The 63,011-nt window shown below is 41.0% G+C and overlaps 5 protein-coding genes across 5 annotated transcripts in view; 3 read left to right on the top strand and 2 right to left on the bottom strand.

The window, feature by feature from the left end:
- Positions 1-1,732, top strand: part of LOC124292202 — a 9,987-nt gene extending 8,255 nt beyond the window's left edge. The window contains exon 2 of the mRNA XM_046729254.1: positions 1,023-1,732. Coding sequence (XP_046585210.1) covers positions 1,023-1,732 — 710 coding nt within the window. The remainder of the gene's footprint in view (positions 1-1,022) is intronic.
- Positions 1,733-6,749: 5,017 nt separating this feature from the next.
- Positions 6,750-11,681, top strand: LOC124292256. The gene is made up of 2 exons (XM_046729321.1): positions 6,750-7,480; positions 11,251-11,681. The coding sequence occupies exons 1-2, from the start codon at positions 6,949-6,951 to the stop codon at positions 11,532-11,534; spliced, it is 816 nt and encodes a 271-aa protein (XP_046585277.1). The 5' UTR covers positions 6,750-6,948; the 3' UTR covers positions 11,535-11,681.
- A 27,646-nt stretch (positions 11,682-39,327) lies between these two features.
- Positions 39,328-40,436, bottom strand: LOC124292200 (b(0,+)-type amino acid transporter 1-like). Its single transcript, XM_046729253.1, has 3 exons — positions 40,305-40,436; positions 39,785-39,953; positions 39,328-39,392 (listed from the first exon to the last, which is right to left on the bottom strand). Exons 1-3 carry the CDS (start codon positions 40,434-40,436, stop codon positions 39,328-39,330), a joined length of 366 nt encoding a protein of 121 aa, XP_046585209.1.
- Positions 40,437-42,862: 2,426 nt separating this feature from the next.
- LOC124292199 (cystine/glutamate transporter-like) lies at positions 42,863-51,321 on the bottom strand. Its single transcript, XM_046729252.1, has 7 exons — positions 51,306-51,321; positions 49,888-50,016; positions 48,663-48,764; positions 47,937-48,176; positions 47,080-47,205; positions 46,105-46,204; positions 42,863-42,911 (listed from the first exon to the last, which is right to left on the bottom strand). Exons 1-7 carry the CDS (start codon positions 51,319-51,321, stop codon positions 42,863-42,865), a joined length of 762 nt encoding a protein of 253 aa, XP_046585208.1.
- Positions 51,322-54,574: 3,253 nt separating this feature from the next.
- On the top strand, positions 54,575-60,505 carry LOC124292174 (low-density lipoprotein receptor-related protein 12-like). The gene is made up of 5 exons (XM_046729226.1): positions 54,575-54,873; positions 58,013-58,258; positions 58,694-58,831; positions 59,552-59,790; positions 60,244-60,505. Exons 1-5 carry the CDS (start codon positions 54,810-54,812, stop codon positions 60,385-60,387), a joined length of 831 nt encoding a protein of 276 aa, XP_046585182.1. The 5' UTR covers positions 54,575-54,809; the 3' UTR covers positions 60,388-60,505.
- Positions 60,506-63,011: the final 2,506 nt, after the last annotated feature.

Here is a 63,011-nt window from a genome sequence, read left to right as displayed (position 1 = left end):
GGCAACGCGTAAGCTGGGCTCTGTCTCTACATGTAGCAGATTGTCGCAACGCACATTGAGTCTGAAACCAGACGGGAAGCGGGAAGTTCGACCGTCCCTTACATCATTTCAAAAGGAGAGTTATCCCCCCTCGCAACAAAAAGTCAGCCCATTGCTGGCTTGGAGGTGTCAGAGACAGTGCTCGGTGTTAGTTTCTGTCCCCCAGTTACTTTACCAGGATTAAGATGAAGCAGGGCAGATTCAAAGAAATCCCTCTTTGCATTTTCTTTGTGGGCTGCCCCTACCCAAGCAGCTTACCCACTCCGGCAAAGGGAAATTGCACATTCGCCGAAATTTTCAGTCTCTAATAGACTGACGCCATGGTTGTTGACAAGATTGAACAGCTTCAGATCCTTGGTTTGGATAACGTGAGATGAGGGTAAGCTGTGCTATCAAGCCATGGAGGCGAGTTCCGTTGTCTGTTCAAAGTTTTCGTCAAGCAGTTTTAGTATTGACCAAAAGTATGTTGTTATAGAAGTTTATTTATACTCACTATGTCATGTTAGTGAAATGAAAGCCATCTGGTCCGTGTACTGATTGGCTGAGAAAGGCCACGTGACCTTTTAATTATGCTAAGAAATATGGTCATATGTCAGGCTCAATAACACTTCTATTCATTAGGTATATGTTTTCAGAATGTTAAGACCAAATAACGTTTTCTGGAAACAAAAAGGTTGAAATAATTATGTAAATAATTATACTTTCTTAGACACAGCAATACGTTTATGTATAGACCGTATTGTTAATTAGTTATATATATATATATATATATATATATATATATATATATATATATGCAATGTTGACATAATAATATACTAAAGGATTCTTTACGTTATTGCAAACTTGTTAATCATGTTTACAACAGGCTGTTACGCTAGAGGTCTTCACACTGTCTTGACACGAAGGAATTAGTGAACTTGAATGATACACGAATAGTTACATCACACTGTTAATTGACCTCGCATTTCTGTATGTTGCAGTGCTCCAGTTTCACAGCGCCCTGTGCTTTACTAGCCCCAAGCGGGCCTGGCAACTCGGGGATAAGGCCGGGGCCTATGAAGTGGAGTCAAACGCAGATGCTGTACACCCTAAACTGACTGATCCGATAATGGTAGGATCCGGTCACCCCTCTCTTACTTACAAGGCCTTCAGTTTTGATGGAACCGATGACTACGTTAAGGTCTTGATGAACAATGCGGACCAGTTCAAAAAGTTCTCGATATTCATGCTTGTGTATCCGACAACAACGTCGGGGACACTCGTCCATTACAGATACACTTCAGGGGGAACGGATGGGATTGACGAGATTGTCATCAGCATCGACAGTGGTCAAGTTAAATTTAAAACGCTTTATAACAGTAACGACTGGACTTTCACTCACCCTACAAGCATCACTTTGGATGCGTGGCACAGTGTTGTGTACAAGAGGGATATGGACAGTGGGACGATTCATCTTGACCTTGACGGTAGCTCCAGTACCCACAATGCAGCTCCAAAAGACACAGTTGAATATCTTGGCACCCCAGGAGAACTATGGCTGGGGAAGAATATTGACAGCGGTAACTTCTTCACGGGGAAAATAACGTGTGTTGTGTTCTATGACGACCTTTTTCCAGATACTGCAAAATCGGAGGCGTACAGTAAATGCAATGGACTTACCTCATCCTCAGGTAAGCCACAGATTCTATAGAATTTTCCAATTTTCGAATAATCATATATATTTTGGTTGTTGTTTTAAGTATTAAACGCATGGTATATTGTTCTATGTGGAAGATCCAGAGTAGGTAAATTAGGATATAATGTGGCATCGGCAACAAATCAGCTGTATTGCGGGGAGTATAGATCTGAGAGAGGCGTTGTTTGTCGCTGAATATCGGCATTAAGACAAGATTGTTTTATGTTCTGACCGCGCAAGGATTTAGATGCGAATCTGATCCGCAGCCTTAGATATTCCTAAAATACGTACAACTAAGGCTGTGCAATATTACCGGTAAACCGGTATATACCGGTACAGTATATCTCGCGATATGATTATCGCGATATGTTCAGATTCTGCAATATATTGGTAATCCAGAGTTAGCTCCCTTTGCATTATCTGCCCTTGATTTCCAAAGCAAACAAAATCTGCCAAAAGTGCCAAATATACTTTTATTTCTGTTGGTTTCATGTAACATTTTAGAAGTGGGAGTATCTTTGTAAGTGGCTCCAAAAGTGCCAAATATTCTTCCAAATGCGTTACGATTTGTGGGTTTGAATGGTTTCATATGTGACAGTTTGGAGGAATTAAGTGGCCTCAAATGGATCAATTCTTTATTTGGACTTATCAGTAGAGGCTCTGGCTCTGAGTGACCATTTCAAAAATTGATTTCCTATTATTTTGTTATTTTTGTTTGTTTCATAATAAGACATATGTTATCAACTAGTCATAAAGGTCTAAGTCATTCCAAAGGTCTAAGTCTCACTAACTGTATAATGACATACTAGTCGAGCGTAGGCGGAGCCAGAGTGGGGTGATGTCGGTGGTGGGTTTTGCAGGTGTGCGCACCCCCTCCCCCCTTTTATCCTGAACGTTAATTAAATGACCATTGAAACTCGGGTGAAAATGAAATGTGCAAACCCCCACATAATGAACACATCGTTTGCGATTTTCACGCATAAAGGTGCCCACTCTGCCTGTTCTAGCAAATATAATTCAAAACATTATCATTCGGGGGAATCTTGAATCTTACAAAACTGTTAACGTAAGCATACTTGACAAAGTTGCCTACCTTTGGCGTGCTAGGATATTCTCGTTTTCCGATCGCATCCCAGATCACCATATCTTTTCTAAGTTAACCATTCCCGTGTGTATCAGTATATTAGCCCGGCATCACGCCATGCTCTCCTCTAGCTGCCTCGGAAATAGGGGCCTAGAACCAAACTAACAATCTGACGTACTACACGGGAGCAAAACGGTTTCCCTGCCCGTGTATTGTTTGTGTTTCCCATCTCCCGCCCGCCCCTTCATTCCGCATGAATAATAGAACGTTATCTCAATTTCCCCTGTCGCTGATACCCGCCCTAGCGTTTTATCTAAATACCCATATCCTTGAACAATCATAAACCCAGGCCAGCTTGATCGCTTAGTTTATACTGTTGCCAAAGCAACGCGATTCAACGTGCTCCATAAATTTAGAGACTATTACAAAGCGATTTAACTTTTACAATTTCATAACATAAGTGAAACCAATTGTGAAAATTGTGAAACAAATGTTTTGTTTTGTTTTCATTTGGTAACCTCCCAAAACTTAGACACTCATATCTAAGACGCCTTCAAACAACATTTCTGGTTGTTGGTCATTCTGGCTGGTGATGGGGATGAGACATGCAAATAGATGCTGGTGGTCTTAGAACTTACTGAACAATTTTGCTTTGAAACTGGTTTACTTTCAAGGTTTACTTTCGATCATCCAATCAGGAGTTTCTGTTCGTGCCAAACTTCAAGCTTAAACTTTTGGAAACCGGACTTTTTCATATGCAGCCCCAACCTTGTGGAATTCACTCCCATACAATCTGAAAGTTTCTGATAGTATTGCCACATTCAAGTCAGGACTCAAAACATACCTGTTTTCAATGTATTATTAGGAACTCTATTTTGGACGTGTACATATTGCTGTATAAATGTGGGAGACTCTTTGAATCTGTCATTGTTGCGCCTTGAGCATATCTGCTGACGTGGAAAAGGCGCATGAAGAAATCTGCATTTTATTATTTTATTATTATTTAACCAACGTATTGTCTGCCTTGTCGTGTCCTTGCTTGTGTCTTATTTACATGTCATTGAGAACGTTTAAAACAGCAGTTGCTATTCATCATAGTATTTGTCTGTCTACAATCGATTCGGTTTCGACAATAGCTGAACCGAAAGCGAATAATCTCAATTATCGATTGAATGAATTGAAGTGGAAATGTTTAGTTAAGGAAACTGCCTTATGTCGTGTCATAATTCATTCAGCGTTAGATGCTTGTGACAGGCATGGCACGGTCGCTCGATAAAGAAGCCGCTCATTTCAAGATGGAGTGGTACAACTGATGCGTGTTTGTGTCACAAGGTGCAGCGTTTGGAGGACACACGTACCATCAATATTGACTTGTGTTCACTCTGAGGTCGTCCTGAGTTATAAAACAAGGTGCAATCGACATATGTAATCACTCGAATAGCTCTTTGGCTTTGTCCGTATTTTTGTCTTTTTTTTATGCTCATCAATATTCATCGAACGTGGGCCAAGCAATCAAGTGATTGATATATTGAGAAACAATCTATATGACGGCAGCCTGGGAATTGATCGAGTCTGGACCAGAAAATCAAGTGATTGATATCGTGAGAAACGATCTATATTACTAGGACCTCTGAATTGATCGAGGTTGGGCCAGACAATCAAGTGATTGATATTGTGAGAACACCACGCCGTTGTGGTACTGTGACACGCTACCAACCGTCTCACTGACCATCCGGTCCATGGATACTTATGGCCAGTACAGGTTAATGAGAACCTATTCTAACCCGGATCAGGTCCTAAACATCTAAACATCTTCATGTTATTCCATTGTTTATTCCATTATTGGTAGCGGGTTGTAAGGACGATTTGAGCCATTGACATGATGCCGTCCGATGATGACTTATATTAGGTATGTCGTTTCACATTTAACAAATTGAGAGATAATCTGTAGCAACATAATGGAGGTTTAGTGCACGTGAAACTGGAACTGGTGAAGTTTCACTCACTCACTCACTCACTCACTCACTCACTCACTCACTCACTCACCTCACCCACCCACCCTCCCACTCACTCACTCACTCACTCCACTCCACTCCACTCACTCCCACCCACCCACCCACTCACTCACTCACTCACTCACTCACTCACTCACTCCTTTCCGATAGCACGCACTGTACTGTTGTCAACAGGTACAGTGTAGAACACGTTGAATAACACAACGTTGAAAACTAGGCTGTTTCAGCACAATGAGCATTGTTTTCAAAACACAACTCACGACATAAGTAAACAACGGTTTATTGCAACACATCTTTTGGACAGAAGACATGCACCTACGAAGGAAGGCATTAAAATAAACACAAGAGAATATTGGGCTCAAGGTCAGAGGTGATGCTGATCTGTGGGCTGACCCTATGACCAATGAGTATGTTAGAATGGGCAACTACAGTTGCCAGCAGCAGCAATGAGCAACGATGTTGCCAGCAGCAAATAATAGAGCAATCACATTTCTGCTGAAAATCTGGCATTAATAAAGTAATGCCAAAAGATTGCTATCCGCTCAGAAGCAGGGTAAAACAGTCTGAAGAGCCGCCCTGTAATAATTTTGATTATTGTATATGTATCAATGATTGCAGCCCACAAGATCCAGTCCACCCCTAACATTTATTGACATAGGCATATATACACAGACATTACAAGCCCTTTGCCAATAATACAGAAGAAGGATGTCTTCTAGCAAGGGGAGGGTGGGAGGTATACCAATAGCCACGGGCTCAACACGTCACATCACGTGTTTACACTACGATCGCCCATTAAGTTCCCTCGTCAGATCCGGCTTTCATTTGCAGATAGCTTTGTAACTCAAGGTTCTGGACAAATAATATTCTCAAATCAACAAAGTCTTTCTTTCCGTAAAGAAGCTCGGAAATGTGATTGTATCACAATATTTAATGGATGCAGTCCTTTCGTAAGTAAAACAGGAAGTAACATGCGTTGCTGGGATTTTGCATTGACACCATTGTCAAATATACTGAGGGAATAAAATAAGGCATCACATAAGAGCACAAGTGTTCCTTTATCTTTTTCCAGGTTTCTTCACAAGTGCGATACAAAGTGTTCCTTTATCTTTTTCCAGGTTTCTTCACAAGTTGTGCGATACAAAGCTTGTGAAGAAACTTGGGAAAACAATAAAGGAACACTTCCGCTTTCATGTGATGCCTCATTCTTTTCCCTCAGTAGATATACAGAAAATGTTTTTCTTAGATAGACTTCTTACTTAAATCACATCAAAATAACTGTACAAAGTGCTTTGTTTTGATCTGTTCTAGGACCCAGCAAGATCACGGATGTTGACACTATTACTACGACTACTACTACGACTACGACCACCACAACTACGACTACAACCACAACTACGACTACAACTACAACTCCTACAACCACAACTACTACTACATCCCCTACAACTACAACTGCTACCACAACTCCTACAATCACAACTACGACTACATCCCCCACAACTACAACTGCTACTGCACCTTCTACAACCACAACCACAACTACAACTACAACTCCTTTTACAATTATCACAACTACGACAACGCTTACTACTACTACACCCCCTACAACTACAACTACACTTACTACTACTACACCCCCTACAACTACAACTACACTTACTACTACTACTACACCCCCTCCAACTACAACTACAACTACACTTACTACTACTACACCCCCTACAACTACAGCTACACTTACTACTACTTCACCCCCTACAACTACAGCTACACGTTTTAGTACTACTACACCCCCTACAACTACAACTACACTTACTACTACTACACCCCCTACAACTACAACTACACTTACTACTACTACACCCCCTACAACTACGACTACAACTACACTTACTACTACTACACCCCCTACAACTACAACTATGACTACACTTACTACTACTTCACCCCCTACAACTACAACTACGACAAGTAGTATTCCAGTGGTCCCCCAGCCAGTGGCTCTGTGGCGACTAGACAACACAACATATGGTTACAGCACAAGTGGAGTAGCACCACAGCACCCTCCGCTGTCCGAGTGTTCCAGACTGGCTGATGGATGTCCAGACATCCCTCCCAGACAGTCTCTGATGCTTGATGGTGCTTCTTCCTCGTACTTAGACCTGAACGTGACGTTTGGGGTCCTGCAGGGTGATTTTCAGATCGCTGTCCTTGTTAAACCAGGAATCCCTTCATCAGGAACAATACTACACTTACAGTATGCCGGTACTCAACCTGGCATTCGAGATGTGAAACTGACTACCAGATCGTCTAACGTGACCCTGTCAGTATGTGACTCATCTTCGTGTTGTGACTCTCTGGACGAGGATGTGGCTCTTACAGCAGACATGTGGCACTTTGTCATCATTGAGCGTGGTATTAGTAAAATTAGACTGATGATTGATGATTCGTATTTTACACAAGTGTCGACGTGTGTCAGGGGATCCACGAGCATAACAGATGCAGTGCGCCTTCGTGTCGGCCAAGCACTGGATGCGCAGGACGTCCTCCGTGGCAGCATCACCTGCATGGCAGTGTACGACTACATATCCACTGGAACAGACATGAAGTTAAACCATATTTCATTCTGTCAAGATCCCGTTCCTTCCCAGCTTTTATTTGGTACGTATATGGCCTTCCTAAAATGATAGGTTTAGACTTTTGGGAATGGTTCGTATAAAACACGGAATATATGTCCGCAACGAGTTAGGGTATTGACACATTAGCTATGGGTGATTTATACAAAAACGTGGATCTTCATTAAAGCGGAAGACTTACAACACCAACTAGAATAGACTGACCAACAACACTCTCGTTATCTAAACCATTGTACACTAATGCGATGTTATTCCCTTCCTATTACTCAGTGGCTGGTCTTCACTGGATGTACCTAGACGGCTTTGATCCCAACTCAAACCATAATTGAAATACCCCTAAAAGTATCTTAAATATATCACAATGTGTGAAGCCCATTTCTGGTGTTCCCCGTCATGATATTGCTGGAATATTGCTAAAAGCGGCGTAAAACTAAACTCACTCACTCTTAAATGTATCGTAAGGAAGAGGTACACTGTCGTAGCATGGTTTTAACCCATAATATCATAGGATTGTTGTCGGTCTAAGACAGCTCGACACTTGTCATAAGTTTGTTTACCTTTATTCAGGATGGAGGTATGCAATGGATATTAAATTACCTGCTTTATGCTGAAAATCTGACATTGATATTGACCAATTTTGTAATTAATATCCACCCTTCGAGCGCACGAAAAGGACATAAAAGACTTCACGTCTTGTTAAACAAAATGACCTCACAAGAATTCCTGGTTAGTTCTCCAAATGTATCTTGTCTTAAACGTAGGGTATCATATCATTCAACGTAAATTCTTCAGATTAATCGTAGACAAGATCGTTTCGAAAAACTATCGAAGCCCGGACCTTTGATACCTTGGTCGGTAAAAAGCTTGGACGGAGCAAGGAAGCACACGGCGAAGTCCTTAATGTTAGAATGCTTGTCGTAAGAGGCGACTAACGGGACCGGGTGGTCAGGCTCGCTGACGTGGTTGACACATGTCATCGGTTCTCAATTGCGTAGATTGATGCTCATGCTGTTGATCACTGGAATGTCTTGTCCAGATTCGATTATTTACTGACCGCCATATAGATGGAATATTGCTGAGGGCGGCGTAAAACTAAACTCACTCACTCGCTACCTAGCAATGGTGGCTTTTTACTCTGGGAACGTCTGAAACCACAGAGACCAAATTGATTGTTTACATCAATTAATGACAACATTTACAACAAAATCAATGCAGAGATTATTTCGTTTCAGGGTGATTATTGTCGGTCAAGTGTAAAACCCAAAATGCCAATCGATTGGTAGATGCAAATCGAATCCCGTTACCAAAGCGAAGGCAAATATCACATTGACCTGCGATGTCATTCTAACTGGTTTGTCTCTCACAATCCGGAGGCTATCTCATTTGGAAAATCACCAAGAAAGAAGTCACATGCACTTCCGAAAATAAATAAAGAAACCTTAATGATTTCTTGCATCAGGAATAATTTTATAGACCAAACAAAAACATTAGTTCTCGAGGTTTCTTAATAGTTTCGATTTTGTTAATTGTTTTTTTTTATGTTTTTAATATATGGCTATAGTTCATGTCATGTGCCTGTATTGTAAATCGTTGGCAGAATATGGTAGGTGATCCAGCGCAAAACACATCCACCTAGACGGTCTGCCCACTGACCGGAACGTACGTAGATCACTGGACACGTCATACCAGTACAGAATAAACGATAGTACTTACAGCTACCCTGCCTGGAACGCAACTTAATTGGGATAAAAGAAGAACATGAATCATATTAATGGGGTATCCATGCATACTGCGACAAGGTATCTCAGTAGGCCATCAATATAAAACCAGTGAAGGCAGCGACACGCGCGTATGAACGTCACTATGTGAGGTCGATTACCTTGAAGTCAATTTCACCTCATCTCCCATTTGCTTTGGATTTGCACCCACCCAGCCTTATAAAGGTTGATCTTGTCTCCACAGTTCTGTGACTTAGCTGGATTACTGCTGGGGATCCAATCAATAATCACGAACTCATTGTTTAGATTAATCGTGTAGTCAACGTGTTCCTACTTGTTAATGACTTTTGCATATATTTATCCTTTCAGTGGTATTTTGACCGTGTGACACTGGTAGTAATTTCTTTAAAACATATACACATGGAAAAAAGTACCGCAACGCCCCGTAGTTATAAAAGTAGCAATATGTTACAATTAACTTTAGCAAAGGAACAAATCCAAGTCTAGATTTAAATTACTATCTGGATAAACTGGCCCTCGAGAGATAATTAAATGACAAATCTAAACGCAAAAGAACGGAAAATCTACTTTTTTTATCCTGCTGATAACTATGGTCGTATGACGTTAACAAGAGCGATCAGTATCAAGATTGTAGCTTACAATCATATAAATATCAGCAACCGACCTGTTAATATCTTGTGAAACATCCTTGATCATCCTCCTCACTGACTTTATCAGAAATTGATGTTGAGGCATTCCGTTAACAAGAGCGATCCGTATCAAGATCATATCACAATCATATAAATATCAGAAACTTGATCATCCTCCTCGCTGACTGTATCAGAAATTGATGTTGAGGTATTCCGTTAACAAGAGCGATCCGTATCAAGATCATATCACAATCATATAAATATCAACAACCCGACCTGTTAATATCTTGTGAAACATCCTTGATCCTCCTCCTCACTGACTGTATCAGAAATTGATGTTAAGGTATTCCATTAGATTCATGATGGAGGGCTTGTCCCAATGCGTCAAGATTTTGTACTGGGGGATTTGTTTGGCGTATTTTGCCATCCAGCACCATCAGTAAACGCCTGCATTGTGTATATGCAGTGTTTCTGCGACGCCAAAGTCATGAATAGAAGAAATCGACTTTCGTCCGAGCAGTAGACACTTCTCCATTAGGTCAGATTCCAGTGACGTCGACCTTGACACCAAGCCAGTCGTGCTTCTTTGTGCTCTGAAGATAACAATGGACATCTGACAGATCGTCTGGCTCAATGCCCGGTCGATTTAAGGCAATACGGACCGTACTGTTGAACAACCGACGATGTGAAATCCACTTTGTGTTTTGGCAGGCCACTTGGCATTGCAATACTGAGAAGGGCTGTATCCTCCCTAGAAGTTCTCACTCGTGGTCGACCTGATCGCTGACGGTCCTCAACGCTGATCTTGACTGGCCAGTCGGTTGACCAACATCTCTTGCATCAGTAATATGCCAGCGTTCCGTGTACCGTTTTGGAGCAGTTGCCATTTGCGGGAGCCACATTTTGGCTAATTAACAACGAAATCAATTCATTTTCCAAGTTATCGAGCTGTATGAACAGGTTACTGAAACATGATATTTGTATATTTATAACGGGTACACTTCGTAGCACCTTTGTTCGTTTCTGAAATCAATGTATTGTTCATATATACAAGCAAACAATAACAAGCATAATGCTTGCCTTTGATTGTATCACCCGAAGGGTTAAAATAAGCATATAAGCAAACATAATATTGGTATGAACATACAGACTATATGGGCGATAAAAATCATAGGTATTGCGATCCTTTTGTTTCATGTGTATATTTGTGTTCCCACGCCTGTCGAGTGTAGGATGACGTTGATCAGAGTCCACGTCAAGTCAACACTGGAGTTATGTCCACTGCGACAGAACTATATATGTATATATATATATATATATATATATATATATATATATATATATATATATATATATATATATATATATATATATTCACCATAGATTAATGCATATTAAATATTATCAATATTTTATTATCTTTACAGATAACGAAATGTGCTTACAGACACCCACCATGCGGCATAAATATTACTCTCTGGAGCAGGCCAATGCTGAACCGGATGTAGGTGTGCCGGCCATTATGACGTCATCAACTACCAGTTTACGACAGTGCGGTAGTCTTTGTATTGCAACACGATACTGTCTCTCCTTTACCATCACCGGTGTTTCAAGTCAGAGAGAGTGCAAGCTGTATGATTATGTGACAAGAGACGACGGGCTTCGCAGCAAAACTAACACAAAGTATTATGTTATCACACATACAGACTAACACAAGTAAGGAAACACAGACTTTAATAGCAATCACGTTGGAGGGACAATTATAGATTGTGACTACAGAAAGTATATCGACACGGGACATGAAGTGACGTATATAGCCTGTGTCGAACTACTGTGATATTTGTTTGTTTTCAGGTGTAAGCCATAGGCTAACAAGAGATATGTACACTCTTCAAAAAAAAAAGAAGATTTTTTTAGAAGAATTTATTGCGTTTGTTTAAGAGCAATTATTTCATGCAATTTCAATGGTAAAACGGTGAATATTCACACGTCTTAAGACACAGACTCCGCCAACACAACAGAAGCCTTATGTTTACTTGAGTCCACAAGATGGCGTCAAAGTCAGTACTTTGTATGGCCACCATTGGCAGCAGTTACTGTTCGGCACCGTCCCGGCACAGACTGGATAAGCCTACGAAGTCGCTCTTGCGGAATTCGTCCCCACTCTTTCTGCAATACGATGGCCAGTTGTGGAAGCGTCTGAGTCGTGTTTGACGTTGACATCGATCGGGTTCATCCCATAGGTGTTCTATCGGGTTAAGATCTGACGATCGGGAAGGCCATGGCAAGACATTGACGTTAGAATTGTCAAGGTATCGGACCGTGACGCGTGCTGTATGTGAAGTAGCGTTGTCATGCGGGACAACTCCCTCTGTCGGTTCATAATCGGAAGTATGTGACGTGCAAGGACTTCGTTGATGTACCGATTGGCTGTCAGTTCCCCTGACCCACCACTAAATCAGATCTTTGTGTGCATGATATCGCACCGCACACCATGACATTGTCTCCACCGAATCTGTCGATCTGTAGAATGCAATTAGGGGCAAAACGTTCATTTCTTCGACGGTAAACACGCTATCGTCCATCTCACTGGTGACGAAGAAATCGCGATTCACCACTGAACCAGACTCGCCTCCAGTTTCTAAGGTTCCAGTTCCGGACTCAACGACGCCACCGCAAGCGATTGCGCCGATGGAATTCTCTGACAACAGGGGCGACAAATGGCCTTCTTGGTAGAATCCCCACTTCACACAATTGATTCCTGACAGTTTGGTCGGATATTCTTCTCTAACCAGGGATGCTTTGTGCAGTCTCCACGGCTGTGACGCAAGTGAGCAACCCGGATGTGACGGCCGCTTCTTAGGCGATCTTGGGCGGAATTGGTCTGCAGGAAACGACCCCAAAGGCGAGATATTGTGCTCCGATGAACGTTGAAATGTCGGGCAACTGCAGACTGCGTCTCCCCAGCTTCAAGGCGGCCTCTGATGATGTTTCGATTGGCGGCACTCAGTCGTGGAATGCTGAGTTCCCCTTTTCCAGGCAAAAACGAATGACAAATATAAACACAACGTTGGCCTTTTCATAGTGATCAATACCGCATGCTTTTTCGCTTACTTACACGTGCATTCTGCTCTGCATGTTTTCTTGGTGACGTTTTGGGTGAATATTTCTTCAAACGCTTCTAAAACAAGGGGAAAGTTCAAATTGCAGCATTTTGGCACTGAAGCTGTTATACTTACACAAAATGACGTTTTGGAAAGAAATAGTACATTTGTATTGTTTTTGTCGCAGCTACATGAGTCAAATATCCTCAAAATCACCTATGCGTTTCTTATTCTGAAGAGTGTATTGCTTAAATGAATTGTTCCTAGAGCGGTGAAATAGCCCAGTGGTTAAAGCGTTCGCTCGTCGCGCTGGGTTCGATTGCCCATTCGATTGTTCGATTACAATATATGAAGCTCATTTCAGGTGTCCCGAGCTCTGATATTGCAGAAATGTTACCAAACGCAGCATATAACAGTATTTTGCTGGAACCGCCGATACATGTTGAGTGCGTTACTGTCCGTCACTCGTTGCCGTGGTTGGAACAAACAACATTTTGATTCGGTTAAATGTAATTATACAGTAAACAATACTAATAGTTACAAATCACTATCTGAACAGTTTTTACTGTCTGCAATGTAGGATGTACACGACTATCGATGCAAGACTAGTGCAAACATGTTCGTTGGACTTGGTGAATAGCTAACAAACATGTGTTGTGGAAACAAATAAAATTGTTTAGCACCAATATCAGACTGAGTGGTCAAAATCTTATATCAGAGGCGGATCCGGGATTTTGGAGAAGGGGGGTTGGGGGTTTCCAAAGGTTATGGGGAAATGCTCCACAGGTAAATATGTTTCAGGGAAAAGAGGGGGTGTAAAACCCCCAACCACCTTCTAGATCCGTCCCTATATATACTCAGCAGGAACAGAAAAAAGTCAGTACGAATTCAAAATTAGATAGGCACTGTAATCAAATAATCAAATCATTACAGAAATGGACATGATAAGCAGATCAAAACCTATTTTTGTGTGTACCATATCTTGACACATCAATAAATAACTCAGCACAATTTCAAGACATTACGTGAACGTTTGCAGTCCATTCAGACTCTTGACAGTATCTAGTGTGACCACCACGATCGGCAATAACTGCAGCACGGCGTCTATGCATGGAGTGCACCAATCGATTGATGAAGGCCATTGGCACCTGGAACCACACTCTGAGAAAGGCCTGGCGCAATAAATCGGCCTTGGTATGACATTATTCAGTCTCCTCTGAATTGCATCCCAAAGATGTTCAAGTGGGTTTAATTCAGGACTAAAAGCTGACCACTGCATAATGTTGACACCGTTCTGCTGTAGGAAGTCCCGTGTAGCTCTGGCAGTATGGGTCCGGGCGTTGTCATGCTGGAAAACGTTGTTCCGATGACGTGCGGAATGTGGTATGACGTTTGGTCTGAGAGCTTGGTCGATGTAGCGCACCGCTGTGATGCCGCCTCCTCTCCCTGGACCAAGGTTCCGGAACACCACAGGACTCACTCTCTGGTTCAGGCCTGTTCCACCCCATACCATGATGCTTGCACCTCCCCATGAGTCTCTTTCTATAACACATTGGTCTGAGTAACGCTGACCACGTCGTCGCCATATTCCCGTTTGGCCATCTGCAGTTGATACGCAGTACCGACTCTCATCTGTGAACAGAACAGTTCTCCATTGCCGGTATCATCTGTTTTGGTGTTGTAGGGCAAACTGTAGACGTTCACACCGATGACGAGGGGTGAGGATAGGTCTACGGTAAGGTCTACTGCAATGGAGGTTCCCGCTGTTAAGGCGTCGGCGTACTGTATCAGTACTGATTGGTCTTCCGTGTGTTCCCACTGTCTGGCGTGCTGTTTCGGATGCCTGCATGAAGGGCTTCTGTACATGCTGTCGCACAACATGGCGGTGTTGTCGTCTTTGGTCACTCTTGGTCTGCCAGTACGGGGACGATCATTTGTGGTGTTGGTGGCTCGGAAACGTTGCTGCAGCCTGTAGATGGTCCGAACGTTGACCTGGAAGTGATTGACAACGGCTTGTGCAGTGTGGCCAGCTTCAAGTCTTCCTAGCGCCTAGTTCCTCTCAGCTGTCGTGAGTCGCAGCATCCTGCTGACGTTGTAATGTGAATGTTCCAACCAGGTTTGGGGGTGCGTATTATGGGGCTGGTCCTTGTGAACAGCACGTGCAGCATGATTTGCATGAAAAACATGGAGAACACCGTACCATCTCCAAGATCAGGTTGCGTTTTTGAGACCATTTCCTGGGTTCCATTCTGAGTTTGGGAAGGAATGTCTTTGCTCAGGTAAAGTTGGAGATGTTGTCAAAAATATTCAATCAAAACATTAAATGAGTTTACAGTTATCCGTTTCTGCGAAGGAAAATTCCAAACTGACGTTTCTTTTGCTGCCTAGTATATTATGGTTGGTTGGTTGGCATATAGCAATTTTCCAGCTATATGGCGGCGGTCTATCGGTTATCGAGTCTGGACCAGACAATCAGTGATCATCAGCATGAGCATCGTTCCACGTAACTGGGAACCGATGTCATGTGTCAACCAAGTCAGCGAGCCTGACCACCCGATCTCGTTAGTCGCCTCGTACGACAAGCATGGGCTACTGAAGACCAATTCTAACCCGGATCTTTACGGGTAGACAAGCATGGGTTACTGAAGACCAATTCTAACCCGGATCCTTACGGGTAGACAAACATGGGTTACTGAAGACCAATTCTAACCCGGATCTTTACGGGTAGACAAACATGGGTTACTGAAGACCAATTCTAACCCGGATCTTTACGGGTAGACAAACATGGGTTACTGAAGACTAGACAAAATTACTGAAGACCAACCCGGATCTTTACGGGTAGACAAGCATGGATTACTGAAGACCAATTCTAACCCGGATCTTTACGGGTAGACAAGCATGGGTTACTGAAGACCAATTCTAACCCGGATCTTTACGGGTAGACAAGCATGGGTTACTGAAGACCAATTCTGACCCGGATCTTTACGGGTAGACAAACATGGATTACTGAAGACCAATTCTGACCCGGATCTTTACGGGTAGACAAACATGGGTTACTGAAGACCAATTCTAATGAAGCAGTGACGGAAACGCTGAATATCCTGATCTGTTAATACTATACCACAGATGTGATTCATCTGGGAATAGCTAAATATAAGCGTCCAGGAATGCCGCTTCAGGAGCTTTCGTTTTTTGGCGCTGGTCGCAGCAGGAGATGATAGTCATAATTATCTCACTGTGCCCCTACACTTCGTGAGCATCTAACTTACAGGAAGGTGGGGTAGCCAAGTGGTTAAAGTGTTCGCTCGTCACGCGGAAGTCCCGGGTTCGATTTCCCATATGGGTACAATGTGTAAAGTCCATTTCCGGTGTCCCCCACCGTGAATTGCTGGAATATTGCTAAAAGCGGCGTAAAAATGAACTACCTCACTCACTCTAACTTTTATCTGTAACGAAGATGACTCCGAGGGGAACTTTTGAAGATGGTGAATAAAACAGGAATAATAAAGCCCTGAAAATGTTAGGTCAAGTGTATTAAACGAATTTGGGTTATAGTAATTATGAACCGCACAAAAGGTACAAACAAACAAAAGGTGGATCACTAATTACCGAAACAGAGTGGCCTCCCTTGGACCATCATGACAGTCCGTCACACCCTGTCCTTAATGACGGTTGATTTGTACAAGGACTACAGCCCGAGGTGTTTCGAACTTTTAATATTTAATGGTTAGCATATTTGATTGCATCGAGTCTCTCTTTTTCTCTGATCGCCGACAAGACTGCGCACTTTATCACCTGGTAACGTATGGTCACACATCTGGATCTACAATTTCAATACTATATCCAAAAGTGAAATATATCATGTGTCAAGAAAAGGCGCGCGAACATGAGTTGAAGGAAGTGTCACAAATGGAGAAAATATGATGTGTAAATAATAGCGTGAATTGAACATGACGAAGAAAGACTTTGCAACCATGTGATACTTTGCGTCAATATGTAAAAAATCCGTCTTCTTGATCTCCTTATTGGCTGTCAGTATTCACGTTTATGTCATTTCATGGACATTGCTTTTTCTTAAATCTATTTAAAAATTGCCATCATCTGAAGATAAGGTCTGTGCTTTTTCTGACGATGTCACTGACTGGTTAACGGATTACAGCAGACGGAATACCTGGAATGTCATATGTTCAAGGGCTTTCTTGTTTCCAATCAATAATTATATTTTCTTAAATTAATAACAAGCGTGATGAGTCAGTGAAAATATTATTCTGCAATTTCTTAAATACCCAATATAACGATGCATCATTAGCATGGGATGAGTTTAAAATGATAGATTAATGCACCAGTGCGTTTAAAATAACATTAGGAGGAGAACGTGATGTTGTAGCATAAGGTTAACCAGTACAGTCATTTCACTAAGGGACCGCACATAGGTTGTGGCTGGGGGGTTGGGGGCTGATGCTGATTTTTATGGAGAAGCATGTACAATATGATTGACCCTACAAAGATATTTTTATGTACAAAATTGATGACACACACACACCCCAGAATCATGTGTACAAAATTGATGCCCCCTACCTCCTATAACAAAATGGGTGCCCCTTAAAATCATCATAACACCCACACCCACCCCAGCCATAAATTATGAACGGTCCCTCAAGTTCACGGTGGTGTATGGTGTTGTATGTGTCTTTACAAATATCCCCCTTACCCTTTTCATTCTCTTCTGTGGCTTCACCTTCAAGAGTATCCGTGAGACGTTGATGAAATTGTGAACACAAATGTTACAACAGAATCTAAATAATTCTGTATTAGGTTTGTCATTGTTATTTTTTTATATGGGAAAATTTTTTTATGTTTATTTCGTATAATTGACATGTTATGTTTGCGATACAGTATAAAATAGTGGAAGATATTAGAAAATAGTAGACTATAGAAAAAACAAAGACAAGTGATGATGATGAATTAATAGGCACATAGAAGGAGGTGAGGTGAGGTGAAATTGGGTTTAACGTCGTGATTGAGAATATTACGCTCATATGACGACGTGCATGCGTGTGTATGTGTATGTGCGGCTGCTTGTACTAGCCCAGCCTGAAGCTGGTTTTATAGTGCTAGCCAACTGAGATATCATGCTGCAGTGAAGCATGAATACCCCACTCAGACACATTATACTGACTCCGAGCCGACCAGTCCTTGTTGTACCCATTAATGCCGAGCGCCAGGCAGGGACCAACAAGTACCATATTTGAACGTCTTTTGGTATGACGCGGTCGGGGATCGAACCCGCGACCTCCCGCTCTCCGGGCGGACGCTCTAACCACTCCACCACGGAGGCCGTCAGCACATAGTGGACGTTAACATGGCTGTCGATAGAACATGTTGGCGGTGTGTTGTAAGGGTGCAGACAATCAGGGAGAAAGACAGGTGTGTTTTAAAAATATCTTTGTCAATGATATGTCCTGTCCCTATGATAGGTGAACATTCGTTGATCCTGCTTGGCATGGTCCAAATCTCACCAATACAGTTAGGAGGTATTGTTGTTTGTGTACATAACTCCAGATGGGGTTTCACACGTGCTGTATTGGTGGAAGATCAGGACTTATCATTGATGGCCACTGCTTGTAATGATATCTTCCTTTTTGAGAGAGTATTACACACACACGCACGCACGCACACACGCACGCACGTCACTGCCACTGAAATATAATACAACACTTGTAACATTTGACTCAAAATGAATTCTTCATCAGTTTAGGATACAGTTGTAAATTATACCATATTGCTTTGTTGTTTGTTAGTATATATACTTGTGTTAGGTTACCTACCTACTGAACCACTGTCTTGTCTTAAAAAAATAAGGTCGGTGATTTTGTGACACATCATGGATTAATATTTTGTTATGATAAACGTCACTGCGATCATCGGCAGATCGGTCATTCCGGCTTCCACTTAACGTTACCGACTATCATCCTGATACATGCTACAAACACACGCAAATGCACGTCAACCTTTCCCCAACACACGTGAACACACGACATACGCTATAACATGGAATTGGTTAGAAGAAGAATAGTTCCAGGGTAACCAACGCTGGTCGCAGGAGGCAACAAAATGGATTGGGTAATCAGGTGTATTTCTTGATTGAGAGCGTCTAATCGCAATCCGGCTGTCTGAGAGTTGTTAGCATCATCAATCACTGACTTGTGTAGTGAAAGTAAATTACTTATTGGCCACAGAGCGTGTAGCTTTAATATCTGCTGCGGTAACCAACCAACAAACAATGTACACATTGACGTGCACAACAGATCCAGCTTTATGTTTAAACCGGCAGGGTAGAAACTATCCCAATGTCAATCTCAATACGTTTATTGGCACTGCTCAGCTTATATACATGTATTTGGAGAAGATTGTGAACATGAAATACAATAGTCAATAATACACTTTGAAACGCATATTCAATGGCTTGTAACCTTTGGCACGATGGTCACAAATGTCAAATTAAGTAGTCCAGGGTATATATTTACACAGGAGATGGGTATACGGAACAATGGTGTCACATGGGTTCCAATATCATTTCTGTGGAAATGAACTTAAGCAGACAAACCTCTATATTGGATGCTTAATTGTGCGTTCAATTATGTGTCAAAATAACAAATCAATATACAAGCATAGAAAACGTTACGTTAATAGCGAGTATGCATACGATGTAGCTCGATGTAATAATATGTACATGGGAATGGTTTGACTTAACTTCACGTTTACTGTACTCTGTTGATCTAAATCGTCATATGATGTCCACTTTGTTATCTGCCCATGCACTTGAAGAACACCGTAAGGTAACTATAATTGCAATGCGTTCCATTAGACAATGGCAATGAATCCTTCAAAATGCAATATACTATATGCATTGAACTTGGCTCCCAATGATAAGTCCACACTGGTAACATTTGGCTAAACAATTTACACACAAACAGATCGGTATAGAGAAACTATTGACGCAAAGTATCAGCATGGTTGCAAAGTCTTTCTTCGTCATGTTCAAACACGCTATTATTTATGCATCATTTTTTCGATTCCCCATATGGGTACAATGTGTAAAGTCCATTCTGGTGTCCCCCACCGTGATATTGCTGGAATATTGCTAAAAGCGGCGTAAAAATGAACTACCTCACTCACTCTAACTTTTATCTGTAACGAAGATGACTCCGAGGGGAACTTTTGAAGATGGTGAATAAAACAGGAATAATAAAGCCCTGAAAATGTCAGGTCAAGTGTATTAAACGAATTTGGGTTATAGTAATTATGTACCGCACAAAAGGTACAAACAAACAAAAGGTGGATCACTAATTACCGAAACAGAGTGGCCTCCCTTGGACCATCATGACAGTCCGTCACACCCTGTCCTTAATGACTGTTGATTTGTACAAGGACGACAGGTTACACAACACCAAATGTTTTCCCATAGACTTCTATAGTAGCCTTATATTTTTTTTTAAATTATCCAGGCTATCAAAAGCCATTCCATGTACACAGGGGTACACTCTGGCCTTTAAACTACAATAAAACACAATATCTGGCCAACATGTCCGGCTTGTTTTGCGAGCACAGGAGGCGGGACACATCAACCACAGTTCCGCACCAAATGTCACCTACTGGAAAATATCTGTACACACAATAAGCATAAGTCAAGGTGATGAAAATCACAGCACTGAATACTTAAAATTGTGGTCAGTTTTAATTACTGGTTGGATATGCTTTTAAAAAACATAAACATCTTACACTATTTCATCCAATCACAGCTGTCACATGTCTTTATCTCTTCATTTGTTTACATACGGTTCTCGCTCAGCGAGCAAGCGATTCTCATTTAGTGTAGTATAACCTACAGCCCGAGGTGTTTCGAACTTTTAATATTTAATGGTTCGCATATTTGATTGCATCGAGTCTCTCTTTTTCTCTGATCGCCGACAAGACTGCGCACTTTATCACCTGGTAACCTATGGTCACACATCTGGATCAACAATTTCAATACTATATCCAAAAGTGAAATATATCACGTGTCAAGAAAAGGCGTGCGAACATGAGTTGAAGGAAGTGTCACAAAGAAAAAGAAAAATGATGCGTAAATAATAGCGTGAATTGAACATGACGAACACAGACTTTGCAACCATGCTGATACTTTGCGTCAATATTTTCTCTATATGTAAAAAAATCCGTCTTCTTGATCTCCTTATTGGCTGTCAGTATTCACTTTCATGTCATTTCATTGACATTGCTTTTTCTTAAATCCATTTAAAAATTGCCATCATCTGAAGATAAGGTCTGTGCTTTTTCTGACGATGTCACTGACTGGTTAACGGATTACAGCAGACGGAATACATGGAATGTCTAATGTTCAAGGGCTTTCTTGTTTCCAAATCAATAATTATATTTTCTTAAATTAATAACAAGCGTGAGGAGTCAGTGAAAATATTATTCTGCAATTTCTTAAATACCCAATATTCAATGGCTTGTAACATTTGGCACGATGGTCACAAATGTCAAATTAAGTAGTCCTGGGTATATATTTACACAGGAGATGGGTATACGGAACAATGGTGTCACATGGGTTCCAATATCATTATGTGTTTGGAAATGAACTTAAGCAGACAAACCTCTATATTGGATGATTAATTGTGCGTTCAATTATGTGTCAAAATAACAAATCAATATACAAGCATAGAAAACGTTACGTTAATAGCGAGTATGCATACGAGGTAGCTCGATTTAATAATATGTACATGGGAATGGTTTGACTTAACTTCAAGTTTACTGTACTCTGTTGATCTAAATCGTCATATGATGTCCACTTTGTTATCTGTCCATGCACTTGAAGAACACCGTAAGGTAACTATAATTGCATTGCGTTCCATTAGACAATGGCAATGAATTCTTCAGAATGAAATATATTATATGCATTGACCGTGGCTCCAAATGATAAGTCCACACTGGTAACATTTGGCTAAACAATTTACACACAAACAGATCGGTACAGGAAGATCACCACTGTGGTGTATACTGGAAAGGCCTGTATGGAAGATTATATCTACGAAACATTGATGCAAAGTCATGATCTATAAATAGATAGGAAGTAATGTTTTGGCAGCTTTTTGCTTAAGTTTCCCTCAGCCTAGGCCTATGTTGGAAACCTGACCATTGATGCCGAGAGATGAATATCGCCATCTGCATTGCTGTAAATACTGCTCTTGAACAGCCTTGGAAATTGTTCTGCCCCTCTGCTTTGCACTGTCACTGAAATATCTTTGTCGTTGTATAAATTAGGAAACTTAGCTTCGACTGAAGAATAAACACGTAACTGAGTGTGAACACCTGAAATTTCGTTATACTTCAATACATTAATATATATAGATGTTCTCACATTAATCTCTTGGAAAAACTCACAATCTACTAAATGCGATTCTATATTTTGAATTATATTAAAGAGCATAAACTACCCCAAGAAGACAAGCAACATTCACGAATGATGGTGGCTAAAGATGACACAACCAAGACACGACCATATTGTTGTGATTCTGCATCTTTTACCACGTTATACAGTTACCTAACAATATTTTAATAACCTGTGTAAGTGTGAGGTCAAATCCATGTTCTGAGGTTATACTTTCTTTTGTCGTTGTTGCAATGGATATCAGAATGACAGGTGCATCGTACACAGTGCATAAACCTACAGTCTGACAAGATCAAAGCTTCCGCGAGCATCTCTGTCTGCCTTCAGGGCAGTTGTGTCATTGTGGAAGTAGATATCATTTCCATCCTTCAGTCCGTCGTTCCTCATGTCCAGCTCCACCATCTGTTCTTCTGTCTCTCCCGCCTTGCGTCCATTGCCCGACTTCCCGTTGTGAACAGGGATCTCGGCCCTCACTAGGTTGTTCCTTTGAAGGTTCTTTGCAACATTGGCTGACCCTGAGGAGTGATGTCGACGGACGGCTCTGTCCTCACCCACTGATTTCAAATCATTATCTCCAGAATTGCCGAAAAAGAAACCATGAGGTAAGATATTTGGCTGAGATGATGCTCGGTGAAGCACGTCGTCCAACCTTGGAACTGGAGCAGGGTAACACCGGAAACTGACAACATGACCAAAGGAACCATTTACCGGGAAGTGAGTGTCTCTGGGCAAAGATGAAGCATTGAGTATGTGCAACTTGTGGTGGTCCTTGTCCTTCGTGATGCTGGCATACAGGTCCTCGTGACTGCCTGGAACAGCGTAGCCCTTGCCGCTGCCAGACAGACTTACTTCCCGGAAGCTCTTGATACTTCTAGGCAAGCTGTAATCCACCCTGCTCCGAGGAAGGGACATTGTACTGGATCCGTTGAAGGAGTAGGTCTGTATTGAAAAGAGGTAGTTTGTATTAAAATGCCAAAGTTGACTGCCGGCTGTGCCATGTGTTAGTTATGACAACCATACAGTAAATTTATGTTTCACAAACAATGTCAAAGGGAATAGCTACTTTCGGTTTGTAGCATATTTTCGCTCATTCGAAAATTAATACATTTAATCTTTGCTACAAAAATTGTGAAATGAAGGAACTGTTTTAGCATATAGCATTTACTGTAACACTATATAGTTTACAATATTTGAAGATATATTTGAAATCCTAATTTCATCAATATAGTAGTATATATTTCATGGTATGATAGTTATTAAATGTGAAGGTACTTACATTGTGTAGACGATGCCACTGAAATATAAACAAATGCAACATGTTAAAAGGAACATGAAATGGAATCCATGGCAACACCTGTGGATGTCACAGGACGGCAATGCGACGAATGATGTTCAAGCGTTAAAAATGTTTTTGCCATGCAGGACAGATATAAAAGCTTGTCCTCTTGAATATTGGAAGATCTGCACTGGAGGCGGATGGTGTCTCACTTGGCTAGCACTATAAAACAAGAATAGTACTAGTATATGCACTCTCTCTCTCTCTCTCTCTCTCTCTCTCTCTCTCTCTCTCTCTCTCTCTCTCTCTCTCTCTCTCTCTCTCTCTCTCTCTCTCTCTCTCTCTCTCTCTCACACACACACACACATACACTCACTCACACACACTCACACACACTGAAATCCTCTAAAAAAGATTCCAAATTAGTTAATGGTTATTTTGCGCATGCGAATGGTTTGCTAAGCTGGCATCAGGGGTCTTCAAGTTGTTGTTAAGTAGCTCACAACATGTATTTATAATAGGCAGGAATACAAAGCCTCATTGTCTACATTGTTGTCTGTCTCATGTAAGTTTGGGAGCCTCGTATATATTATAGTCCTTTTGCAATATTTGTGTCTTGGACTCGCACAAATACGTATTGTCAAAGACTCAATGTTGTTATCGATATTTGTTAGAAGATCATTTCTATATGTGAAATGACAATACTTTTTTCGGAAAGAGGATAGCTTCATCGCGGTGTTTCTTGCACTTGAAAACGACAACCAATGAACAATGAAAGAAAGCAGAGTATTTGTCACAGTCAGTTGCTCAAAATACAAATTTAAGGCAATTATGAGTGTCGAAATCATAAACTAAACAGTGATGTTGTCCAGTTGTTAAAAGTTTCATTTTTTCAAACTTCTTTTGTGAGAATATGCATTTGTGAAATAGCCATTTTGATTGTCTATGATAGGATTGCTATATTCATGACACAAAGGGAATTAATGGCCGTACATTGCTGACAAGCTGTCAGTGGATAATCACGTGTTATGAATAACAACACGAAGTATATCGCCTCTAACAGCTGTGATACTAAATAATATAAATACTAGTAGTTACTGGCTTTAGTTGGCTTTAGTTATGTTGTGATACGTGAGTGAAACCGTAGTTTCTGTTAGATTGTAATGGTATCTCGTCTTTAACTACATGCAGTTGTAAGGTAGCCAAGTGGCCAAAGCCATCGCTTGTCACAGAAGGCCCGGGTTCGGTTCCCCACATGGGTACAATTTGTGAAGCCAATCGCCGGTGTCCCCCGCTATTGCTAAAAGTATAGTAAAACCCCTCAATCATTCCAAGTTATAATAAGATATTACAAGTGTATAAGATATGTCCTTTCATCAGCACCGCGGAAATAATATATCACCACCATGTTTGGTTTATGTATATTCTTGTATGTTGTACATGAAGTGTGTCACGATACATACAAACTGTTGTTGAAGCGGATATATCACGAGACGACCATACAATCATTGCATATCAACCAGGCTGTACACTACCCCCAGGTGTACGGAATAACGGTAAAGGGTATACTTAAGTTTTGATTTCGCCAAAGATGTTTGCCACATTCTGCATCAACTTTCATCACTATGTACATGTCAACGTATGTGCATAACTTAAAGAAAGACTATACAATAATGCAGTATATGAGAAATAGATTCTTTATTAATCTGATATGTACACATGCAAAAGTATAAAAGTACAAACACGATATATACATAAGGGACTTGGCAACTACATGCTTCACATGGCAACAGAGAGAAGCTGAGATATATATACAAGCAATATGATTATACAAGCAAACAAGTAACAGTTTGCTGCATGCTCGAATACGGTGATGTTGATGCACATGCAGTCGTAACACCATGCAACATACGGACAAAGACACACATGAATATCAGATGTTGCTATTACGCTATGGAAACGGTTAACTAAGTCTTAAATTCCATTAATATGTTTGACACGATGTTACCTTTAGTCAATCTAGAATTCTTACTCGACCTACCTCGAAATTTTGGAAAGAAACGTAGTTTGGCATTGAGAAGCTTCAGCCTAGCTGAAAGTGAGACTCTCAGGTTTGGGGATGTAAGCAACGTTCAAAGAATCTTAGATGAAGATGACGTGAATCAATGTTGAAAGCTGGTGCCACTCCATGTACGAGCATGGGATATTGTCAAATGTCTATATACAGTGATGGATTTGGTTAATCCTCGTACAAACCTTATTAAAAGCAGCGAATTAGGAACACACACAACATAAACAGGTAGTTACATATAACATATACAGGTAGCTTCAAGAAATTGAAAAATAGAATTGATTAAAAAGAGTCATACGATATCGCAATTTCATTCCACCGGTTTTCTTGTTCTAGCAGAAGTGTTTCAAATATAAAAGTGGTCGAAATGTGTACATGTCTGGATTACAATCTCTGAACGTAACTGTGACCACTGCTTTTCTCAACAAATGTATATACATGATCAGAGACTCTACAGAGATTCATCCATTAGGACTGTTAGAGCGAGCAAGGCTTGAACTCGTACACCTCTCTAGAAGGTAGTAAATAAGTCGACGGCGAGCGAATCTCTGAAACCGATGGAGACAACTCATCAGCGTGGCCGCCAGCGAAATAAACAAAATGAGTGTCAATTTGGCTACGTCCTCCGACCAGAGTTATCTGCCTTTAACGAAAAACAAGGTTAAGGACAACGTGTAAAGCTATGAACACAAAGCACAAAACATCCTTGGCGATTCACCGATAAAGACCATTCTGACTTAAATGGTTTAACAACTAGGTTGCATGCACATGCATAAAGTTTAGATATACATGCTGGACACTGTGATGACTTGGTCAATAATGATGGAGAACGCAGTTGATGTCCTTAAAATTGCCACGAGAGCTAATGTGTACTTATCAAAATATCAATTCTTCGTAGCGTGAACTTCGTATTCCATCACAATTGGAACCAAGACATGTCGATATGTATATTTGCCGTTCTACATGCTTCCTGGTATCATAGCACCATGCTTTCTATACAGCCATTGTTCTGCTACTTCAGATTCCACGACCGTGTACCTTTTCAAGCTTCTGTCGTCGTCTACGTTGTACGACCAGGGCGACAACGAGGGCGACGACGATGAGGATGATAGCAACGGCGATGGCTATACCGACGATGCCTCCGATGCTGATGAGGCACACGTCGGAGCCGTCCCCACAGTTGTCGTAGCCGTCGCAGTAGAGGTGGTTGGCGATACAGAGGCCGTTATGGCAGTTGTATTCATCGCTGTCACATGGACCTTGGAAAACAACAATAGTTCGTGTTACGAAGAAGTAGATAGTGCTCATGTTGACCACTGGATTGTCTGTTCCAGACTCGACTGTTTACAAACCGCCGCCATATACCTGAAGTTTTGCTGCGTGCAACGTTAAACAACAAATTATATGAATGAGGTGAGGTGAGCTGAAATTGGGTTTAACGTCGCGCTGGAGAATATTTCGCTCATATGACGACGTGCATGCGGGTGTATGTGTATGTGCGGCTGCTTGTACTAGCCCAGACTGAAACTGGTTTTATAGCGCTAGCCCACTGAGATACTACGCCGCAGTGAAGCATGAATACCCCACTCAGACACATTATACTGACTCCGAGCCGACCAGTCCTTGATTTACCCATTAATGCCGAGCGCCAGGCAGGGACCAACAAGTACCATAATTTCACGTTTTTTGGTATGACGCGACCGGGGATCGAACCCGCGACCTTCCGCACTCCGGGCGGACGCTCTAACCACTACACCACGGAGACGGTCTTATATGAATGAACGAAAGACACAAATATTCGGAGTGAAATACGTTTGCATGCAATCATACGGGACACAAAGTAATGTACAAGTATGGGGATGTGGTAAAGGGTGAACAACTGGCATTTGATTATATTCAGGGAGCCACGACATACTTTCAAATTTACATTTCTTAAAACATTTCACTTATTGTTTTGAATGAAATATTAATGGCAGAGAATGACGAGTCACATTAATTTCCCGAAACAGACTCGGAGTAGAAATCATATGAAGGTATCACTAAAACACGGTGATAACACCAGGGGGTAATGAGGTGAGGCTAAGATATCGATTTGCTTGATCATAACATGGTAATAATTATAATCTTAGTAATAATAAAAAAGGGCTTATTGTTATATCACATTTACCTGCATCATATCAAAATGTTTTTATCAATGTGTATATTGTGTAACAATATGGTACAGCGAAGAAATCGGTTTACTTATAAACGTTGTTTTGCATACAGTAACAGTTAAAGTACTCTGTAGTAGACAATATATCATATCGTATTCAAACATCATTTTTTCTAAAGAAAGAGAAGAAATAATTGACCCCAATCTGGCAGAATACCTTTCTTGTAGGCAGTGAAGACGACCTCAAACTGGTCATTCAAGTAGTCCAGTTTCTTGGCGAACACCATGGTTGCTGATGTCTGTGTCGTGATGAAGGCGACGTCGGGAGGGGTGTAGCCGCATATAGCATCTATGGAATACAACCACACATTACAGTCCATGACCTTAGACTACACAAGGGACATTACTCTAAAACCTTAATATGTAAATATTGACATTGATTATAATTTTGATAATGTTCATGACATTGCTCCCTGCATTGACGAGGTTCCCCTCGTGGGAATACGGTGGGAATATATGAATTACACAAAAACAAAAGTACATGTATATACATAATAGACCCGTGAAGATCCGGGGTAGAATAGGTCTTCAGCAACCCATGCTTGCCACAAAAGGCGACTATGCTTGTCGTAAGAGGCGACTAACGGGATCGAGTGGTCAGGCTCGCTTACTTGGTTGACACATGTCATCGGTTCCCAATTGCGCAGATCGATGCTCATGCTGTTGATCACTGGATTGTCTGGTCCAGACTCGATTATTTACAGACCGCCGCCATATAGTTGGAATAATGTTGTAAATAGTGTAATAGTGCGGCGTAAAACTAAACTCACTCACTCACTCACTCACTTACTCACATACATAATAATAGATCTGGCCAAATAATTTTGAACATAATCAAAACGTTACTAGGTTAAACAGTTGCAGAGACACAACCAAGTATTCAAAACGCATGATTACCATCCAGTAACTAAGTTTGGTCTATTAAGCTTTTCCCCATCAAACATGGGTATGGACATTTTATATGCCAGCATGCCGAGTCATGTCTGACGATACCACTATGTTTGGGATGCATTTGAATTATTATTACGCATTTACACACTGATGGAGAAACTCACTACTAAGAGGACTGGCTGAGGTCATTCCGTCGAAAAACTGGATGTAGTCCCTCGCGCATCCAAACGGCGCTACGATGTCCAGTCCGGCCACTTTGATGATCAACCGCCGTGCTTCTGGTGCGCGGATGAACACAACGCAGTTGAAGTTGATGAGGCCTATTTCCGGGCGTCTGAGGAGCAGCCTGCCGGACTGGATGCCTAGGTCTTGCATATGAATTGTATTACCACATATCTCGTCCAAGTAATCTGGAAATTTAAAATGTTATTTCAAACCTTCTGGTAGGAACCAATCAGATTGTCATTACTTATATATCGTGTGATCATGAGTACTCTGTATGAAACCTATATGTTTCCCAACCCGAACATTTCAGGGAATGTCTCGTCGGCAGTAATCTGGTACAGTCAACAGAACTTTCCTCGTCGAAACTATGCTGCCTTGGATGGGCATATGAGAAAGAGAAAACGTTTAACATGTCCCGAGATCTGGTCAGTTTCTGATCACAAAAACATGGCCAATACGTGCACAGTTTGTACGAAAATTATTGAAATAACTACAGATATGCATTTGACCATGAAGTATAAGTACATTTCTGTTTTGCATAAAGTTCAATCTGTGAGTATTATTGCCCAGTTTAATAATAATTATTAATAATGAAAATATCCTATCAGTAACTAAGGTATTCAATAATAATTAGCTTATACATGTGTGTGTGTGTGTGTGAATATTACATCTACCTCATGACGTACACAAAATTTTGTGTAACCTATAACCACGCCCCTTGCGTCACCATCGACTATAATTCACGAACGAGTTAGACATGCTACCACATTTGAAATCTTGGAAATTCAAATCTTGTCGGAAAACAAATTTCGCGAATGGGGCCAGAACTTGCATCATATGATCTGAAGTCCCGTAACTATCAATTTCGATAATGATCACGTATAATGCGATTTACAAGTATTTCGAATGTTTGGCCTCATAATCTGTGGTTTCTATGTTTCCTTTGTAGAGGCGATTAACAGTGTTGGCACATTTTCTTTTGCATATGAGAATAATATATTAATTCTATCAGGTAAGATACATTTAAGGTTGTGAAAAAATATTGACCCACGCATTTCATTTATATGATTATTATATAATCAGATGATTCATTAATTGCAAATATGAACATTGCCGGATTCTGTTGAGTGTGTCAGAGTTTTTGAAACGCAATAATTGAAATAGGCGATTAGACGGCCGCAGTTAATCTTACCAAAATATACTTTTTAAAAGTCATTATCGTTACACATCTTTAGATGACATGTGAGCGAGTGCGTTGGGTTGGTAATATCACAGCAACATTAGGACAAGAAAACAGAAGTGCGCTTCATGCATGTGAGGAATCCGCCGATCGGCGTGACGTGCGAACACTTTAATCACGAGACTTCCTAATGTAAAAGTTATCTAAAGTTCTGGGTTATAAGATGCAAAGTCGGGATTACTACACCATTGGACCTTGACTTACTGTTGTTGCTATTATCATGCTTGCTGTGAGTGAACGTAGCAAGACAGACACAAACACGCACAATGGCATGTAAACAACAACACAGTTACATGTGGGACAGGACAAAGTAGAGATTTCCATGCGACGTCAAGCTGTCACTCATGCAAGTTGTCGTATTCCACCTGCGTTGATCGATGTTGGATTGCAGATATCAATCACTGGATTGTCTGGTCCAGACTAGGTAATATACAGACCGCCGACATATACCTGTAGCTTGCTGGATTATTGTTGAGAGCGTCAACCAACAGACAAACGATTTACAAGTAGGTATAAAATCGTGATTTCTTGTAAAGAATATTATATAAAGCCTAAATGTAGGGATGTGTTACACACTTTATATATAGTGACTGTCGGCTGGGAGTCGGCGAGAATATGTTCTAGAATGTGTAGCTTACTCCGAAGGCGTAATCTCTAATTTAGTATGTGTTAGATGTGACCTCTTCCTAGACTGCATATTGTACACAGGTGTGCTGAAACAGTATTACATTGCGTATTTTTTTCTTTCTACAAACATATTAGTACATGTACCACTTCGTTGTGAGTTTTTGTAATTCCAAATACTAACGAACAGCTAAAACCGTTATAATTTTTCAAGATAAAAAAGTGTTGCATTGTCTGTAGTTCCGAAATATGGCTGGGTATGACCTTTGACATCGATGACGAGGAAGGTAATTAGCGGCATACCTTTTCCCTGATTTCCTTCCAAACAAATCACACATATATACACCTAATCTTCATCAATCAATCTCATGCAGCATTCTATAGATTCCGATCTCTGAATCCCCGCCATGCTGACAGCTTAACTAATTGATTTCAGACATGGCCGTGATAGATTACAGATTGCATTAACCCGTCACACATGATGTGATCATTTATTTGGTACATCACAGCACAGCGTGGGACTGGACGAACTGTTGTTGATCGTGTACATACTTCCATTATTATTTCACTTGGAATAACATATACACATTTTCTTTTGCATATGAGAATAATATATTAATTCTATCAGGTAAGATATATTAAGGTTGTGAAAAATATTGACCCACGCATTTCATTTATATAATTATTATATAATCAGATGATTCATTAATTGCAAATATGAACATTGCCGGATTCTGTTGAGCATGTCAGAGTTTTTGAAACGCAATAATTGAAATAGGCGATTAGACGGCCGCAGTTAATCTTACCAAAAAATACTTTTTTAGAGTCATTATCGTTAGACATGTTTAGATGACATGTGAGCGAGTGCGCTGGGTTGGGTTTAAGGCGCCCTTGGTAATATCACAGCAACATTAGCACAAGAAAACAGAAGTGCGCTTCATGCATGTGAGGAATCCGCCGATCGGCGTGACGTGCGAACACTTTAATCACGAGACTTCCTAATGTAAAAGTTATCTAAAGTTCTGGGTTATAAGATGCAAAGTCGGGATTACTACACCATTGGACCTTGACTTACTGTTGTTGCTATTATAATGCTTGCTATAAGTGAACGTAGCAAAACAGACACAAACACGCACAATGGCATGTAAACAACAACACAGTTACATGTGGGACAGGACAAAGTAGAGATTTCCATGCGACGTCACCCTGTCACTGACGCGCCTAACACATGATCCGCTACAAGTCGACACGAAAGGTCTCAGCAAGGCTTTTAAATAATTTGAAGGTGGATTCCAGTCTTCTTCTAAATGTTCAAGTGAAGGGTCCTCTCAGAGGTGCAAGAGACGCCCACATTTTCGCTAACATGGCATATTTCGTAGTGATTCCTAAATCCATAGTTCCCATAGCTTCTTGTATTGGACCTATGACTTCTTGTGATTACGGAAATGGTTTTTGTCACTTTCACTGATACGTAAGAAAGTAAGGTACTCTATGGATATCAACTTCTTTCAACTTCTTTATGATATATGATGCAACGTTTCGGTATAGATTCTTATACCACTGTCACCCACTCTTGCTTGACAGCGGTATACAAATCTATGCCAAAACGGCACATCATATATCATAAGAAGTTGTTATCCATAAAGTACCTTACTTTCTTATTACTCACCAATCTCTAAAATGTCAATCAAACAGTTCATACGTCAAAAGTACATAATTTTGCATAATTTATCGTCTTTAATATTTTACATTACACAATATAAACAATCAACTGTAGTGCAATTGTTAATTCCGTTTTGGTTTAAAATGTTTTAATGTAATATGCATTATTATAATACATGTATATTATGAATGTCTACTTACATGTTTCAGTATCTCCAGCGAATGTCTGAACGAAACTCCCGCACAAGAAGCAGCACAATATCCACGTTGTGAGTGCCATGTTGTCACGCTGTGATATGCAAGTCCTAAGTAACTGTCCACCGCTCCCGACAACTTACTTTTATAGACATATTTTCCTGGTCTTGGGCGTCACGCCTAATGGCCATGTGACCGAGTCAGCAAATAATCACAGCTGTCAATCGCCGGCGTAATTAGATGACTCTTCTTTATTGCCTGTCAATTGAAGCCACCGGGAAATATCTAGACGCTTACACAGTTTGTGTTAATTAGTAGTTGTGATATATATCATACATGCAGTGGTTATGAATATGTTGATGGGTGAACTTTGGTTAACTTGGTTTCATCGAGTTAGCGTGATAAATGTAACAATTATTCCAGAGTAAAATTATTGCGTAAAGGTCTAGATGATGTTCTGCTAGTTTAACGTCTCGCTGTGCACTCGGGTTATGGATGATTGATATTCTAACTATCCAAAAAAAGAAACCCAATGGCGATTTGTTTGTTTTTTAAATCTATTAATTACCTATTGTGTACAAACAATCGTCACACTATGTAACAGAAGTGTTGATAACATGATTTTACACAATTGCACAAGTAAAAAATTGATTTTACCTGAAAAAAATTGATTTTGTAGAGATTTCAAAAAGGACCAAAAAGGCATCGCAACAACGCAACAGAAATCACCTTCCAGTTGAAATTGTACAGCAAAGAGCATGCACTGTCTGGCAATAAAAATCCAGATTATTTTCGGAAATTGGCATTCGTTTTGAAGGAGTTTCAAGGTCAAATCACTACGCTACGTCTTGACTCTGCGGCACGGAACATCGCCATTGAAAGAATGCACGCTGGAGATTACCAATCTTCTGTTGCCAGGCGTCTGAATGTTAGTCTGAGCACGATATCACGGCTTGCAACTCGTTACAACCAAACAGGTATAACAAATGACCGTCCCTGTACAGGCAGACCTCGAGCCACCACTGCAGCCCAAGATCGGTACATCCGGGTACTACATTTGCGTGATCGTACTGCCACGGGTGAGGACACAGCAGCCAGGGTGCCTGGACTTCGGAGGATATCCGGTCAAACTGTACGGAACAGGTTGAAAGAGATTGGTCTGACAGCCAGGATACCCGACGTCGGGACCGTGCTACGTCGTCACCATCGCGCTCAACGTCCCCGTTATCTAAAAGGATCCACCTGGTAGTATAGACAATACCTTCTTCTAAACTGGTGTAAAAATTCATGCACTAAAGTCTATTTGTGGACGAGTTATACATGTTTGAAAATACAACATTTTCGCAATAGATTTCTGGCTTATGCGTTTCATTTTGGGGATAGTATATATTCCGTCAGAAATAACTTTTGGAATGCATTTTTGGATTAAAATAAATTATCAAATGAGCATTTTCATTTCACGTGATCGATAACGAAACTGTGCATTGATGATTTCTTGTGGGCTTTTGACGCTTTAAACATTTCGTATGACTTGAATAAACAATCTCCCTGAACACATGATCAATATATAAAGATATACTAGATGTGCTATAAATTCAGTTTGATTATATTAGGAACACCCTTTTCAACATGACGTGAGTGGACATGCAGGGTCTATATTGTTTAAGCTCTCTTAGCGCAAAAATAGTCGTAAGTGCCATACATTAACAACAATCTCAGCGCTAAGAGAGCTTCGAAAATCAAGGCCCAGGTCGCAAATGATCATGACAACGACGCTACAAATCTGGGAGAGCGGGTTCAAATCCCAGTCCGCACCAATCAGTTTTATAGACTTGTGAGCGGCGTACCCGGGATTTGGTTTCGTCAGCGTGACAAACGTCTAACATCCGCATTACCTCGGACTTTCCTCCAGGATCCGTGACCTTAGTGGAATACTGTTTAAACCTCCACTAGCGCATTATGGCGCAAACAGACCATTATTCAAACACAAAACAGTGATTGGTGGATCCTGGCCGCTCAAAGGGTGCAACTTTGAGAAGCAAAACAGTGATTGGTGGATCCTGGCCGCTCAAAGGGTGCAACTTTGAGAAGCAAAACAGTGATTGGTGGACCCTGGCCGCTCAAAGGGTGCAACTGTGAGAAGCAAAATATCTACCCGTCCTTTTATCATTTCAACATCAACAAGTCTTAATTTTATATTTCTTAACAGCCGTCCTAATTGGATGAGTTGCCTTCTCTTTATATAACCGAATGAGACGTTAATCTCTAAGACGTGCGAACAAGAGCGTGTTTACCATGGCTGTTTGTAGACAGTGGTCAGTTGCTGTCCTCCGTAGCTAAATCAGGGTCAAGACGCAGGTGTCCGCTGTTTTAAAGCCTGTACAACCTGAAGGTCTGCATGCTTCTCTGTCCAGAAACAGTTGCCAGGACAGTTTTGTGTAGTGGGAGATGGTATGTCCCGTTAGTCAGTGCTCGCCCTTCGCTCGGACCATAAAACTGGGCTTGGCTCGGAATGAGAAGGTCACTAAATGGACTGGGGTTTTGCGTGGGGGTATTTTTTGCATCTCCGAACTTTGAAATGGTCCGAAAACTGGTATAATTTATTTACTACACAGTTTCAAAATGTGTTCAAGTTCCATGCTTTTGGCACAAGATGAAACTTGTTTTGATATATAATGTGTATGTATGTACTAAATCAATATATAGTGGAGTAGGTAACCGTCTGATGTATGCACGTGCGTGTGTGTGTGTGTGTAATGTAAAATATGTAATGCTAATAATATACTTACATGTATGTTTATGGACAATCTACATGTTTATATGTGTGTGTGTGTGTGGGGGGGATAAACGACATATGCATATATGCATGTATAGGATGATTGTTATATATTGTTTATGTATGAACAATAACCCTGTGTGGCTATAGACGTAAGTAATAATGTAGAAATTGACTAATTATGACTTATTTTCATGTTTTCCCCCACGTTTTCAGTGCAACGTAATAAGAAGAAAATGTTTAGTCGTACAAGACAAGCTGATTATTAAGTAGGAAATCATTCTTCATTACACCGCTTGGAATATTTTTGTCAAATATGCGTGCCATTCTTCCTTTCCATCTGCTCAAAATGTGCATCACTGTGAGTCATTATTACCTTACTTACGCTGTATTTATGTTTTAACGAATACTATTCAATACAAATCACCGAATATGTCATAAATCTCCAGATATTGCTCTTTTTGTCCCTTTAAAACACAACACCAGACGAATATTCCGTTATAAGTGTCAAAGTATTTGATTTCACAGTTTTTCTTAAATTAGAATTTAATTTGCGCTGATTTATAGCAAGAGGGCGTCTCCATCACGGTAGACTAGCCGCGAAATCCTTCAGACGACATGCATAAAGCGCCGCTTGTAATCGACATCTCGAGAATGTATATGAACACCCTGTAGGCATATGACACGAGCCGATTAGCATACCCATATGTCAAGCTGTCAGTTATTGAAGTGATATAAATTGATATGTATATGATGTTCATTTCAAGTGAAGTAGGGGGCGGTGGGGTAGCCTAGTGGTTAAAGCGTTCGCTTGTCACGCCGAAGACCCGGGTTTGATCCCCCACATGGGTACAATGTGTGCTGGAATATTGCTAAAAGCGGCGTAAAACAAAACTCACTCACTCATTTACTCTCACTCACTCAAGTGAAGCAGGAACCTTTGGTCAGTGTACAAGTAATCAAGTTGACTACTGTGCTTAAACACCATTCAGGGGGGCTGGTCAAAAAGTGTAATGAAAGATAATATAGAATTTCCTGAATTCACGAGAGGTATTAAATCCGTCCCCATCTCGTTCACTCTCGGAAATGAAGTAAGAGAATAATATATAATTCTTTTATCAAGTGTTTTTATCATAAAACTCATTTATAAAGATGAATGTGAGATTCACGCATGTGAAGTTGACTGATTTTAACTCAATTCGTTTTCCATACTTTGATTAATCATGTAACAAAATTATTTCACAGTAAACACGTGAACATGTCAATTGTTGGTCCTGCGCGGGAATTGAAACACAAATATTTTTTTCAAATGAAATATGTACAACCTAATACCCTCAACACCCTTTCCCGAACAATCGTCCTTAAAATCTAGTTTAACATGTAACAATTGATGATCAGTAGCATGTACACACCTATGAATACTGTGTGTTCTCCTCCCGTCTTTTAAAAGGGCAGAATTTTTATTTTGTGTTTCTCATCGCCCGACCGACCCTAATTTTACCGCCGACCAAAAATAATTTTTTTTAAATTTTTTCATGCCAACACCGCCGACTCGAACCTAGAACGTACCGACTCGTCATATAAAATGTTACCGCACAAAAAAATATCAGAGTTATGACCCTTGACAACAGACCGACCATGATGTTTGCTTCGCGCATAGCAGACGAAAACGAAAACAAACATCTGGTCTATTTTGAAGTATCACCCTCATATCCAATTTGAAATTGGGAGTAGTGTCATCGTAATTTGATAACATTTTAAAATTTATGAACTCTATAAACTCATTCAATTCAAGCACAATACATTTGTGTTAGAGACACTGTTCTCTAATATTTCTCTTTATATAAGGGCAATATACTGTTGTATCGTTGATCTTTAAGCTACATTGGATTCCATCAATAGAACAAGTTTGATGTATATACTTTGGACTGGCAATGTCAAAGGTAATTTTGTTAGATTAATTGGAAATATGTACACAAATGTTCAATTGTGTATATTATTGCAAGGTGGCTACACGCACTTGTTTGACTGTGTGAGCGGAATAAAACAGGGTTGCCAACTATCACCATTGCTATTTTCATTGTATGTTAATGATATTACTGAATTTCTTGGTGTTGATGAAGATAGATGCATTGACCATGGTGTCTGTCGGCTTTTCATGTTACTCTTCGCCGATGATATGTTACTGCTTGATAGCACTGTCCGAGGTTTACAAAAAGGACTGAATAATTTATCAACATATTGTAAAGATGGTATTTAACTGTCAATATTAGTAAAACTAAATGTGTGGTTTTCAGGAAAGGCCGTAGATTAAAGAAATGCGAAAAACATTATTTTAATGATACCAAACTAGAAATTGTGTCTGATTACAAATATTTGAGTGTTCATTTCTCATGCAGTGGGTCATGGTATATAACACAAAAAAACTTTGTCATATCCAGAAAGCGGTAAATATTTTACGTCCCCAGCTATCAAATTTCAAACTAGACAAAATAATAACAATTGTAAAATATCAATAGATCAACAGACATGGTTTGAATTAATATGTTCATTTCCCAAACGTATTGTATACCAATCATTTCTGTTGAATATGTCCTTTTTTGTCAGATTTGAGAAAATCATTGCCTGAATATTATATTGTAAATCCAACATATCCTACATGTCATCAGCTATTATTTGACTCTCTCTCTCTCTCTCTCTCTCTCTCTCTCTCTCTCTCTCTCTCTCTCTCTCTCTCTCTCTCTCTCTCTCTCTCTCTCTCTCTCTCTCTCTCTCTCTCTCTCTCTCTCTCTCTCTCTCTCTCTCTCGATCTTGATCTACATGGATTTAATTATCAGATATTTAATTAATATGTTAATAGGTGTTATCCGAGATATTTAAGGTGAGTTGTTTACCTTCCTCACAGTCGCTGCCACAAGTTTGAAGTCCAGAGAACGCGAGAAATTGTAGTAACAAGTACAACACATGAGAATCACGAGCACTCTTGTCTTTATTAAGTTTTTTTATAAGTTTTTTTCACCGATCGACCGACCCACGTTCAGAATTTGGTGGCAACGTGAAACACATATAAAAAAATGATGCCCTAACTCAGATTGAGTGGGATTTTAGACAACGGAAAAATATCATGAAGGGGAGGTAATTGCGGCATACGTTAGACTGAAGCGTCATACAATCACATAATAGATCATCACCGTCACGTTGTATGATGAGATTGTAATTGGTTCTGGGTGAAGGCAATTGTTTATGTGGTATACATTTATAGCGGTAATGATCAAGGCTCATGAGCATCGATCTTTACGGAACACAGAATATCCACTTGGCATGTAGAAACTCATCTTCAGCAACACAAGAGTGAGGAAGTGTCCATTTTGCATTTTAGTATTTCCAACCATTCGTTCTACTAAAAACGGTGTACAAAATGATCTGCTCCTTCTTCGCAGAAGTATCAAAATACAATTTCAACACCGGGTACTGCAAATATATGTTTCTCTTTTAATATGATGTATGTATATATGTAACAAGGGGGATTATGCAAGGACGGTTATAACACAGCATTCATTTGGCACTAGTCTATGTACAGGGGCCGTGTGGCGCTCGACATTCAAGGCATGAAAGGACTTGCTGGCTCAGTATACTGTGTCCGAGAGAGGCGACCATGTTCACCAGCAGCATGCAATCCTAGTCGGCTGGCACTGAACACCAGCATCAGTCTGGACACACCCAAACACTCACAAGCTGTATAACGGCAGTCATCTTCATTTGACGTTAAACGCCATTTTAACTCTCCTCTGGAGGACTTGGTACAACTTCTAGGAACATCTGCATATACATCTCGAATGTGTCTGAAATGAAACCATGTCACAATAACGGTTGTTATTCAAGTACAAACAATGTACCCAAGCACTCAGTGGGGAACTAAATGTTTCTATATTTGTTCGCTTGAGAACATTATACTCCCGTGAATCCGATCACAAACGTAAACCTTACCCCATCTATTAACTTTGTCATGATTTACCGTTCAGTGTTGTTTCCGTCGTCACTAACCGTCAGTTTGGTAAATCATTCAGAGACCATTAGAACCACCGTGAAAATATGAAACTTGTTTAACAAACTTCTTCGTTAATTGGATCATGCTCGTTCGTTTAGAATCCTGAGTGACCATGTGTTGAATAATGCATAAATAATTACATGTTTCCCGAATGCCTAGTATCTAGGACTATAGATGTCTTGTTACCTAGGAAACGCGGCTTCAACTTGTAGTGTACAAAAGGTATGTAGAAGACAAGTCCCCCTACACAGAACACTACAGCATACAGGAACTCGATCCGGGGATAGTCGATGATGGGCGTCATCACCAGGAACACCGACACAAGCAGGAACAGCACATGGTTTACCATTGGAATCTGGGGAAAGTGAAGAAGGCGGGCGTGAACATTATTTCTGTTACATACAGTGTATCAGCTTGAAGAACGAACAAACCCAGAGTGGTCAGGTACAACCCACAAATAAAGAAACAGTGACGAAGTGAGTGATTGTTGCATAACGCGGAATGAGCAATCTTGCCGCCATATGTGAGAGATTTCGGCAATTTAACCAGATTTGTTCATTGTATCATGGATGTTAAGGAAAACAACCCTTCATAGCTATTAGATAACATTTACACTTGTGCGCCGGATCCTAGATGTATACATGTCTGCGACTGACGATTAGAATATGGTTTGATTGTGTGGATGGTCAGGTACATTCACCATTACCTTGATTCTGTGTGGGTCCCTCTCCCTCGTGAACCTGAGGACAATGACTGAGACAGCACTGAGGGCGTAGAAGAACCACGCCAGGAAGGACAGGAACCTCAGCAACGACATGATGCTGGATCCCAGAACCATGATGACGGCAAAGAATATCTGGTGGAATACACAGAAGGGTTTTCAGAACTGTTCAACTTGATCCCATTTGTTTGCTATAAGCGATTGTATTCGTCGGTAGCATGTAGTTTCTATTTTACTACCCCGTCTATAGACTTTCGATTCCATGTGTGTCTTTAATTCACTTGTATATTGAGTGTGGGGCACTGGATCGCTGTCACCCATATTGCTGACGGCGGCATGTATCTATCTGTAAGTTCTTCCCGACATAAGGGGGCCAACATCCAGGAGTATTCCTGAAGCATCGTGTGCCAGTATAGCCCCACGACCACGACACTGTACATCCGGGAGTAATGAGTCGTTGCAATATTTACAGGGACCCAGAGACATCCGGGAGTAATGCGTCGTCGCAATATTTACAGGGACCCAGAGACACAAACACGCCGACTAACATGGTACAATTATTCGCAATATTCATGACCTTTTCTTTTGCAGTAATTTTGCACCATTTGCATGGTCCTTTCATGGCACGTTTGCAAGTGAATCGAGACACTATTTTGTCATATTTATGAAATTTAGTGTTCAACATTGAACCGATCTATTTTTAATGTGAAGGAAGGTCGAGTATTGCTATTGTGGCTTGATAATCTGAACGGTATATCATTTGCACAAGTGGTCTTTATACATATACGAACAATGCTCCTAACTTGATAAGGTGCTTAATTCACTTCCACATTCCGCTCTGTGAACTAGCACTAAACACTGAGATGAAGAACGATAGAAGTGACAGCTGCAGATCGTGAAGGAAGTACTTCCCACCACTTACATGAAACAGTATAGACGGGATGGGAGAGTAGTGCTTGACGTGGATGTAGGAGAGGAATTCCGGGAAGTTCCCGTCACGTGCAGCAGCAAAGGTGATCCTGGCAAACACAAAGTATCATTAGAAAGGTTACCCTGACAACAAACAAACACCACCAGCAAAGGTTATCCTGGACATAACAACATTCACTGTGATTAACAGCTGTTTCCTAAGTATGATTTCCTGATACCGGTAGAACAGGATAGTCTTACCTTTCGCTACTAATTTTGGGTCGTCCCAGATTTGCATTTACCATTCATCTAATATTCACCACTGCTTTTCTCGCGAAAATGAATCGGCAGATAATTGAGACTTGTTATTCTCTGGCATTGAGGTACTCATTTAAGATCATAAGTAAAAACGGTTCTTATGTTTCGTTTAGAAGTTGGGAGGTTTTCTATTTACCTTGACGAGCTGAAGAGGCCTCCATTCAGAGCTCCGAACGTTGAACACATGACAGAGATCGGAATGATCAGTCCTGCCACGCCCATCACCCGGTCTCCCCAACTCTAGAAGAAGTGAAATATGTACGTGTACACGGCCAATCAAGGACCCTGAGGTCTCATTCGTCATCCTCACCACACTGGCTGATTTCCAAATTGTATGTATAACGTTCTTTTTGAGTAAAAATATTTAATTGGTGGCTGTCATAAAAATAGCTCAAGAGCAGAACATGGTTACCGTTTTCGTTTCAATGATCCATTCATGTTACCTACTACGCTCGATGGGATATGTGTCAACATATATCGATACTGCTTATTCTGTGACGCTTACGCTTAATTTATGATCATAGGAAGAAAATTGTTGTATTTAATGTAATGTGTATTATACAACATGACACAACTTACTACTGCTACTGCAGTGGAGTTGAAGAGTTCCTTCTTAGACAGGACCAGGATGTAGGATATGTTAGTCAGGATGTAAACAAACGCCGTCACCAGGACCCCGATAACGCTGGACAATGGCACGTTTCTATAACATACCAAATTCAATGTGTATTTATACTTGCAATTGCTCCAGCAAAGATCACACCCAGGACAATGGCACGTTTCTATAACAGATCAAACACAATGTGTACTTATACTTGCAATTGCTCCAGCAAAGATCACACCCAGGACAATGAGCTATCAGGTCCACAGAAGACTTACCTTTCGTGGAATGACAACATTTTAAATTATACCACATTTCCAAAGTATACGATACAGTAAACCGCACTCCTGAGTATTTGAATCTGTTACCGTTACTAACCGTTGCTTTGTAATGAGTGTCGATTTCCTGTTCCGGTCATGCTTGGCCAATGACGCCAATGCTTTAATATAATCCGATCAACGGTTCTGTGACTATTTACAGTAAATCAATACTTTGTATCGTTTTTTCCCGAAGCCATGGTCCCCGCAATGAAAAAAACGGCATAAATTGATACTCACTCACACATCTGTCGATATATTTAATTTAGCACACAATTTTCTGATATAGTTCATTCCTTGGAAATGACCTTACTTTTCTGACGCAACCTTAACACTATTCACATTCCAATGTACGTGTACATCACAAACTGTATTGACAAAATCCACTCTTTAGGGCTTTACCTCCTCGGATTCTCAACCTCCTCAAGTAGATTGTTCGCGTTGTTCCTGTAACACAAACGAGATAGAACGGCCAGTTGAAAATAGAAGATACAATAGTCATTTCTTATGCTATCAACATCAGCTTACGATTCACTTTAAAATGTGTCTAATTATGCTATGTACTGGTAATTATCAAAACATATATGTAATATGAAAATTAATGCTATAAATATTATTACAAGCATATTCTGTATATACTCACCAGCATTGAAAACGCACCACTTACACAAGTTGAGATTACTAAAAGCACGTGTAAGTAATTGATATTTTTAGTGGATAATAACAGATGGACGACTGACGAAAACAACAACACAGAAAACACGTTCATTCATTTAATTGTTTCACAGTCAGAAAGGATGAAACTCATGTGGGGTCAAATCGAAAAGTCAATATCGCGTGTGACCGCCATTTGCATTGACACATGCAGTGCAACGTCTCCTCATTGAGTCAATAAGCGTCAGAATAGTGTTCTGGGGTATGGCATTCTACTCCTGCAGTAGTGCAGCCTCAAGTTCCAGGGTGTTTCGCATCTGTTGTCGCCGCGAAAGACGTTGACCAATAGGGGATACATCTGGCGACACTGCTGGCCAGTGAATTACCAAGATGTCTTCCTGGGCCAGATACAGCATGGAAAGTCTAGTTGTATGTGTCCGTGCGTTGTCCTGCTGGAAGGTATGGACATCCTTGGGGTGATTGAAGAATGGTACGACCTGATTCTGAATAATCTGGTCACGGTAGTAAAGGGCACTAACTCTCCCTTGACAGACATGAAGGCAGTCCTTTGATTGTAACTTATCCACCCCATACCATGACACCCCACCACCCCAACGGTCTGTTTGAACCACCACACTCATCAGCATAACGTTCACCACGTCTACGCTAGACAGGTAATCGGCCGTCAGCATTACGTAGGTGAAAACTTGACTCGTCAGTGACTACCACACCATGCCGTTGTTGTAACCTCCACTGAAAATGCCTGTTAGCCCGTTGTATACGTTCATTACGGTGTCTGTAGAATTGGTCCAATGTAATAACCTCAAGCATGGAGCCCGACAGCGAGTCCGGTGTCGGCGCTGATGGCCCCACGTCGACCTTGAACTAGTGCAGCAGTCCTGGCAGCCGACAGTGTTCGATCACGGACATGGTCATACGCAATATGGCGTCGTGACACGTTGTTGCCAAGGTCGTGGAAGGTCACGGGTGCTGTCTGTCTATGAAGCCTAACTATGGTGGAGTGGCCACATCCAAGTCGTCAAGCAATATCCCTGCTGCTGGTGCCAACCTGGATCATGCCTAGTGCACGTTCTCTTTCCTGAGGTGTTATTCCAAGCATCTCTGTCCTCGTTTCACAATTGTTAGTGAAGCAATGAGAATCGTTTCTCATACACCTGTTTCTAAGGTCACAGTCAGCATGATTTCAGAACGAAATTCGCTTTTTTTCATGAGTGGATGCATGTTGTTGCGTTTTGGAGTTAAGATTCATACATTGTATTGTGAACAGGAACTCGTTTCTAAAACATTTTTTTCAACTAAACATGCCCTGTGACGTCATGTTAGTCATACTCATTGATCATTGTCATGCTGAAATCCATCTTTGTGAAAATATGGACAATTTAGACTGGTGCGTTTTCAATGCTTTTGGGTATATTTTTATGATATAAAAGCAACAAAATGTTTTCCATAATCATAAGAGATTTCTGCTAAAAGCAACCTTCTTCTGGGGTATGGCATTCTACTCCTGCAGTAGTGCAGCCTCAAGTTCCAGGGTGTTTCGCATCTGTTGTCGCCGCGAAAGACGTTGACCAATAGGGGATACATCTGGCGACACTGCTGGCCAGTGAATTACCAAGATGTCTTCCTGGGCCAGATACAGCATGGAAAGTCTAGTTGTATGTGTCCGTGCGTTGTCCTGCTGGAAGGTATGGACATCCTTGGGGTGATTGAAGAATGGTACGACCTGATTCTGAATAATCTGGTCACGGTAGTAAAGGGCACTAACTCTCCCTTGACAGACATGAAGGCAGTCCTTTGATTGTAACTTATCCACCCCATACCATGACACCCCCACCACCCCAACGGTGTGTTTGAACCACCACACTCATCAGCATAACGTTCACCACGTCTACGCTAGACAGGTAATCGGCCGTCAGCATTACGTAGATGAAAACTTGACTCGTCAGTGAATACCACACCATGCCGTTGTTGTAATCTCCACTGAAAATGCCTGTTAGCCCGTTGTATACGTTCATTACGGTGTCTGTAAGAATTGGTCCAATGTAATAACCTCAAGCATGGAGCCCGACAGCGAGCCCCGGTGTCGGCGCTGATGACCCCACATCGACCTTGAACTAGTGCAGCAGTCCTGGCAGCCGACAGCGTTCGATCACGGACATGGTCATACACAATATGGCGTCGTGGCACGTTGTTGCCAAGGTCGTGGAAGGTCACGGGTGCTGTCTGTCTATGAAGCCTAACTATGGTGGAGTGGCCACATCCAAGTCGTCAAGCAATATCCCTGCTGCTGGTGCCAACCTGGATCATGCCTAGTGCACGTTCTCTTTCCTGAGGTGTTATTCCAAGCATCTCTGTCCTCGTTTCACAATTGTTAGTGAAGCAATGAGAATCGTTTCTCATACACCTGTTTCTAAGGTCACAGTCAGCATGATTTCAGAACGAAATTCGCTTTTTTTCATGAGTGGATGCATGTTGTTGCGTTTTGGAGTTAAGATTCATACATTGTATTGTGAACAGGAACTCGTTTCTAAAACATTTTTTTCAACTAAACATGCCCTGTGACGTCATGTTAGTCATACTCATTGATCATTGTCATGCTGAAATCCATCTTTGTGAAAATATGGACAATTTAGACTGGTGCGTTTTCAATGCTTTTGGGTATATTTTTATGATATAAAAGCAACAAAATGTTTTCCATAATCATAAGAGATTTCTGCTAAAAGCAACCTTCACTTTACGTTTCTAACTTTACCAAGAGCATGACATTTTGTGTTCATGAATTACTATCGAATATTGATGACACCGGGTGTTCACTAAGCAAGGAGCGTATAGTGCCCGACACGATGGTAGAAGTCAGAATAGGGGAGTGTATCGGATAGGTGTTTAAGTAAATATTAGTCCTTGCAAAACCTAACAGAGGTCAGTTAGATTGTACATGTGGCAATGCCCTCTTGTTAGTACTTACCAGCCGCCGTATGAAAACATCACGAAGTAGAGAGCAAGGGCTACAGAAGCAGGTGAATCGGTGGTGCCCTTGAAACCCGTCATCAGGTCAGACGTCACGCCTATATCAACGGATATGTATTAAGAAACTGTTACACCTCGACAGTGTTACTGATGCCTTGGATCATCCACATAAACCAGATAAAAGCCTTGTTACCATGATCTCATGACTACAGAAATGTGGTTATCTAACAGGTACTACGACATTTCATTTAAGTGAATGAGTACGGTTTTACGCCGCTTTGATATACAGAATATGGCGGCGGGGGACACCAGAAATGGGTTCCACACATTGTACCCATGTCGGGAATTGAACCCGGGTCGACTAACGAACGCTTTAACATCTAGGCTACTCTACCGCATCAACGGCATATAAATAAACACTACATGTAATATATCAGAAATCTTTGCATACTTTACCCTGGAGTTTATTTACTTGTCTTATGCATGCTATGCTGAATTACAATACTTGATAAACATATTATTCCTCTAGTGTGGGTCAGTGTCGTAAGTCTCATGCTGATATTGGGAATTCAATGCAGGAACGAATGCTCCTTTAAGACCTTTTTAATTTCCAAATATATTTTATCAACGATATCAAAAGACTAATTTCAACGTTTAACTGACGTGAGGTAATATTGATGCATTTTCTAAAATCCAGTTTTGTGTAATTGTGCTTCAATTCATTTTTTTGTACAACTTGTGTTTACTCTTTTACCATGACTCTTGCAGTTGTATCAGTGAATCCATGTTTTATTTATAGTTGGGGTAGGTTCATCGTGAACAACTGATTCAGTATTTGGCAGTTTCACTTTTATGTTAAGGACATGCAGGCATAAGCACATAGTGTAGGTCACAAGATGTCCTGTCCGGGTGGATGTCTCATTATTTCAAACTTAAGGTGTTAGCAGTTTAAGAACCTTGAATTCAGACTTACCTTTGGCCATCCATACCACACCTCCAGTAATGATCACGAGGAGAGCCAGCAGCTTGGCTCCAGTGAACACAACCTGGACACGGGCTGCCAGTTTAGGGCTGAAGCAGTTGATGATCGACAGCGTCACTGCAAACACAAAGTAGAGTATACGTACATGGTACTGCTGGTGAGCACAAGACAGGGAAACATAAGGCTAGCGGCCTTCTTCGTTTTTCTGCCACCTCCGGGCGAGGAGTGAATTCGTAGTACGTCGTGATATTTATTGTACACATGTTGGGAATTAAACTCAGACTTCGGCGCGACAAGCCAACCCTTTAACCATTTGGCTACCCCAGCTCTCGTTATTACTGTATCGGTTTATCGACATAAGGAGGGCACCAGTTAAAATCTACAGCTTTTAGAAAATCGATACATCAGGATGTGACAGTTGTGTGGTGACGTAACGGTAAATCGATACCTCAGGATGTGACAGTTGCGTGGTGACGTAACGGGAAATCGATACATCAGGATGTGACAGTTGCGTGGTGACGTAACGGTAAATCGTTATACCTTCCAGATCTATGCATTTATTATTATAGTCTTCTGTTTACTTGCAGAATTTTTAGACGGCGTTAGAATGAACAATATTTTCAGTGTTGGGGTATAAATGAAATTTCTTCGATTTTTCCGCCTTGTACATGTATATTTTGGCGGATAGGCAGAAATTTAAGTTGTCATAATTAAACCGCATTAGATGACTTAACAGCTTATTGGTTGGCATGATAAAACAAATTGAGCATTTGTACCTGATAGCAAAGGATGGTTGTGAGGCATTGAATTTGTTCAAACATGATCATGACACACAAACTAATACTTACTGATGAGAAGAATCGCAATCAATTTCTTTGGTAGCTCTGGTGATCCACAAACGACGAACATTGACTCAAAATATTCGGCAAAAGTAAGGGAGACGACTGCTGTAGATGAAGGACTCATAGCAACCTCCCGCGTCCATACTACCAGGAATGCCGGAATAGGACCTAGAGCTTCGTTCAAGTACGCATACTGTCCCCCTGATTTGCGGACAACTGACGCCAGCTCGGAGTAAGTCAGGGCGCCTGCAACAAAATGGGATATACGTGCTTCTGTATTATCTGATACTCCATTATAGGACCCTGACTCCGTGGGAGAACAGATCTGGGGCACACTTCACGTGTGGTACGAGCTGACCAATGGCTCTCGACAGTTTGGATTATTACAGTCCTTGACCCTCGTTGACCTTGACCCGAAAACCCGGAGCAATAAGTCATGGACACCAAGTTGTATGGGGTAATGCATGAATTTTCCACAGTTAACTGCTATTCATGTAGGTGAAGTTTGAAGGTAGCTTGCAGTGCATCAAATTCAGAATCTATGCATTGGATTGTAATTCTTACGAAAATACGACAATTAATTCATATTGGGGTTTAAACGTCAAAGCGAGAATATAATCAGTCTCGGGTGAATATTAAGATGTACCTTTAATCTAACTCGCATACTCATATGATTACAAGCAACGAGCGGGCTGTGTAAATATTATGTTATTTCCGTGTATTCATTCTTACCCAGCATTGACAGAACTCCTCCCAGAGCCCACAGCACTATACACAGGCCAACAGAGCCGGTGTTCTGGAGTACACCCTGAGGTGTGATGAAGATACCAGAACCTGGACAAAAACAAACACTTGCAACTTGCTTAAGTAGCGAAGTCTCACATTCTGTCATACAACACCAACCCTCAAAATGAAATTTCCAACCCACTGATTATACAGTCAGTCGAGTTAAAGCAAATACTCCCATGAAGGCATCCCCAAGAATATGTTAAACTGTATCATTTATGTTAAACATTAGAATGAATGGGATAATGTTTGTAAAGGGGAGGAAACAAGGTTGGGCGCAGGCTAGTTACCAGACTTTGAAATTACATCTATATTGAAAAAATAAATTTCATAAATCAGGTCTGCTACAGGTCCGACACTATTAAAAGGATCAGTCACTACAATATGGTGATGATACGAAGAAATATGTATCTAACTTCACTGGTGGAATCCGTCACAAAAACATGCGAAGGCAAGTCAATTGTTAGCCTGAACAAAGACGGGAGCGTAATGGTGCAAGTCAATATATTAGCGTCAAAATTTCAACGTTCTGCATGTCCCATTAGTCAAACACCAAGCGAAGACCTCATACTGGTCTGACAAAATGGTTGACATTGTTTAGCGGATGCGACACGTTACCCTTGAGTAATCAATGCTCAATTTACAGGAGATGATGCTCTCCTACAATGTTCTTTACTACAACCCCAAAATAAACGGTGAACTAGAATTCATGTCGATTACGTCACAGTGATATTCCCCATACAGAGGTGTATCCTCTGCGACTATGGGTTCAATCCCCGATGCGCTCTGTTTATGTTTCTCGGATGTCAGCACCATGAGTCTTGGGTTTCCCCTAGACCAAGGTTTAGTCTCTGAATATATATAATTTTGATAGTAACAAACAAACCCATTTAAATTGAAAAGGAGCTCCAGGGAGACCAGAGATTCAGAACCTAAGGAAATCTAAGCTTGCTTCATTTAGGGCTTTAGCACTGCAGAGAGGGCTAGGTAGTGGGGACAATAATGTGGTTCAGGCACTGTGAGACAGACTAGGCTTCCCCCAAAGTGGCAAAAGTCTGCGACCACTTCTGAATTTCTCCCACAATAAACTGCCACGTAGTGACATAACTAGAATAGTGTTCAAAGTGGCGTACAGACACTCACTCACTCACGGACACAATAATAAAGTTACCAATGACGGTTCCAACGACAAACGAGATACCGCCAACAAGTCCCACATGTCTTTGGAGTTTCACTTCCTGCGGTACTTCTCCCGGTGGTGACCCTGTGTCCAGCTGTCCACTGGGAGGCTCCTCGACCACTGAATCACAACATTAATACATGCTCACAGATCGAAAGCCTGGGTGTGGGGGATACATAAATGTGAATAGAGTGCATAGGATGTCTTGAAAGGCCGTTAAGTAGAAGTGGGTAATGCAAAATTTATATAAATAGTACGTGTTTGTGTGTAGTGTAACACCGCACACAGCAATATAATAAAAAAGCTCAAATATGTTAAAGATTTGTCAAAATTTATGAAATGTATCAATAGAAGTTTAGATATAAATACATGTAATTAAATGTTTGTATCATTCTCTAATGGCATCCTTGTATATATGAATATATGTGTATATTGTATTGTACATTATCCTGTCTCAATTATATCTCTCCGATGCCATCTGGGTGTATATAAGTTGTTTTCCACTCCACTCATGTACCACTTTGGTGGAAGTTGAGAAAATAAAACCTTAGAACCTTCGAACCTTCGAATATTATAGCTACATGACTATATGACTGTCAAGCTATATGACTGCCGCCTGTAAATTATCTGTAGATTGTCTGCACCAGACAATCCAGTGATTGATATGGTGAACACCGATCAGTATGTTGCTGTAATGAGATTGTATATTTCGTCTTTGATGGGCATTTTAGAAGTTGAGGTGATGAAGAATGATGATAATTTTTAAGATTATACAGCTTCTTTATTCTGTGAAAGGCGACGTTTCGACATAGATTATAATAACACTTGCTTGACAACGACATTAGAATCTATGTCGAAACGTCGCCTTTCAAAGAGTAAAGAAGCTGTAAATCCATAACAATTATCATCAGTATTTATCGTTATATTTAAACCCATGATTTACAAGGGGATATGAGGATATAATACCGACAGGCACGGTGTTATCATACTTCCGATATACCGAGGTTAACAAGTTCGATTTCACAAGGTTCTGTTATTTGAGGTATTCTAAAGATTGCAGCTCTCTGTGTCAACCACTGGGTAAGAACAGATTTAATATAATTGTTTGCAGTTTTAGAACAGCTGATACCTGATGACCACAGTAAGTTCTGTGACAAGATATTTATCGGTGAACACGGGCTTCGTCAGTAATACTTGTGAAAAATACACATACTAGTTTGTATATCGAACATGTTAAGAATTAGATAACCACCTCATGTCTTAGATCGCATTGTTTATCATTCATGTAAATATATCAAATCAAACAATATTGCATTGGTAGTTTTCTGGGGTATCAATATAGAAAATCGAAGTACTGGGGTAAACCAATTATCATAATAAATGACTTTTTCAGCGATATAAATCCTTACCTCTCTGCCAACCCATCTTGATCTATGTAAAAGTGACGAACAATGATTTCTGATTAATTAAATTTGGTAACACAACTGGTTGGGAAGCTTGATGTCGCCCGCGGTTTCTCCCATCAGGCGCATGCTCTCACTGCTGTGCCTGCCTGGTGGGTAGCCCTCCAACTTCCGTCAAACACTACCTTTTATATGACGAAGGAATATCAAGTCTTTTTAACTCAGTATTAACGTGTATTTTTAAACCTGTAGTAAATATTTAAGTTTGGATTTGCAATGTAATTATTATTATTTTCACTTCAATTGTTCACTTGTATCTTAAGACAGCCGGACGGAGGGGTAGGCTAGTGGTTAAAGCATTCGCTCGTCACGCCAAAGACCCGGGTTCGATTCCCCACATGGGTATAATATGTGAAGCCCATTTATGGTGTCCTCCGCCGTGATGTACCTTGAATGTTGCTAAAAGTGTCGTAAGATCATACTCACTCACTCACTCACTCATTCACTCTTAAGACAGCCAATGTCCTATTGAGTTGCTTCAGCTCAAATTCCAATTTCAAATCATCAATACGGCAGGTGTTCGAAATCTGAAATATTTATGTTGGATCAGGACTAATAATTAGTTACTGACGAGCGATCTAACGCTCTATAACATAACATTACATCATTCAGAAGAGACTATCGGTGAATCACGAGCGTTCATGGTCACATTGTCGATTATCGAGCTTTAGAAAAGACATTTTGCTTGTTACCAAGGGCGACAATGTAAGACACTTTGACCTTTAGAATATAAACATAGAAAAATATTTTTTCATAGCGCATCAGTGCGACAAATATACAGAATACGGGATTCTTGCGCGTTCATTACGACACAGTTTTAGGCACACGAGAAAATGTCCAATCTTGGATCCATAACTGTGTTATTGACGCAACAGATAGAAGTACAAGCATCGCGATGCCGCTAAAGTTGTTTTGATTATTGTGTCCATCGCAAAGCGTATCATGGACCCACCGTTCGCCTACCTATCAGTTAAAACTTTAATGCAAGGTGACAATGGGATGACCTTTCTCCTGACCATTAAAGAGAGTCTTGTGTTTACTTCGCCCCCGGCCAGACCTCCTGCATCGAATCTATTTGAACAAGGCTTTGTGATGTAGGGGACAAACATGTCTTCTCAACTAATTGTAAACACACAATGCTATCTAGCCTGTAGGTATCTGTCTTGCAATGTATATGGTTGTAATTTCGGTAAAGGGTAACACGAATGACCCCAGTGCCTCTGCTGCGATAAACGTCATGTTGGTAACAGGAGAATATAATGCAGAAACGTATGCGAATGTTTAATGTAACCCTGCATACCCTCTGAAGAAACACTTAACTGCTTTTGTTAAACTAACGAGGGTGGTTATAATGTTGACAAATGCGGGAAACGACACCATCAACAACGGACCCCGACGGCTGAGAGTCTCATTGGCTGTAGCCCTGTAGACTACTCAGTACCCAGTCACAGGGGGAACGTCGGCGATAGCGACTGCTCTTGTTGTTTACGCTCACTACATGTGAAACCATTTGTTGTTTTTCTGTTATTGGGTGTTTAATTACTCTCTGATAATAATATTCTGTTCTTGAATCATCTAATGCATCATTTCCATCTTTCATTTCACTCGTTTCTGGGTCTTTGACTGTCAGCATATTATATGTTAGATACACATTTCCATGACGGCAGATGAACACTTATATTTAAACTTAAAAATGTATTTCTTTGATTTCATGTTTTATGGTTTTCCAAAACCACGCAGGTCACAGTGGGCGATGACGTCCTGCTGCGGCCTCCTACGACGTCGTTGATGGAGAAGGCTTCAAACAGAACTCCCTGCTGCGTTGCACATATCCTGGCTTTCAAACTTGATAGTAATAATGATTAGCAGTTGTGGATAGAAAGGGATGTTCATGGTGTTATACAACACCGATGCATTGTTTGATACTGTTTTATAGGGCAAATAGTGTACTGTGTTCATGTATTGTGCATTGTATTCAAGCATCCTTCCGCGTCGATACAAATACCCATTTCCAACAGGAATGTCTTACTATTGTGTTAACAGTGAGTGAATGAGTTTGGTTTCACGCCGCTTTTAGCAATATTCCAGCAATATCCAGCGAGGGACACCAGAAATGGGCTTCAGACATTGTACCCATGTGGGGAATCGAACCCGGGTTTTCGGCGTGACGACCGAACGCTTTAACCACTAAGCTACCCCACCTCCCGTGGTTGTTAACATCGCGTTTGTGGTTTAGAATTGGGAAGGATTGAGTAAGGGAGTGTTTTCTATATACTCCGTTGTACACCTGGGTTTTAGTTTTTGTTTAACACTCAGCAATATATCTTCTTTATGGCAGTTAGACGAATTTGGACAAGCCGACCCAGTGACTGACAGCATGAGCATCGATCGCCCCAAAAGGCATACTGTGACAAGTGTCAACCAAGTCAGCGAGCCTGCCCACCCGATCCCGCTGGTCGCCTCGGTAAGTAGCAATATTTTTCCTAAAGAAAACATATACCCCTTAAAATATGAATTTAATTACTTTAATTTAATTTAATTAAACAAACACAAACAGATATACTAGACCCTTCAAAACTTAGGAGAACAAACCAATAAATTTGCAAATACACTAATAACTTGATATATTCAGTATTATCTCAAATTACATTCACGAATGCATTATCTGCACGGGAAATGTATATATAACCGAAATATATTTGTTATAGGTTAAAAGATGATCATTTCGGTGTTTGAATACACATCGGTTCTGTTGAAATGTAGATACAATTAAAACCTCATCATCTCGAACACACATATTCCAATATAATATACTGTCCGTTAATCGAGCAATGGCGCGCGGAAAATCGACGCTATCCCCAATAAGAGTGTTGTCGAGTTTACGGTGGCTTCTTTTATACGGATCTATCGCAATTCGATTTAATGCAATTTCAATATATCTATAACACTGTTTTATCTAAAACATTTTCCCTAACTTATTCCTCATATCTCATATTGTTCATGGTATACAAATATAACCGATAGTACTAGTCATATGCTATCGGAATTTTGAATTTATTAATGAATTTCGCACTTAATCTTGAATGACAAAAGATTGCAACCAATAACTAGTTACATGCATCCGTCTAGACGCTAACAGCTTGTCATCCACCCTCGGTAACTGTATCTGTATTGCCTCATTGCCCCCATGCTGACGAGACCCATGTCTTGACCCACTTCCATGTGTCTACAGCACCCACCGTGACTCTCCCTCCACCTCATCGCTGGCTGTCAGTCCCTGACGTCCACCTCCACAGTCCTCACGTGTCCTTGTGGCCAGGCTGACCCAGTCACGGTCCAGTAACTAGGATACACATATCACTGACCAGTGGGACGACAATGTCCGTGCTCAGTGACCGCTTGGACTTGATGTACGGACTTTAATAGCGGAACGTTTGTGTACCCAGCATCATGAGATCTGTGCTGGATCATCTGTGCGCTTTATTGGTGATCGGGGTCGGGTATTCAGCTTCACGTGAGTAGTGTTTATACGTTCTTATCATACATTCAACCAGCGCCAGTTGACATACAGTGATTGTAATTTAGCTTACCTTATTATTATAGCTCATTATGCCATCATCAGACAAATATTATCACATGTATTATCAAGGCGAAATCAAAGTCCAAATACTTATGGGTGTTACTGACTTACTGAAAGGACTGTTTGTACTGGCTAAGATGCCCCTACACCTTCGAGGAGATTAATGTCTTGTTATTACATAAGTGTCCGTTATACCGGATGACGATTAAGCAGTACTGGATTATTGACGTAAAGCGTGTTAGCAATAACAGCCTACTCTCAACACTACCTGAAACACCACGGCATCAGCTACACTTATATCAACAGCGACATCTACATGAAATATTTTATAAAATCAGATTTAGTTTGTATATCAGAAAACTATGCAATGCACTAACTGAAATAGCTCGTGCGACTTGTTCGGCTCTTTGCGACAACACAACACCCTATTCATTGCTATATTACTTCCCTCACCAGGATAAAGCGGTGTATAAATTCACTATTGTGTATGAATATTCTTTTGAATGTTCTACCTGCTTTCATACCATTCCTATGGGTACGCGGTATACCGTGTCGGCTCAGTAATTGATATATACATGTGCTTGTTTCCCACAACTATCACCACAAGGTGTGTATACGGAGGTGAAGTGTTGCCCTGACTGCGTCATGTGTATGTCAAGCTAAACTAACTCCGAATGAAACGCCTCATTTGTAGGACGTGTCTCGGGTTGCCCGGAGATGTGCGGATAAACCCCGAATGTTTGTCTTTTATCACAAACGTTAACTGAGTGAGTGTACTCACGCGTGTCTATCGGGGAACACCTAACAGTAGTATTGTACTGGCCGGACGATTTCCAGACAGGCCAATTAAAAGTAGTATATGTGCACTGGACGACGTAAAGGCACAACCACAATACACACCACACTCACACAGTGCACACATACACACCACACTCACACATACACACCACACTCACACAGTGCATACATACACACCACACTCACACATACACACCACACTCTCACAGTGCACACATACACACCACACTCAAACATACACACCACACTCACACATACACACCACACTCACACAGTGCACACATACACACCACACTCACACAGTGCACACATACACACCACACTCAAACATACACACCACACTCACACAGTGCACACATACACACCACACTCACACATACACAGCGCACTCACACAGTGCACACATACACACCACGAACAGACAATACACACATACACACAACACTCACACAGTGCACACATACACTCAACACTCACACAGTGCACACATACACACCAGGACACAGACAATACACATACATACACACCACACACACAGTGCACACATACACACCACACTCACGCAGTGCACACATATACACCACGAACAGACAATACACACAACACTCACATAGTGCACACATACACTCAACATTCACACAGTGCACACATACACACCAGGACACAGACAATACACATACATACACACCACACACACAGTGCACACATACACACCACACTCACGCAGTGCACACATATACACCACGAACAGACAATACACACATACACACAACACTCACATAGTGCACACATACACTCAACACTCACACAGTGCACACATACACACCAGGACACAGACAATACACATACAACACCACACACACAGTGCACACATACACACAACACTCACACAGTGCACACATACACACTACACTCACACAGTGCACACATACACACCAGGAACAGACAATACACATACATACACACAACACTCACACAGTGCACACATACACACCACACTCACGCAGTGCACACATATACACCACGAACAGACAATACACACACATACACACTACACTCACACAGTGCACACATACACACCAGGAACAGACAATACACATACATACACACCACACACACACAGTGCACACATACACACCACACTCACGCAGTGCACACATATACACCACGAACAGACAATACACACATACACACAACACTCACACAGTGCACACATACACACCACACACAGTGCACACATACACACCACACTCACGCAGTGCACACATATACATGTACACCACGAACAGACAATACACACATACACATAACACTCACACAGTGCACATATACACGCCACACTCACACAGTGCACACATACACACCAGGAACAGACAATACACATACATACACACCACACACAGTGCACACATACACACCACACTCACGCAGTGCACACATATACAGCACAAACAGACAATACACATATACACACAACACTCACACAGTGCACACATACACACCACACTCACGCAGTGCACACATACACACCACAAACAGACAATACACATACATACACACCACACTCACACAGTGCACACATACACACCACACTCACACAGTGCACACATACACACCAGGAACAGACACTACACATACATACACACCACACTCACACAGTGCACACATACACACCAGCAACAGACAGACATTACACATACATACACACCACACTCACACAGTGCACACATACACACCACACTCACATAGTGCACACATACACACCACACTCACACAGTACACACATACACACCACGGACACACGCTACATAGACATACACACTTACATCAATCACACTTCACAGAAATACAAACCTGCAATGAGATACTGTAATATGGAGACCACTTCGACTCACTCCGTTGTGTGTGCGTGCTCAAAATCACTCCGTTGAAATTAGTTTAACTACCAGTAAATGACCAGTCAAAACAACGTCTAGGGATCAACGGCGGAATAGCGGCGGAAAAGCAGTTTAAGTTCATCCATACATATATTGATTATACTGGTGAAGAAATTTATAAAGGAACAAGTCTCATAGTATTGAGAACTATAAATAAACAAAAACAGTGTTATTGGTATCTGTGTTAGAAGAAACCAGAATACTAGCTGGATGTTGAAGTAAAATAATTTAGTAACGTTTGGGCTTCATTAAAGGTAGGGTAAATGTGTTCAGTATCAAGTTTGTGCTGTCTGTGTTTCCTATTTGCAGGATTTCTTATCGTGTGTTATCGTTTATAGATTACCTGTATATGGACACCATCTGTGGCAAGAGTCTACATCTGAAGAACTACGCAAGTGGACTGGATCTTAACCTCACGAAGTCCGATGCTTACGCTGCTGAACTCAACTGTAGCTTGAAACTGATCGCCCAAACGCAACATCGTGTCATCGTCAGATTTATCTCCCTCAACATCGCCAGCTTTGTGTCGTGCCCCGAAGACTTCTTGACAATATCCGAATGTGCCCCTGGAGACAATTGTTCAGGTGAGTGTTGTTTATTGGCCTCCCCAGGACACCAGGAACTCGGAACTATCTGATTACAGAAGGCTCGGAACCATTATGGACATGTCAAGTATTTCTGTATTTTGTGTATGTATTTGTATGCGTGTGTTTGTATTTGTATATATCGGTATATAGAGTCTGGGTTTTTTGTGTGTTTCTTTTGTTGTTGTTGTTTTGTTTTGTTTGTTTGGTTGTTTTTTGTGTGTGTATGTGTGTATGTGTGTATGTATGTGTTCGTGTGTGTGTGTGTGTATGTTGTAGCTGTCGCTGTGGTTATGGTTATGGCTATGGCTAGTTTGTGTGGGGTTTATAGCGCTGTTAATCTGGGATTAGCATTTTAGCATGGATACCCACCTCAGATTCACCAACTTAACGCCGAGTGCCGTGCTGGGTATTATGTCATTGTGTGTGTTGCAGAGAGCAGGCGGTACTGCGGTGTTGAGGCACCGGGAGAAGCTTACACATCCTCCTCCAGCGTTGTCATCCTTCGCTTCATCAGTAGCGCCAAGTTCCACGGCAGAGGCTTCCAGCTGTACGTGACCACGTTCCATGAAGGTGAAGCAGCATGTGCACACCTGTACACCTGCACACATGATTGAATATTAACATGTCACGGGATGACAGTGCATCGATGAGCACTTTTTTCATACTAGACTTCCGAAATATTTAACGTGACTGAGTTCTGTAACGAGCGCGTAATATCACAACGATAAGGTGTTGACAAACCAGAATGTGATAACTTCGAAAAAAACCTCTACCCTTTCTTACCAGTTCAAAAATAAACACGTAAATCTTTCCACAATGAGAAGTCTCTGCTAACATCTGAACATGTGTTCTTGAATCACAGATAACTGACACGGAAGCATCAGTACACACATCCTTCTGCTGTATATTATTTCCGTATATTAGCGCCGCGAATATCGAACTGATTCAGATTAAGAATCTATTCTGTTTAGTCTGAGCATTCTTGAAGCAATGTATTACAATACACTTTTGTAGGAAAAAAATTTCCATTTGCTCCTGATTTACCATGTGTTTGGACATTGACCTGCCTTTGCACGTGTTTGTGAAGTTTGCCACCTTTTCGCTCTTTGATGGTGATTAAAGAACACATGCTTACGATATGGTCGGAATTAAACAGGGAACCTTCGGATATTTTTATGGCTTTTATGTAGATAGTTTTCAACACTGAAATGTAATAATCAACCATATTCACTGGCTCAGCTCTGTGCCTAGATCCCAACAAACTCACTATTATGTCTTTGTTTCTGTCAGGCCCATGTTCGGATGGAGAGACCCTGTGTCTCAATGGACGATGTGTCTCTGACGCTGTCCGCTGCACCAAGGGAGATAACTGTGAAGATGGTTCCGGTCAGTGTGACGTCACGTTGACTCCACCTGTGATCGTCGGGTTTGTGGTCGGAGGGGTCATAATCCTCATCACATTCGCCCTGGCGTTCCTGATCCTGTGGTATTTCAGAAAATACCGCCTGGATGATGTGCGATACACGCAGGTAGGATACCGTGAATGTTCGTTCACCTGATATCAACATGCTCACTTTCTATCATTAAGCTGTTAGGTTTTAAGCGTCCTTTAAAGAACAGGCACCATAGTTGACAAAGCTAGAACGTAATAGAACTAGTAGTATCTGTCGTCCATAATTTTGTTTACTCTTATCTTTTACCAGTACGTCTCTAAAGACCTATTTTATTCAACATATTATGTATAAGTTACATATGTAAAGAAGAAATGTGTTATATAATTCATTGCGATCCAATATTTCATATTTCAAGGATCCGAATGTTTTGACCAGTGACTGAAATACTTCATCTTTTTCGAGACGTTGCTGCACATTGGAATGTTTAGTTTCTCTTAACTGATCCAAGAGTAAGTGAAGTATGAATTGTCCTCTAATTGTGTTGCAGCTTGTAACCTACATTAATGTGAACGTCTTTGTCACTTTCAGAATCAGCCTCGATATACACAAAGGGGCCATATAACACCGCCACATCTGCCTCGTGCTGCACGGGCTCCATTCAGACAATCGTTTTCCCATATTCAGACTGTGACGTCACCACCGCCATACATGGACATTCGCACATCGTCATGAACGTCACTGATGAACAATGTGATAACACTGGGCAGTATGCAGTGTAAACTAATGATCAGCTGCCCAGTGGTTTTACTGTTTTTGATGTATATATCTTGTTATAAAGTATTTGTACCTACTATGAGTTATGCTGTTATGTTCTCTACTGACATACAGAGGATCCTGAAGGGAATGTGCACACCTAATGTATATTAATATTCCATTTATATGTTCTGGTTACAGTTCCTGTTCATTAAATTTCATATTCTGAAATAAGCCAAATTAGAACGTGCATTTTATACTATGACATTTCAGTCGTTTCGAACTACGTTCCAACAGGCAAGTGCAAGCTCGAATACGTGGCATCTTCAACGCCTCTCTTGCACACAAATTGCAATGAATCTAATAAATGTTCGAGGTGATCTATAGGTAACTATTCCACAACGCTTTTCAAACACCTCATCACTTGCTTGATAACGGTGTTCGAACCAACACCCATACGTCGTTCTCACTGCAATAAAGAAGTTGTTCATCCACATCTTCTTAATATCCGGGGCGGTGGGGTAGCCTAGTGGTTAAAGCGTTGGCTCGTCACGCCAAAGACCCGGGTTCGAATCTCCACATGGGTACAATGAGTGAAGCCCATTTCTGGTGTCCCCCGCCGTTATATTGCTGGAATATTGCTAAAAGCGGCGTAAAACCAAAACTCAGTCAGTCAGTCAGTCTTAATATCCTTTCTTCCTGCTGCGGGGCAACAGGCGTCATCACGAGTTTCAACTATTCAACCATACACTTGCCACTTTTTTGTCTTTTTAGGAGTGGAATCTGTTTCGGAAGATAATTGAAACTGTATAATTGACGTTGACGTTTTATGCTCTCTATATACCCCTAAAGTAAAGTCTTTATTTCCCTTACAGGTAACAAATACAATATGCTTTTGCCACCGTGTTCTCTGTGGTTGAAGGTAGTGATGACGTGGTCATTGGTGTATCCTCTCACTCGATTATAGAAACACCTAATTCCTCACATTTTGAAACACTATACCCAAGTGTGCTCGCAAACCATTCCTCCACTTGTTCTCAAGGTGAATGAACAAATTATCCAAAAAGCGCTAATCACGTTATGGAAATTAATGACATTAATTTTGTTTATTTTATTCCAACACTCAGTGATATACTTTACAGATATTCAAATGATGTTGCCATAGTTTATCTCTTTTGTATGAATTATAACGCTGTATTTGCCACCGGTGTTACAAGTAGTTACAAGTTCTACAAACGATAATTGTATAATATGCGTCAAACAGTTAGTACAGATTAGCTAGCGCAAACAAAGAAATGACTCACACAATGTTCATCGTATCTGTATTGCTCCAGGTGAAAAAGCAATTTACGCGTGAAATCCAAATCTGATTTGTAATTTCTGATTTCTCGCTTGCAAATCTTCCTTTCACCTGTCAGTAATGTGGATGTTAGTTCTGGTCCTCCTGTACGTAATGGGGACTGGACAAGCGTTCTTTGGGGACAGTATACGTGAAATAAAAGGTAGGTCGAATACCACTAGTAGCCGATTCTCTATACACGTATCTGCTAATACCTACACATGTAACCAAAAACATGTGGCTAAATGTGTTAAAGCAATTAGATCTTCAAATTATTGTTGGGTAGCCTAGTGGTTAAGCGGAAGACCCGGGTTCGATTCCCCACATGGGTACAATGTGTGAAGCCCGGGTTCGATTCCCCACATGGGTACAATGTGTGAAGCCCATTTCTGGTGTCCCCAACTCTGGAATATTGCTAAAAGCTGCGCAAAACTAAACTCACTCACTCACATCTTCAAATTACTACTACTTACGCTGTGCATTTTTCGTGCACCATTTCTGACATGTCTCAATGTATGTGTTACATGTCTCTGGCATTTGGGATTTAATGATTATAGAATTTTCATGGCTGAAAACGATCACCACATCAGGCCCAATGAGGTCATCAGGGGACATGCCCGTAGACCTCCACCTGATGCTCCACACCCTGCAGGGGTCCGTGGAGATGAGGCTGACTCTCAGTCCCGTCAACTCCGTCAACATGCCCGTGTACATCATCCACAACACCGGGGTCAACTACACCTCCACACGCAGGGAGCCGGGAAACGAGGTGAGCCAGGGTCGCCCTCGACCCAAGATAGTCACATCGCCATTTTCATCAATCTCTTTACACAAAGCCGATTTATATCCCTGCCAATCTCCGACACAGTATTTATGGGAGCTCAGCCAGGTCAAACCAAACCTTGTCGATCTTGGACCCAATAAAATGCTTCAGTATTTGACCCTCTCCAGGTATAAGTGGCATATAAATACCATTAAGTTAATTTAGGGAGAAATCTGCCTACGCCATGCATTAGCACTATCAACATTTAAATTTACCTTGGCCTGAGGACATGTATTTGTACTGGATTCCGAAGCTCGATAAAGATCCGTACAAAGAGGTACATAGCTGGATCCAAATATAGTACCAAATCCCTGTCTACCAAATAACAAGACAGCCATTATATTCACAGAAAGTATTTGAGATAAGTGGAATTACTAGCTTGGGGAGTATTGAAACCTCAAAGGATCAGCTCCTACTTTTCTCAAAATATATTCATATTTT

This window comes from Haliotis rubra, unplaced genomic scaffold, assembly GCF_003918875.1.
Source record: "Haliotis rubra isolate DU_JTF1 unplaced genomic scaffold, ASM391887v1 Scf51, whole genome shotgun sequence".
Classification (NCBI taxonomy): Eukaryota; Metazoa; Mollusca; class Gastropoda; order Lepetellida; family Haliotidae; genus Haliotis; species Haliotis rubra.
Note: the sequence above shows the minus strand (reverse complement) of the source record. Positions and strands in the feature narration are given on the sequence as shown.

What these genes read in the sequence shown, in the direction of transcription:
- LOC124292256 (XM_046729321.1), top strand. Translation starts at nt 6,949, where the DNA reads ATGCTTGATGGTGCTTCTTCCTCGTACTTAGACCTGAACGTGACGTTT. An exon ending in TCCTTCCCAGCTTTTATTTG is followed by an intron (nt 7,481 to 11,250) that starts GTACGTATATGG and finishes TTATCTTTACAG; the next exon opens with ATAACGAAATGTGCTTACAG.
- LOC124292200 (XM_046729253.1), bottom strand. Translation starts at nt 40,436, where the DNA reads ATGGTTCTGGGATCCAGCATCATGTCGTTGCTGAGGTTCCTGTCCTTC. An exon ending in GGGACCCACACAGAATCAAG is followed by an intron (nt 39,954 to 40,304) that starts GTAATGGTGAAT and finishes CACTTTCCCCAG; the next exon opens with ATTCCAATGGTAAACCATGT. An exon ending in GTTGAAGCCGCGTTTCCTAG is followed by an intron (nt 39,393 to 39,784) that starts GTAACAAGACAT and finishes GTTTCATTTCAG; the next exon opens with ACACATTCGAGATGTATATG.
- LOC124292199 (XM_046729252.1), bottom strand. An exon ending in TGTGGTATGGATGGCCAAAG is followed by an intron (nt 46,205 to 47,079) that starts GTAAGTCTGAAT and finishes CCGTTGATATAG; the next exon opens with GCGTGACGTCTGACCTGATG. An exon ending in ATGTTTTCATACGGCGGCTG is followed by an intron (nt 42,912 to 46,104) that starts GTAAGTACTAAC and finishes TTTGTGTTACAG; the next exon opens with GAACAACGCGAACAATCTAC.
- LOC124292174 (XM_046729226.1), top strand. Translation starts at nt 54,810, where the DNA reads ATGAGATCTGTGCTGGATCATCTGTGCGCTTTATTGGTGATCGGGGTC. An exon ending in CGTGACCACGTTCCATGAAG is followed by an intron (nt 58,832 to 59,551) that starts GTGAAGCAGCAT and finishes TGTTTCTGTCAG; the next exon opens with GCCCATGTTCGGATGGAGAG. An exon ending in ATGATGTGCGATACACGCAG is followed by an intron (nt 59,791 to 60,243) that starts GTAGGATACCGT and finishes TGTCACTTTCAG; the next exon opens with AATCAGCCTCGATATACACA.